Genomic DNA, 72,089 nt, shown 5'->3' on the forward strand with positions numbered 1-72,089 from the left:
TTGGAAAGAGCTCCAGAGCTCTGTTTTATGGTCTGCCTCTCCCTTTGGGCAAAATTTCTAAGCCATGGCTCCATAGCTGGGGCAAGAACAGTGGCATGCTTCTTTCTGAGTGACACACCTGCTTTAGGAGCTGGGCACTGAGCAGGGGGTGGTAGCCTTTGATCTTCTCCGTTTGCCTCTTCCTTCATGAAACCTCTGCCCCATGAACAAGTTGGGACAAGAGTGATCAATGCCCCAGTATTCTCAGTGTACTCCACCTGAAGTAGATCTGCCACCCAAGGAGTGGGGGCTGTGTGGAAGACAGGAGCCTGTGACCTCTCAACCATGCTCACCTGGAACTTAGCCTCTGCAATAGTTACCTAGAGGGTGGAATGATAAATACTGAAGTTCTGCCCCTCCTGGGAAAATTCACAAATATGTGGAAATTAAACAACACACTCTTGAACAACCAGTAAGTCAAAGAAGAAATCAAAAGGGAAATTTAAAAAAATCTTGAAATAAACAAAAATGGAAGCAAAACATGCTAAAACTCATGGGATGCAACAAAAGAAGTTCTAAGAGGGAATTTTATAGTGATAAAGATCTACATTAAGAAAAAAGAAAGATCTCATATAAACAATCCAATTTTACACCTCAACTAGAAGAAGAAGAGCAAGCTAGCCCAAAGTTAGCAGAAGGAAGGAAATAACAAAGATCAGAACAGGAACAAGTGAAATAGAGACCAGAAAAAGAAAGAAAAGATCAACAAAACTAAGAGCTGTTTTTTTTTAAAAGATAAAATTGACAAACCTTTAGCTAGACTAAGCAAGCAAAAAAGAAGACTCAAATAAGTAAAATCAGAAATAGAAGACATTACAACTGTTATCACAAAAATACAAAAGATAATAAGAACTATTATGAACAACTATACAGTAAAAAATTGTATGACCTAGAAGAAATGGAAAAATTCCTAGAAACATAGAACCTATCAAGACTGGATAAAGAAGAAATAGAAAATATGAACAGACCAATAATGAGCAAGGAGATTGAATCAGTAATCAAAAACCTCCCAACAAAGAAAAGCGCAGGACCAGTTGGTTTCACTGGTGAATTCTATCAAATATGTAAAGAAGAACTGATATCAACTCTTCTTAAACTCTTCCAAAAAATTGAAGAGGAGCAAACACTTCCAAACTCATTTTATGAGGCCAGTATTACCCTCATACCAAGCCAGATAAGGATACTACAAGAAAAGAAAACTACAGGCAACTATCCCTGGTGAATATAGATGTAAAATTTCTCAACAAAGCACTAGCAAACTAAATTCAGCTGCACAGTAAAATGATCATACATTATGAAACCATAAAATTCCTAGAAGAAAACATAGGCAGTAACCTCATTGACGTTGGTCTTAGTGATGTTTTTGTGGATTTGACTCTAAAGGCAAAGGAAACAAATGCAAAAATAAACAAATGGGACCATATCAAACTACAAATCTTAGGCACAGTGAAGAAAACAATTATCAAAACAAAAAGGCAAGCTACTGAATGGAAGAAGGTGTTTGCAAATCCAATACGGGGTTACTATCAATGTATAAATAATTCATACAACTCAACAACAACAAGATAATTCAATTAAAAATGGGTGGATATATGAATAGACATTTTTCTATAGAAGACATACAGATGGCCAACAGGCACATGAAAAGATGTTCAATATCACTAATTATTAGGGAAATGCACATGAAAACCACAATAAGATATTGCCCCACACTTATTAAAATGGCTGTTATCAAAAAGACAAGAAATAACAAGCGTTGGAGAGGATGTGGAGAAAAGTGAACCCTCGTACACTGTTGGGGGGGATTGTAAATTGGTGCAGCCACTATGGAAAAATGTATGAAGATTTCTCAAAAAATTAAGAACAGAACTATAGAACTACCATATGATCCAGCTATTCCACTTCTGGGTGTTTATCTCAAGAATATGAAAACACTAATTCGAAAAGATATAGGCACCCCTATTTTCATTACAGTATTATTTACAGTAGCCAAGATATGAAAACAACATAAGTGTCCACTGACAGAGGAATGGATAAAGAAGATGGGGTATGTATATACAATGCAATACTACTCAGCCATAAAAAAGAATATGTTGCCATTTGTGACAACATGGATGGACCTTGAGGGTATTATACTAAGTGAAATAAGTCACAAGGAAAAAGACCAATACTGTATGATTTCACTTATATGTGGAATCTAAACAAAACAAAACAAAAACAGACTCATAGATACAGAGAAAAGCTTGGTGGTTACCAGAGAGGAAGGGGGTTGGAGGTGGGTGAAAGGAGTGAAGGGAGTCAATTATCTGGGGATGGATAGTTACTAGACTTTGGGGGTGATCACTTTGTAGTGTATATTGCTGTTGGATTATAATGTTTTACACCTGAAACTTTTATATAAACAAAAAGAAAATTGTTTTTGTTTGCAGGTCATATGATCTTATAGGTAGAAAATCCTAAAGACTCCACCAAAAAACTGCTGGAACTAATCAATAGATTCAGAAAAGTTTCAGGATAGAAAGTCAACATACAAAAATCAGTTGCATTTCTATACGTTAACAATGAAATATCTGAAAAAGAAAACAATCCCATTAATAATAGCATTAAAAATAAAGGAAATATTAGGAAAAATTTTAAGCAAGAGGGTGAAAGATGTGTACAAGGAAAATGTTAAGACTTATGAAAGAAATTGAGAAGACACATAAATGGAAAGATATCTTGTGTTCGTGGATTAGAAGAATTATTATTAAAATGTACATACTATGCAAAGCCATCTGTATATTCAGTGCAATCCTTATCAAAATTCCAATGGCATTTTTCACAGAAATAGAAAAACAATCCTAAAACTCATGTGGAAGTACAAAAGACTGTGAATAGCCAAAGAACTTTTGAGAAAGAAGAACAAAGCTGGAGGCATCACACTTCCTGATTTCAAAGTATATTACAAAGCTATAGTTATAAAAACAGTATGCTAGTGGCATCAAAATAGACACATAGACCAATGGAACAGAGTTGAGAGCTCAGAAGTAAAACCATGCACATACTGTCAACTAATATTTGACAAGGGAGCCAAGAATACTCAATGGGGAAAGGATAGTTTTTTCAATAAATGGTATTGGGAAAACTGCATATTCACATGTAAAATAATGAAATGGATCCCTGTCTTACATCACTCATAAAAATTAACTTGAAATTGATTAAAGACTTAAATATAAGATCTGAACCTCTAAAACTCCCAGAGGAAAACATGGGGAAAAACTGCTTAACATTGGTGTTGGCAATGATGTTTATATATGACACCAAAAGCACAAACAACAAAAACAAAAATAAATGAGTGGGACTAAAAAAGCTTCTACACAGCAAAAGAAACTATAAACAAAATGAAAAGACAGCCTATGGAATGGGAGAAAATATTTGCAGACCTTATGTTTGATGATAGGCTAATATCCAAAATATACAAGGCACTCATACAACTCAATAGCAAAAAACCCCCCCAAATAATCCAATTAAAAATGGTTAAAAGGGACTTCCCTCATGGCGCAGTGGTTAAGAATCCACCTGCCAATGTAGGGCACACGGGTTTGATCCTTGGTCTGGGAAGATTTCACATGCCATGGAGCAACTAAGCCCGTGTGCCACAACTACTGAGCCTGTGCTCTAGAGCCTGTGAGCCACAGCTACTGAGCCCATGTGCCACAACTACTGAAGCCCATGCACCCAGAGCCTGTGCTCTGCAACAAGAGAAGCCACTGCAATGAGAAGCCCGTGCACTACAACGAAGAGTAGCCCTTGCTCTCCGCAACTAGAGAAAGCCTGTGCACAGCAGCGAAGACCCAAGGCAGCCAATTAATTAATTAATTAAAAATGGTTAAAGAGCCTGAAAAGACGTTTCCTCAAAGAAGATAAACAAATGGCCAACAGGTCATGAAAAGGTGCCCAATTTCACTAATCATCAGGGAAATGCAGACCAAAACCACAGTGAGCTGTCACCTCATACTTGTTAGACTGGCTATCATCAAAAAGCTAAGAGATAACAAGTGTTGGCAAGGATGTAGAAAAAAGAACACTTGTTGACATTGGTTGGAATATAAATTGGTACAGCCATTTGGAAAACAGTATGGAGGTTCCTCAAAAAATTAAAAATAGAATTACCATATGATCTAGCAATCCCACTTCTGGGTATATGTCCAAAGGAAATGAAATCAGGATCTGCAATAGATATCTGCACTCTCATGTTCAATGCAACATTATTAACAACAGCCAATATGTGGAAATAACCTAAAAGCCACCGGTTGATAAATGGATGAAGAAAATGTGATACACACATACACACACAGGAATATTATTCAGCCATAAAAAGACAGGAAATCCTCACGTTTGTGACAACATGAATAGACTTTGAGGGCGTTATGCTAAGTGAAATAAGTCAGATAAAGACAAATGCTGAATGATCTCACTTATATATGGAATCTAACAAGGCCTAACTCATAGAAACAGAGAGTAGAATTGGTGGTTACCAGGGGTTGATGTGTGGTGGGGGGTAGTGTGGGAAGAAATGCGATATGTTGGTTAAAGGGTATAAACTTACAGTTATAAGATGAATAAGTTCTGGGGATCTAATGTATAGCATGGTGAGTATATTTAACGATGGTTTATTATATACTTGAAAGTTGCTGAGAGAGTAAATCTTAAATGTTCTTACCACACATAGAGAAAAGGTAATTATGTCAGGTAATGGAGGTGTTAACTAACCTTGTTGTGGTAATCATTTCACAATATACATGTGTATCAACTGATTACATTGTACACCCTAAATTTAAACAATATGTCAAGCATATCTCAATAAAGCTGGAGAAAAAATAAAGCCATTTATAATCTTAAAAAAAAAAAAAAAGACCGCATCAGGAAAAGTCTCCATGTCTTCATGTCTCAAACATGTTCTTAAAGGTCTTAAAAAGTCAGAACAGGTCTTAAATGCATCAAGAATTACCTCAAAATTGAAAGTCATCAGGAAGAGTTTTTTGTTTTTGTAATAGAGTTTCTTGTTGATATATAATTCACATACAGTAAAATTCACCATTTTAAAGTAGATAATTTAGTGGGTTTTAGTGTGTATACAAGGTCATGCAACCATCACCACAATCTAATTCCAGAATATTTTCATCACTCTAAAAATAAACCCCATACCCATAAGCAGTCACTCACTGTTCCTCCCTACCCCCAGCCAGTGACAATGACTGAGCTGCTTTCTGTCTCTATGGATTTGCCTATTTTGACATTTCATATAAATGGAATGATATAACATGTGACCTTTTTTTCTGGTTTCTTTCCCTTAGTGTAATATTTTCAAGATCCATCTATGCTGCAGTATGCATCAATATTTCATTCCTTTTTATGGCTGAATAATATTCCATTGTATGGATATACCACATTTTATTTGTTCATCAGTTGGTAGACATTTGGGTTCTTTCTACTTTTTGGCTATTATGAATAATGCTAGTATGAACATTTGAGTACAAGTTTTGTGTGAACATCGGTTTTTATTTCTCAGGGAGTATATACCTGGGAGTAGAATTGCTGGGTCATATGGTAAGGAAGAGTTTTAATTACCTCAGGAAGGGTCATAGAAAAAACAAGAAGGGTCTCAATCATATAGCAGGGGTTTAAATACATCAGGAAGTGTTGCAAATGTATCCTAAATGCTGTCAGAGAGAGAGGAGGTGTCTCAAATACACCAGAAATCATCTCAAACAAGTTAGTAATGGTCTCAACGTAGTCAGGAAGATTTCAAAACATGTCAGTAAGGGCTCCAAACTGAGATGAACATCTTAAATACATTACAAAAAGTCTCAAACCCAAAGGAAAGGTGTCATATTGTCAAGAAAGATATCAAATCTGTTAAGAAGGGTCTCAAAAAGTGAGTAAGGATCTTAATATTTTATGAGAAAGGGTCTCAAATAGTTAGGAAAGGTAGCGACAAGTTAGTGAGGATCTCAAATGTATTAGGAGTCATCTTACCCAGGCAGAAAGAGACTCACATAGTCAAGAGGAATATCTAACACAGTAGTCAACTAAACAAGTCGGGAAGGTTCTGACACTGGTGAGGAAGGGTCTCAAATTTGTCAGGCAGAGTGTAAAATATGTCTATAATGGTCCTAAACAGGCCAGCAAATTAGGAAGAGTATCATACATTAGGAAGCATCTCAAATCTGTCAGGAAGAGTCTCAAACACGTCAGAAAAGGTCACAATTAGAGAGACAATGTCTCAACCATCACAAATCATCTCAAACAAGTCAGGAACACTTTCAAAGTAGTTAGGAAGAGTTTCAAATAGGTCAGTAAGTGTCTCGAACTGGGAGCAATAGTCTCCAATAGTTGGGAAAGTTCACAGTAGGTCAAGAAGTCTCAAACATGTCATGAAGAGTCTCAGGCAAGTCAGAAAGAGTCTCAAACAGTCTGGAAGAGCCTCAAATTTGTAAGGGTTTCAAACATAGCAGGAACATTTCAAATGGTCAGGAAGAGTCTCATCATGTCAAGATATGTTTCAAACATGACAAGAAGTGTCACAAAGAGAGAGGAAGGATCTGAAATACATCACAAATCCTCTTAAGGCAGACTGGAAGTTTCTCAAAGTAGTAAGGAAGGGTTATGAATAAGTCAATACGAGTCTTAAACAGAAATGGAGTGTCTCAAATACAAGCCAGAGAATCAACATATTAGGAAGGATCTAAAATAAATTAGGAAGAATCTCAAATACATCAGGAAGAGTAGCACACATGTCAGGAAGTTTCTGAAACATTTTAGGAGTGTTGCAAGCAGAGAGGAAAGATCTCAGATGCATCAGGAATCTTCTCAAACAAGTCAAACAAGTAAATAAAGATCTCAGAGAGAAAGAGATCTAAATACCTCCAGAAGAGTCTCAAACTTGTCAGGAAAGGTTTCAAGTAAGTTGAGGAGGAAAGATTTCAAGCAAGCAAGCAAAAAAACCAAAAAGTTCCTAATATATCAGGAACAGTCTTGAAGAAGTCATATATGCTCTAAAACATGTCAGGAAGGGATTTAAATATGTCAGGAAGGTTCTCAAATATGTGAGGAAGAGCCTCATGACAGGAAGAGTCTTAAACTTCTCTGGAACACTCCAGAACAGAGAGTAAAAGTCTCCAACACATAAGGAAGCATCTCAAATAAGTGAGGAATGTTCTCAAGGTAGTAAGGATGGACCACAAGTAGGTCAGTAAGGTTTACTGAACTGAAGAAGTTGTCTGCAATTCATTTGTGAGAGTCTTAAGCATGTCAGGAAGATTCTCTAACAAGTTGGGAAGAGTCTCAAGCAAGTTAGAAAAGATTTCATAAATGTCAGCAAGAGTTTCAAAAATGTTGTGAAGAATCTCAGATACATCAGGAAGAATCTCAAATAGGAAAGGAACGTTCTCAAATCTGTCAGGAATGATTACAGAGACAGGAAGAGTCTCAAATATGTCATGAATGGTCTCAGACAGTCAGGAAATGTCTCAAAGACAGCAAGAAGATTTTCAGATATGTCAGAAAGAATAGCAAGTGTGTCAGGAACAGTCTCAAACATATCAGGAAGAGTCTCAAACAAGTCAGGAAGTCGCAGATATATCAGGAAGCATCTCCAACAAGCCAGGATGTGTCTCAGAGAGGAAGAGTCTCCAATACTTCACATACCTGTTAGGAAGGGAGGGTCCCAAGTACATGAAGAAGAGTCATGCATGTCAAAGGGTTTCAAATATATGGGGGAGGGGTGGCTCACTATCATCTGGAAGCATCTCAAACATGACAAGATGTGTCTTGAACATGACAGGAAGTGTCCAGAGAGAGGAAGGATGTGAGATGCATCATGGATCCTCTCAAACCAGACTGGAAGGATCTCAAAGTAGTCGTGAAGAACATTACATTTGTCAATGAGGGTCAATAAGTGTCTTGAATACTTCTGGAAGGGTCCTAAACATTTCAGTAAGGGATTCTGAATTGGGAAGCATGTCAACCAAGTCATACATGTAGGGAAGAGTCTTACGCACATTATGAAGGGTCTTAAACATGAAAGGAAGAGTCCTAAATAAGCAGAAAACTTTCTCAAATCCATTAGGAATGGTCTCAAAGATGTCAAAAACAGTCTCAAATTTAAGGAATGTCTCAAATACATCAGGAAGAGTACTAAATATGTCAGGAATGGTCTCAGACATGTCAGGAAAGGTCTCAAAGAGTCAGGAAGACTTGCCAGCAAGTCAGAAAAGGCTTTAAATATTTCAGGATGTGTCAAAAATCAGGAAGGGTCTCATACAAGTCAAGGAGAGTCTCAACCTTGTCAAGAAGGGTCTCAAATTTATTAGGAAGGTTCAGATGTGTCTCTAAGGGTCTCAAACAGGCAGGAACAGTCAGGAGGAGTCTCAGATACATTAGGAAGTGTGTCAAATATGTCAGGAAGTATCTCAAACAAGTCAGGAAGGGTCACAGAGAGGAAATGTCTCAAACACATCAAGAATCATCTTAAGTTAGAAACAGTTTTAAAGTAATCTCACACAAGTCAGAAAGTGTCTCCAGCAAGTCAAAATGGGTCTCAAACAGACATGAAAAGACTCAAATACTCTAGGAATAGCTTCATACATGTCAGAAAGGGTCTCAAACAATTCAACAGAGTCGTTTGCAGATCAGAAAGGGTTTCAAATACATCAGGTAGGGTCTCAAAATCATCAGGAGGTGTGTTAAAAACCTTTGGAAGAGTTTCAAACATGTCAGAAAAGAATCACAATCAGGAAGAGTCTCAAACATGGAAAGTGTTGCAGAGAGAGAGGGGAAGCATTTGAAATACTTTTCAACTCCTCTCAAACCTGACTGGAAGTATCACAGAGATGTCAAGAAGTGCTTTAATTTTGTTAATAAGGGTCTCAAACAGAGAGAAGACTCTCAAATAAATCTGGAAATGTCTCAAACATTTCAGAAAGAGACTCAAAAAATTCGAGGAGCATCTCAAGCATGTCAGAAAAGGTCTCAGATATACCAGAGTCTCAAACAAGCCATGAATTCTCCCAAACACGTCTAGAAGAGTCTTATACACATGAGGAATTTCCTCAGATATGGCAAGGAAGATCTGGAACACATGAGAAGTCACCTCAAACATGTCAGGAAGGGTTTTAAATGTGTAAAGAAGTTTCTAGAACAGAGAGCAAGATTCTCAAATACATGAGGAAACATCTTAAGTAAGAAACATTCTCAAAGTAGTTAAGAAGAGTTATAGGTAAGTCACTAAGGGTCTCAAACAGAAAGGAAGTGTCTCAGATACAACTGAGAGGGTGAAGAATGTCAAGTATATCAGGAGGAAGCTAATCATCAGGTAGAATAGCAAATGTATCAGGAGGAAGCTAATCATCAGGTAGAATAGCAAATGTATCAGGAAGTGTTGCAAACAGAGGGAAAGAGTCTCAAATAATACATCAAGAATCTCCTCCAGTCTGGAAGTTTCTCAAAGTAGTCAAGAAGAATGTGTAAAACAAGTCAGTAAGCATCTCAAACTGAGAGAAAGAGAAAGAGACCTAAACACCTCCATAAGGGTCTCAAACATGTCAGGTAAATAAGTTCAGAAGGGTCTCAGCAAAGTGTCTAATATGTCATGGTGAATCTTAAGTCTTGAAGGCTCTCAAGTATGTCAGGAAATCTTAAATACATGAGGCAGTTTCTCGAATATAACAAGAAGTGTCTCAGATACTCCAGGAAGACTCTCAAACTTGTCAGCAAGTAGCCAGAACAGAGAAGAAGTGTCTTAAACACATCAGGAAGCATCTCAAATAAGTCAGGAAGGCTCTCAAAATAGTAAGGACAAATTAGAAATAAGTCAGTAAGGTGTTTAAAAGAGCAGAAAGTGTCTCAAATACACTTCAGATGTTTCGAACATGTCAGGAAAGGTCTCAACCAAGCTGAGAAGGGACTGAAGAACATCAGAAAAAGTCTCATATATATCTGGCAGAGTCTCAAAAAATTCATGAAGTCTTCTCAAACATGTCACAAAGAGTGTTAAATAGGTAGAAAGCTTCTCAAATCCATCAGGAATGCTCTCAAAGAGACAGAAGTCTTAAATATGCCAGGAACATTCTCAGTCAGGAAATATCTCAAATAAATTGGGAGGATTCACAAATATGTGAACAAGAGTAGTAGATATGGCAGGAACAATCTCAGACATGTCAGGAAGAGTCTCAAACAGGAAGAGTTGCAAGCAAGTTAGAAAGCGCTTCAAATACATTAGGAAAAGTCTCAAGAAAATCAGGAAGCATCTCAAACAAGTCAGGAAGTGTCTCAAATTCATCCGACAGCTTGCAATATGTCTTGAAGGGTCTCAAACAGACAGTTGGGAAGAATCTCAAATATGTTAGTAGATGCACCTGGGTTGAATAATGCACCTCCCCCCCCAATTCATATACACCTGGAAACCTCAGGATGTGACCTTATTTGGAAATAGAGTCTTTGCAGATGCAATTAGTTAAGACCGGGCCATACTGGATGAGGGTGGGCCCTAAATTCAATGATTGGTGTCCTTATAGGAAGGCCATGTGAGGACATATAGAAAAGTGAATGCCATGCAGAGGTGGAGGCAGAGATTGCAGTGATACGTCCACAAGCCAAGGAATGCCAAGAAGTGCCAACAACAACCAGAAGCCAGGAGAGAGGCATGGAATAGATTCTCCCTCAGAACCTCCAGAAGGAATCAATCCTACTGATACCTTAATTTCAGACTTCTGGCCTCCTTAACTGTGAGAATTACTTTCTGGTTTTGTTTTTTGTTTTTTTAAATTAGTTAATTAATTATTTACTTATTGGCTGCGTTGGCTCTTCACTGCTGCATGTGGGCTTTTCTCTAGTTGAGACGAGTGGGGGCTACTCTTCATTGCGGTGCATGGGCTTCTCATTGTGGTGGCTTCTCTTGTTGCAGAGCATGGGCTCTAGGTGCAAGGGCCTCAATAGTTGTGGCACGTGGGCTCAGTAGTTGTGGCTCTCAGGCTTTAGAGCACAGGCTCAGTAGTTGTGGCACGTGGGCTTAGTTGCTCCATGGGCATGTGGGATCTTCCTGGACTGGGGATCGAACTCATGTCCCCTGCATTGGTAGGTGGATTCTTAACTACTGAGCCACCAGGGAAGTCCCTTTCTGTTGTTTTAAGACACCCAGCTTGTGGGTTTTTTTTTTTTCAGCAGCCCCAGGAAACTAAATATAGTAGAGATGTCAAATACATCAGAAGAGTCTCAAGGATGTTCGGATGTATCTCAAACAAGACAGGAAGTGTTGCCAAAGGATGAGGAAGAGTCTTAAATACATCAATTCTCTCAAATTGGACCACGAGGATTCAAAGTAGTGAGGAAGAGCTTTAATTTAGTTAGGAAGGTCTCAGACAAAAAGGAAGGGTCTCAAGCACATCCAGAAGGGCTCAAAGATTTCAATACGGGTCTCAAAAGGAGAAGTGTCTCAAGCATGTCAGAGAAGGTCTCAATATGTCATGAAGAATCTTAAACAAGTCATGGTGACTCTCAAATTTTTCAGGAGTCTTAAATACACAAGGAAGGTTCTTAAATACAGCATGAAGAGTCTCAAACATATATAGAGGAGTCTTAAACTTGTCAGGAAGTATTTGAAACAGAAAGAGTCTAAAGTACATGACAAAATATCCCAAGTCAAGAAGCTTCTCAAAGTAGTTAAGGAGAGTTATTAATAAGCCGGTAAAAGTCTCAAACAGAAAAGAAGGGTCTCAGATACAAGAGAGTGTCACAATGTTAAGAATGGTCTCAAAAGTCAAGAAGGGCCTCAAACACATCAGGAAGAATCCCAACTACATTAGGAGGAGTAGGAAACATGTTAAGAAGGGTAAGAAGGGACTCAAACATGTCAGAAAGTGTCACAAACAGGAAAAAAAAAGTCTCAAATACATTAGGAATCTTCTGAAACAATTCTGGAAGCATCTCAAAGTCTTTAGGAAGAGGTTTAAAGACATCTTTGAGGGTTTCAACAGAGATAAAGGGTCTCAAAACAACAATAAGGGTCTCAAACAGGTCTGTACTTTTCTCAAGCAAGTCATGAAGTGTCTCAAATGTTTCAGCAAAAATTTTAAGTAGGTCAGAAATGTTCTTAAGTGTGTCAGGAATGGTCACAAACAAAGAGGAAGAGTCTCAAATACATCAGGAAGCTCTGACACAACTTAGTAAGGGTCTTGAATATATTAGGAAACATCTTACCCTGAGAAGAAGAATCTCAAATACAAGGAGAATCTCTTACACCTCAGAAAGAGTCTCAAATAGGTGAGGAGGGGTCTAAAACATGAAAGGTAACATCTCAAGCAAGTCACAAAGGATCACACTGTCTGGAGAGGTGTTAAATATGTAAGGAATTTTCTCAGGAAGCATCTCAAATATGTCAGAAGGGTCTCAATCTGTCAGAAATGCTGTCAAACAAATCAAGAAAGGTCTCATCTGGTCAAGAAGTCTCATGAAGTAGTAAGGTAGAGTCTCAAACTTGTGAAAGAGTGTCTTAAATAGACAAGAAGAGTCTATATGCAGGTAGTCAGGAAGAGTTTTACATTCAACAGGAAGGGTCTCAGAGACAGGAAGAATCTCAAATACTCTGGGAATGGTCTCAAACACATGAGGAAGTGTTGTAAACAGAGAGGAAGTGTCTCAAGCATGTCAAAATGGGTTTCAAATACATCAGGAAGAGTCTCAAACAACTAAGAAAGGATTTAAAAATTGCCAGGAAGGGGAGTTCCCTGGCAGTCCAGTGGTTAGGACTCGGTGCTTTCACTGCTGGGGCCCAGGTCCGATACCTGGTTGGGGAACTAAGATCCCACAAGCCACGCAGCACAGCCAAACAAACAAACAAACAAACAAAAAAACTTGTCAGGAAGGGTCTCAAATGAGTCAAGATGAATTTCAAATATCTCAGGAAGGGTTTGAAATACATCAAGAAGTCTCTCAATACTTTGGGAAGAGTCTCAAGTATGTTAGGAAGGATTTTATTTTCTTTTTTTCATTATTATTATTATTTTTTGGCCATGCCACACGGCTTGCAGGATCTTAGTTCCCTGACCAGGGATTGAACCCAGGCCCCTGGCATTGGAAGCTCCAAGTCCTCACCACTGGACCGCCAGGGAATTCCCAGGAAGGATTTTAAATAAGGCTGGAAATGCCTCCAATATCTCAGCAAGGGTCTCCACCATACAAGAATGGTTCAAATACATCACTAAAGAGCTCAAACAACTCAGGAAGGTTCTGAAACATGTTTCAAAGCCATTAGGAAGGGTCTCAAATATGTCAGTCTCAAACAAGTCTGCACAGTGTTAAATAGAAAGCACCTCAAACTGAGAGGTAGTTTCAAATGTGTCAAGAAAAGTCTCAAACAGGTTAGTAGTAGTCTTAAATATGTCAGGAAAATTCTCATATACCTCAGCAAGGATCACAACTAATCAGAAAGGGTCTTAAATTTGTCTGGGAGGCTTTCCAAGGGTCAAAAAGGCTGTGAAACAAGCAAAGAAGGGTGCCAGTCATCAGAAAGAGTCACCAACAGCCAAAAAGGGTCTCAAAAATGTCAAGCAGGGCCTCATACTTGTAAGGGAGTTTCTCAGACAGGCAGGCAGGGTCTCAAATATGTCAAAAAGTTGTTTCCCCAAAAGTCAGTGTCTGACTGTAATCAAGAAGAGTTTTAAGTGCATTAGTGAGGATCTCAGAACCAGGAAGAGTATCAGACACTTTGGGAATGGTCTCAAACAGCTCGGGAAGAATTTCAAACAAGTCAGAAAGGTTTTCAAATACATAAGGAAGAGTCTCAAGTTCCTCAGGCAGAGTTTAAAGTACATACAGAAGGGTCTCCAATAGACAGAGTCTCAAAAACGTCAAAAAGAATTTCAGACAAGTTAGGATGAGTCTCAAATATGTCAGGAAAGGCTTCAAATAAATCAAGGAATCTTTCAAGACGTCAGCAAAAGTCTCAAGTAGATTAGGAAGTGTCTCAAGTATGTCATAAAATGTCTCAACCACGTGGGAATTGTTCAAATACATCAGCAAGGGTCTCAAGCATGACAGGAAGTGGCTCAAACAGTCAAGAAGAGTTTCAAACATGTCAGAAAGGGGCTCAAATATATCAGGAAGTAGCTCAAAACAAGTCAGGAACAATCTTAAAGTAGTCAGGAAGGATCTCAAACATACTAGGAGAAGTTGGAAACGTTTCAGGAATAGTCTTAAATACATCTGGAAGCGTCTCAAATTGAAAGGAAGAGTTTCAAATAGGAAAGTTCTCAAACCTGTTAGGAAGGGTCTCATTAAGTCGGATAGGGTCTCAAACATGTCAGAAATGGTCTCAAAAAAGTCAAGAAGGGTCTCAAATATGTCAGGAAGTATCTCATATTCAGTAGACATCGACAGTAAGTCTGGAAGGGTCTCAAACAGACAAGAAGAATCTAATACACACAGAAAGAAACTAAAACAACTTGGGAATGATGTCACATAGCCATAAATACTGTCAAAACAAGTCAGGAAGGGTCTCAAATACTTCAGGTACAATCTCAAATAAGTTATCTCTGACACCTCAAAAAGTGTCTCAAAAATGTCAAGAAGGGATTCAAACAGTCAGAAAGAGTTTCAAGCAAGCCAGGAAGGGGTCAGATATGTGCAAGGGTATCAAACGTGTTCTCAAGCCAAGAACAGTCTCAAACATGGCAAGAAGATCTCAGGAAGTGTTTTCATTACCTCAGGAAGGGTCTCAGTCAGGAAGAGTCTCAACAAGTCAAGAAGGGTGTCAAATATTTTTGGAAGGATCACAAACAGCAAGAGAGAGTTTCAAATAATCAACCTAGTTCTCTAAAATATCAGGAAGTCTCCAACAAGCAGTGAAGGGTCTGAAACATGTCCGGAAGAGGCTGAAATACATGAGGAATTTTCTCAAATAGATCAGGCAGGGTCTCAGACAGCTTAGGAAGAGTCTCAACCATGTTGAGAAGTTTCTCACATAGTGACAAAGGCTGTCAAACAAGTCACGAAGGGTCTCAAACATGTCAGGCGGTCTGAAATGTGTCAGGTGGGGTCTCCAACATGGCAGGTATCATCTCAAACAAGTTGGGAAGCGTCTAAAATAGTCCAGAAGAGTTTTAAATATGTGAGTCTAAAACAGAGAGGAATAGTTTCAGTACATCAGGAATGGTCTTAAACACACCAGGAAATTTCTCAAACAAGTCTGGAAGAGTCTCAAATCAGAATGGGTCTCGAAGTTGTCAGAGTTTTAGATATGTCGGGAAGAATCTAGACAGACAGGAAGAGTCTCAAATATGTCGGGGATTATCTCAAATGTATAAAGAAACATGTCAAAGTCCTCAGGCTAGTCTCAAATACATCAGGATGGGTCTCAAGTCCATCAGAAGGTATCTCCATCAAGTCAGGAACTATCTCAAATGTCAGGCAGCTTCTCTCACATGAAAAGATAGGTCTGAAACAAGTTAGGGATGGTCTCAAACATGCCAGGAAGAGTCTCAAACAAGTTAGGAAGGGTCCTGTACAGATCAGGAAGGGTATCTCATTCATCAGACAGAGTCTGAAACAAGTCAGAAAGGGCTTAAATAAATCAGAAAGGGTCTCGAATAAGTCAGAAAGAGTCTCAGACAAGTCAAAAACCTTCTCAAATATGTCAGCAAGGGTCTTAGCTTAGACAACGACAGTTCATTTCTAAGGAAATGCTTTCACCCGCTTGTGCGTCATCGCATAGCTGTACGCTCTGATGTACTCAGAACTTCAGAAAGGGCCAGAAATATGTGGCTGTTCCATCCTGCCCATCCCCTCCCTCCCATATTTGCTTTATGGCCAATTGATAAAATGCCAGAGTCTTCTGCCATAACTTCCAGGTCATGGTCAAAGAGCCAGTGTTTATTTCCTTCTCCATGCATTTATATCACAGCTGTCAGCTGGGATCTTTTCAACAGCAAAATGAATCCAAGCTTAGAAGCACCTAAGGGTTTTTTTTTTTAAGGCTTTTTGGTTGCTTATTTGTTGTTTGATAAGCTATGCTAAAATTAATAGCACTTAAGAATTCTGCACAAAGAAATTTAGTGAGCAAAACTGCCGTCACTAATTTTTTTTTTTTTTTTTTTTTTGCTTTATAGAAAGCCAGGAAGGGGTCATGTGTAGAAATTAAACTGTGGCATGCCTGTGATTAGCAGTTTACATCCTCTTTCAGTGGAAAATAAACAGTGTTCAGCATGGCTGGATTCCCCACTTCCTTGTTTATAGAGGCGACTGGGTGTCTTTATCAATCATTTGTTTACTGTAAATGTTCCAATTAGAAGCAAAGCTCTGTCTTTGTGTGAAACTCACATTGCCCAAGCTTGCCACTAACTTTGCATTTTTTAGCTCTAGGAAATGTTTCTTATCCAAACTTTGTGTTTGTATAATGCACAGTAAATGAAAACAAACAGACACCTCTCCTGGATAGTGTTTTAGCTAATATCAGAGAAAGGGAGAGTCAACAATTGTTGGTCAAAGGGTAAGAACAGAAATATGTGCCTTGGAACTAAAGAATTAAGGAAAGAATACCTTGGAAGGGAATACTAATAGTTCCTTAAGTCTCCAGAATTATTGCCTGTGAGAACAGTATTGAATTACAATTTGTCAAATTAATAACCACAAAAATTAAAAATAGATGACCTAATTTGGTCTCATACATTATTTTTGAGAACCACTGAGTCATGCCAAGGTGTTTCTGCAGTGAAGACTTGGTCCTGCCCTGGTTTCTCCTCTCAGGGGTGAGGGGCTAGCTGTTGCCTAGCCCCTCCAGTTCCCCAGGCCCTGGCTTGGTCCGCTGAGCAGCAGGAAAAACATCAGCCAGTGTGGTCCAATTACCTGCTAGAGACATATACTGAGTACTTTTTTGGTGTGATTCTTGGGATCTATATTTTCATCTATGGACCAAGTACTGAGGAAACAGGGACACTTGGTGGTGAATTAAAGAGGGCTACAAATTCTTTGCCCCTGTCCGCATTAAGAGGTGGAGATTATTTCTCCTCCCATTGTGTCTGAATAGGGCTTGTCACTCTTTAACCAACAGAATGTGGCAGAAGTGACCCTGTGCCAGTTGCAGGCCCTGAGACCTGGCAGCTTCCACTTTGCTCTTGGGCACTTCCTCTCCGAACCCAGCCACCATGAAGTGAGAAGCCCGAGGGTCACGGAAAGGCCATGCGTAGATGCTGTGGACAACAGCCCTGTGTGAGCCGTCTTGGTTGTTCCAACCACCAGATGACTGTAGTCCCAGCTGACAGCAGGCAGAGTAGAAGAAGCTCCCAACCGAGCCAAGTGAACCCGCAATAGATAACTGAAACAATTAAGACTTAGCTGTCCCCTAATATTTATGAAGCACTGCCAGGCACTGTGCCGAGTGCTGAGTGCTTTGTATTCTCTCTCTTATTTAATCCCCCAAACAACCCCAAGAGAGAGCTATTATGATGATGCCTGTTTGACCAATGAAGAAATTGAGCTTTGAGTTTCAGAAATGTTAAATATCTGAAAAAGTGAGTGAATAGTGGTGCCAGAACTCAAACCCAGGCTTGCAATAAACCATAATGGAAAAGAATATGGAAAAGAATATGTGTGTGTGTGTATGTATGTATATGTGTATATATATGTGTGTACATATATATATCCGAATCACTTTGCTGTACACCAGAAACACAACACAACATTGTAAATCAACTCTACTTCAATTAAAAAAACAAACAAACCCAGACTTGATTTCAAAGCATGCCTCTCTGCCCTCCAAATGACCTGCTTTAGTCAGATTAGGCAAAAAGGAATTCCCATAAACTTTACTAGGCAAAAAACATATGGCTTTATATGGAAAAACATACTCAATGTTATAAAGAACATTTTTAAGAACACTTTTTACTCTGGAACATTTCCAGACATATATACTAGTAGGACAGTGTTGTGAACTTGCATGTACCCATCATGTGGCTTCAACAATTACAAACAGATGACCAATCTTGTTTCATCTACATTCTCAACTACTTTTCTCACCCCACCATGAGATTATCTAAAAGCACGTCCCAGACGTTATGTCTTCTCATTTGTAAATATTTAAGTATGTATCTCTAAAAGAGAACTCTTTTTTTCCAAACATAACCCTTATCACAACTAAAAAATATTGACAATTTTAAAATATCATTTATATCCAGTCAGCATTCAAAATCTTCCACATTCTCTCATGGTTATTTGGTTTCATAGTTGGTTTCTTCAAACAAGGAAATAGACAAGGTCCCTCACTGCATGCGGTTAATATATCTCAAGTCTTTTTGATAGGTTACTCCTTCCCTCTTATATTCTTGCTATTTGTTTGCAAAAAAAAAAAAAAAAAAAAGGACACATCTGCCCTGGCAAATTTCCCACAGTCAGTATTTGACTAACTGTATCCATGTCTCCAGTGTCATTTAATATGTTCCTTTAAACCCTGTGTTTCCTATAAGATGGCAGTTAGGTTTAGAGGCTTGATCAAATTCAGGTTTGATTTTATTGGCAAAAATACTTTATAGTATCCGGTCTTACATTTAGGTCTTTAATCTATTTTGAGTTTATTCTTTTGTATGGTATTAGAGAATGTTCTAACAAATGAACTTATGTACAAAATAGAAGCAAACCCACAGACACAGAAAACAAACTTCTGGTTACCAAAGGGGAAAGGGTGGGGGAGGGATAAATTAGGAGTCTGGGATTAGCACATACACATTATTGTATACAAAATAGGTAACCAACAAGGACCTACTGCATAGCACAGGAAACTACACTCAATATTTTGTAATAACCTATAAGGAAAAAGAATCTGGAAAAAAATATATCTGAATCACTTTGCTATACACCTGAAACTAACACAACATTGTAAATCAACTATACTTCAATTAAAAAAATACTTTGTAAGTAGTACTATGTACTTCCTTTTGCATCATATCAGGAGGCCTGTAACATCTGGCTGTCCCATTTTTAGTGATGCTAAGATTAATTATTGGATTCTGGTGTTGTTAGTCCCTGTTTTAAAGTTTCCATCAGCCTTCGACCTGATGGAAAACATTGCCTTGATCCATTATTTCATTAGGGCTTACAAATTTGTGAGACTATAATTGTCATTTCTTCTACATTTATTAGTGGGAATTTTTCTTTAATAAAGAACTTTCTTTTTTTAAAAAAGATTTATTTATTATTTTATTTATTTATTTATTTATTTATTTATTTATTTTTAGCTTTGTTGGGTCTTCATTGCTGTGTGCGGGCTTTCTCTAGTTGTGGTAAGCAGGGGCTACTCTTCATTGTGGTGCACAGACTTCTCATTTTGGTGGCTTCTCTTGTTGCGGAGCATGGGCTCTAGGTGAGTGGGCTTCAGTAGTTGTGGCTCGCGGGCTCTAGAGCACAGGCTCAGTAGTTGCTGTGCATAGGCTTAGTTGCTCTGTGGCATGTGGGATCTTCCTGGACCAGGGCTCAAACCCATGTCCGCTGCATTGGCAGGTGGATTCTTAATCACTGCACCACCAGGGAAGTCCCAATAAAGAACTTTCTTTTATCAGCTGTTTGGATACATACATTTCATATAAGAAAGGCAGAATAAGTGATTGATTCCTTACCTTTATTCAACAATATTGTCTAAAGATGACCAAAGAGCTTTTTAAAAAAATCATTTTGAGCCCATGGATTTTTAGCATATTTGATGTATTTCAATTCATTACATTCATTTTTTAATTCCTCATTTTTAACAGTTTCATGGAGAGTATAATTCACATACCGTACAATTCACCCATTTAAAATGCACAACTCAATGGTTTTTAGTATATTCACAGAGTTGTGCAATCATTACCATAATATAATTTTAGAACATTTTCATTCTGCCAAAAAGAAACCCTATACCCATTAGCAGTCGCTCCCCAGCCCGCCTAAGCCTCTAACAACCCTATGCAACCACTGATCTACTTTCTGTTTCTATTGATTTGCCGATTCTTGACATTTCATTTAAATGGAATTGCACAACATGTGGCCTTTGGCTTCTTTCCCTTCGTATAATGTTTTCAAGGTTAATCCATGCTGTAGCATGTGTCAGTACTTTTCATCACCAAAAAAAATATTCCATTGTGTGGATGAACCGTGTTTTGTTTACTTATCATCAGTGGATGGACCTTTGGGTTTGCAGAGGGTTGAAAGGTGGCCTCCAAAAAGATATGTCCATCTCTTAACCCCTGAAACCTGTGAATGTGACCTTATTTGTGGATGTAATTAAGTTAGGGATCTCAAGATGAGGTCATCCTAGTGGGCCCTAAATCCAATGAGAAATGTCCTTATAAGAGACACACAGAGGAGAGACAGAGAGAGGGAGAAGGAGGAGACATGTAAAGATCAAGGTAGAGCTTGGATTGATGGGGTCACAACAAGCCAAGGAATCCCTGGAAACACCAAAAGCTGAAAGACGCAAGGAAGGATTCTGCCCTAGAAACTTCAGAGGGAGCACAGCCCTACCAGCACTTTGATTTCAGACTTCTGGTTTCCAGAACTGTGAGAGAATAAATTTCTGTTCTTTTAAGCCACCCAGTTTATGGCGATTTGTTACTGCAGACTCTGGGAACAAATACAAGGTTGTTTTCACTTTTTGGCTATTATGAATAATTTTGCAATGACATTCACATACAAGTTTTTGTGCAGACGTGTGTTTTCATTTCTCTTGGGTATATACCTACGAGTGGAACTGCTGGATCATATGGTAACTATATGTTTAACATTTTGAGCAGCTACCAAACTGTTTTCCAAAGCAGCTGCACCATTTTACATTCCCGCCAACAAGGTATAAGGATCTCAATTTCTCCATATCCTCACCAACACTTATTATCATGTGTATTTTTGATTACAGCTAGCCTATTGGGTGAAAAGTGGTATCTCGTGGTTTTGATTTGCATTTTTCTAATGACTGATGATATTGAGCATCTTTTCACATTCTCCCCTCACGCCAGACCTGAGATATCTTTTCACATTTTTATTGGCATGTACATCTTCTTTTGAGAAACGTGTATTCAGAGCCTCTAAAGTTTGGACCTTTCCAGCCACCAATGGCTTCAATACGGCTGCCCCCAGGGAAAGGTGAGATTAATGTGAAAGTGCAGACCCTAACTCCCTCGTTGCAGGGATAGTAGTGCAGAGTTCAAGAGATGGAAGGCACAGTGTCTGAGCAAAGCGGACCTCAGCCAGAAAGGCAGTGTGGACGAAAATGCGGTAGAGTTTGTGCAGCCCCTAAATGGGCGAGAACAGTTTTTCACCATGCGGACTCCTGCCGCATCATCCTCCTAGAAAGGGATGTATAAATGGTTTTGAGGTTGAGAAGCAAAACTGTCGCTGGCTACTGGTTACACACAAACCCTGTGTGGAAGATGATGTGATTGTAGCCCTAAAGAAAGCGAATGGCAGTGCCATTTTGAAATTTGAATCACTTGTTCTTCATGTGCAGTGTCAACAGTTGCAGGATGCACAGATTCTGGCAAAATTTTGTGATTGTACTTGAGTTTATAGTATTCAGTGGCCACAGATTCTGCTTTCAGGAACTCTGGTATATCAGTGGGAAAGAGAGGAAAGACTATGTTGGCTGTCCGGAGCACACATGGCTTAGAAGTTTCATTAAGCCATAAAGGAAAACTGATGGTGATAGAGGAATATATTGACTTCCTGTTAAAGATAAGCAAATCAAAAAATGGAGGAAAACAAGAAGAGAATTGAAAGGTTTCACAACTGCCTACAACATACTTTGGAAAAAGAAACTATTTCTACTACCACACATCCCAAAGAGAAAATCAAAGAGAAAATCACTCATCATATACTCATAAGAATAAAAGAAACCCAGAAAAAGCACGTGGCAAATGTATTACTGAAGAAAATAACAAAGAACTTGAGAATGGTGATCATGGTGATCCAGGAATCAGCGTTATTATTTTCCCTGAAGATTACTGAGATTTGGTTCCAAACTGTCTTGGTAGAATAATGTTTCTAATAGATTTTATAAAGTTGTTCTTTATAAGAGTATTTTAGTTTGTTGAGTGTACCAGCCTTTCAGAAAAGCAAGATTTCACATTTCTCTATATTTTAGAGAAACCCTTATCTTTTTAAAATACCCTTATCTTTTTAAAATATCTGTTTAAAATGTGTATAATATTTGTTTTTAGATACCATCTTTTTAGTCACATAGTCACTGCAAAAATAAAATTATGATTTTTAATGCCAAAAAAAAAAAAAGGTCCTCCACTCATTTTTAGGTTGGATTGTCTTTTTGTTTTAAGAGTTTTTTTTTTTTTTTTTTTTAACATATTCTGGATGTAAGTCTGTTCCTAAGTATACAATTTGCAAAATTTCCTCCTGTCCTTTGTTTGTCTTCTCACTTTCTTGATAGTATTGTTTGCAGCACAAAAGATTTTAGTTTTGATATAGTTTAATTTATCTATTTTGTTGTCGTTGCTTGTGCTTTTGGTTCTATATCTAAGAATCCATTGCCTAACCCAAGGTCATGAAGACTTACACCTATATTTTCTTCTAAGAGTTTTATAGATTAAACTCTTACATTTGGGTCTTTAATCCATTTTGAATTAATTTTTGTGTATGGTGTGAGGTAAGGGTCCAACTTCATTCTTTGGCAAGTGAATATCTAGATGTCCCAGTGTCACTTTTTTTTAAACTCTTTTTTTATTTTTTATTGAAGTATAGTTGATTTGCAGTGTTTCAGGTACACAGCAAAGTGATTCAGATATATATATATTCTTTTTCAGATTCTTTTCCAATATAGGTTATTATAATATATTGAATATAATTCCCTGTTGTTTATTTTACATATCTGTTAATCCTAAATTCCAAATTTATCCCTCCCCTCTTTCCCCTTTGATAACCATAAATTTATTTTCTATGTCTGTGAGTCTATTTCTGTTTTCTAAATAAGTTAATTTGTATCATTTTTAAGGTTCCACATGTAAGTGATATCATATGCTATTTGTCTTTGACTCACTTTACATAGTATGATAATCTCTGGGTCCATGCACATTGCTGCAAGTGGCATTATTTCATTCTTTTTTATGGCTGAGTAATATTCCACTATATATGTACCACATCTTCTTTATCCATCCCTCTGTCAATGGACATTTAGGTTGCTTCCATGTCTTGGCTGTTATAAATAGTGCTGCTATGAACATTGGGGCCAGCAACATTTCTTGAAAAGACTCTTCATTTCCCATTAAATAGTCTTGTCACCCTTGTTGAAAATTGTTTGACTATAAGTGAATGGGTTTATTTCTGGGTTCTCAGTTCTATTGTATTGATCTATATGTTTATCTTTATGCCAGTGTCACACTGTTTTGATTATAATAGTTTTGTATTAAGTTTTGAAATCAGGAAATGTGTCTTCCAAATTTGTTCTTCTTTTTCAAGGTTTTGGCTATTGTGGGTCTCTTGCATTTCCATATGAATTTTAGGATTAACTTGTCAATTACTGCAAAAAGCAAGCTGGGATTTTGATAAGTATTGCATTGGATGTGTAGATCACTTTGGGAAGTATTGGTACCCTACCTGTAAATGTATGATAAGTTTTTATTTATTTAAATCTTTAATCTTTCAACAGTGTTTTGTAATTTTCAGTGTATAAGTTTTACACTTCTTTTGGTAAATTTATTCCTAAGTATTACTTGATGCTATCATAAATGGAATTATTTATTTTATTTTCAGAATGTTTATTGCTAGTGTATAGACATACAATTGGTTTTTGTTTATTGATCTTGTATCATGCAATCTTGCCAAACTATTAGTTCTAATAGTTTTTTTAGGAGATTTCTGAGGATTTCCCATTTACAAGATCATGTCATCTGCAAATAGAGATATTTTAATTTTTCCTTTCCCATCTAGATGGCTTTTATTTCTTTTTCTTGCCTGGATAGAACCTCCACTACAATGTGCAATGGAAGTGGTAAGAGCAGACATTCCTATCTTATTCTTGACTTTAGGATCATTGTTCTTTTTAATGCTCAAATTGTTCCATCTTTAGCAAGTAGAACCCCTTAAAATTGATTACTGTGTCCTTTTGACATGTCATCAACAATATTCGATAGTGTTTTCTGTTATAATAGCTTATCTTGTATATATCCTGGTCCAGGGAGTCCTAGTTATTTTTAGTGGGTAAAGGCATTGAGAAACCACAGTCTGGGTACTAGGAGTCCTCATTGCCTCTGAGTTGATCATTGCCTTTTCAGTGGACAGAGCTGGGAAGTTTGTTCTTTTTAGAAAGATAAAAATAAAATTCACAAATTCGTATTGACATCTCCAATTCAAAATTAAGGTTACATGGCTTTTACATAATTTCACTGAATTTATATTTGTATCTCTTTTCTATTAGGCTGAAAATATTCCTAATGACATTAAAATAGTTACTTATTTGCTTTATCCTAATATGTGTGTATGAGTATATATATATCTGTTTATATGTATATATTACACACACTAATAGTTTCAAAATAACAATAGTAGAATCATCAGTAAAAGTTTAAGATTTTCTAAAATTTCTTTTTTCTATAGGATCTATCCCACAAGAGATGTATAGTCAACACTATATATTTTAAATCATTTGAAATAATTAAAAATTTTTTATGGAGGTATAATTGATATAACATTATATGTTTCAGATGTACAGATTTGATATTTGTATATATTGTGAAATGATCATCACAATAAGCCTAGTTAACATCCGTCACCGTACATAGTTAAAAAAATTTTTTTTCTTGTGATGAGGACTTTTAAGATCTACTCTCTTAGCAACTTTCAAATATGCTATACAGTATTATTAACTATAGTCACCATGCTTTACATTACATCCCCATGATTTCATTATTTTATAGCTGAAAGTTTGTACATTCTGACCCCCTTCACTCACTTCTATCACCTCCCGCTCTCCATACCCCCCCACCCCCCGCATCTGGTAACCACCAATCTCTTATCTATTTACGAGCTTGGTTTGTTGTGGTGTTGTTTCTAAATTCCACATATAAGTGAGATCATACAGTGTTTGGTTTTCTCTGATTTATTTGACTTAGCATAATGCTCTCTAGGTCCATCCATGTTGTTGCAAACAGCAGGATTTCATTTTTTATGGCTAAATAGTATTCCATTGTATGTGTGAGAGTGTGTGTGTATTCATATATATATATTCATATATATATGAAACAATTTCTTCATCCATTCATCCATCAATGGACGCTTAACCTGTTTCCATATCTTGGCTGTTGTAAATAATGCTGCAATGAACATGGAGGTGCATATATCTTTTTGAATTAGTGTTTCCATTTTCTTTGGATAAATACCCAGAAGTGGAATTGCTGGATCCTATGGTAGTTCTATTTTTAACTTTTCTTTAAAGATTTATTTTAATATTTATTTATTTATTTTGGCTATGTTGGGTCTTTATTGCTGCACGTGGGCTTTCTCTAGTGGTGGCGAGCAGGGGCTACTCTTTGTTGTGGTGCACGGGCTTCTCAGTGTGGTGGCTTCTCTTGTTGCAGAGCATGGGGTCTAGGTGCGTGAGCTTCAGTAGGTGTGGTGCATGGGCTCTGTAGTTGTGGCTCGTGGGCTCTAGAGCACAGCCTCAGTAATTGTGGCACATGGGCCCAGTTGCTCCGTGGCATATGGGATCTTCCTGGCCCAGGGCTTGAACCCATGTCCCCTGCATTGGCAAGCGGATTCTTAACTACTGCGCCACCAGGGAAGGCCTATTTTTAATTTTTTGAGAAACTGCCATTTTGTTTTCTATAGTGGCTGCTAAAATTGTTTGAAATAATTTACTTCTGTGTTGTAAAAGACACTTACTTGATATATGGATTGCTTGTTTCATGTTTCCTTTGTTATTCAGGGATTTAAAAAATCTTTTTGATTTAAATTTGTTTTTATAACTACACAAAAATATTTATGTTCCCAGAGTCATTTAGAAAAGTCCATCCTTGTCCCTGCCACCTTGTTCTTCTCTCTCTCTCAAGGAATGAATAACTTTAAAAAATTAGTTTCTGTTTCTCCTTTCATTGCCTTTACCCCCAAAGGACATTATTCCAGCATGTACCACATCTACTGACTTAACATTCTCCAATGTGTAGCCCAGGCATAACAGGCAATGAAACTCTGTTTTAGGTTCCTGGACCCAATTTCAATGTGTATATGAGTGTGTGGAGACTTCCCCACACCAACAAGCAATTCCCAGACACAAGCAGGGTGTCTAAGAATTCAACTCAATTCAACACAATTCGGACACTATCTCCCCAGAGATAGCATCAGATTCCCCAGATAAAGGGCTCAGTCTCACAAGACAACACTCACAAGGCCAGGTTATTACCTGTGCTTCTGACTGACCTGCTACAAACTGGAGGTTCCAACCACTCCTTCCACTCAGGATGCCAGTCACAATTCCAGGTTGTTGCCTGTACTTCTGATCAACTGGCTATTAATCAGAGATTCCCGTGACCCCTTCCTTAGGTTCGATTAATTTGTTAGAACAGCTCACAGAACTCAGGAAAGCTATTTACTCACTAGATTTACTACAAAGGATATTAAAGGATATGAATCAACAGTCAGATGAAGAGATACACAGGGCGAGGTCCTGAACAAAGGAGCTTATGTCCTCGTGGAGTTTGGGGCCCAGCATGGGGCACGCGGAAGCATTCTGGTTCCCCAACCTGGAAGCTCTGCAAACCCCCTCCTTCTGGGGTTTTTATGGAGGCTTCGTTAGATAGGCATGACTGATTAACGCATCAGCCATGGCAATTGACTCAACTTCCAGCCCCTCTCCCCTGCCCAGAAATCAGGTGGTGGGACTGAAATTTCCACCCCCTCTATTCTTGGTTGGTTTCCCTAGTAGCCCCCATCCTTAGGTGCTCTCCAAAGTCACCTCATTAACATAAACCCAGTTGTGGTAGAAAGGGGCTTGTTGTGAATAACACGACACCCATTGCACCTTTATGGCTCTGAAGGGAACTGAGGGCAAGAGAACGAATATTTTAACGAAAGACGCTCCCATTGTTCCTATTGCTCCGGAAATTCCATGGGTTTGGGAGCCAGGAACGGTGGATGGAGACCAAATATACGGGAGAAATGTATTTTGGTCATCTGAATGACCAAATCTATATATTTCTTATAAATCATAGTATTGTAGAAACCAACATCAAGTCTAAGCTCTTTGAGGTGGTCTGTGTGCTCTCTCACCAAAGCCACAGCACAGCAAAGGTATAGCAGCACATAACCCAGCACCACAAATTTGCTCACGTGGATTTTTCCTTTGTCAAAAAATGCAATCATTGGCTGAGTTAAAGTTCCTCTTTTCATTATATATCTGTCAATGATTTCACATCGAAGTGACTTAATCATTATCTTAGGAAACCTAACATTTCTGGCATTTTTCTTTAGGGTTGTTCATACATAAAATTCAAAGTTTCCCTTCTTTAGGATCCTTGGTCAATGTATCAGTTAGGATTAGATTCCACAGCAGGTAACAGAAACCCAAAGTACAGTGGCTTAGACATGATAGGGGTTTATTTATTTATCTTTCTTCCATGAAAGTAGCTCAGGGGTAGGCATCCAGGGCTGACAATGGCAGCTCTACATACATCTAGGACCCAGTATCCTTGCTTCTGCTCCCCTATATTTGGTGTATGGCTTCCGCCATCCAGATTGCTTCACGGTCCATGATGGCTGTTGCAACTCAGCCATTTTATATACACATTCAAGGCAGCAGGTGGGAGGAAAGGGCAAGGGCAAAAGGTTAAATCACTTGCATTAGTCGGTTTCCTTTACAAAGCTTTCTCAGAAGTCTCACGCAGTGACTTTTGCTTTCACCCTATCAGCCATCACTAGCTGCAGGAAAAGCTAGAGAAGTATTGTTTTAAACCTAAGTGCAGTCACCCCCAATGCTATAGGGTTTCTGTTCATAACAAAGAAGGGGAGAATGAACAATGAATAGGCAACTAGCAATCTGTGCCACAATCTGTAAATCTCAATAGTTGTAATTTTGTAAATTGCTTGTAGCACATTCTAAACACTGCCACTTTAAGACAACAGGACCCTTCCATAGGGTCCCCTCACAGGGGAGGGCTTTCCATAGCACTTTGTCCAGGGCCATCCAGGATGCATCCTATTTTCTGCTACCTTGCTTCTCGTCAGCACTGTGACCCTACTGCCTCTGACGCGCTAGTTCTCTTGCTTGGATTTGGTGACTCATACACTGATGCCACTCTAGGTTCCTGATTGTGCCACTCAGCCTGGTGACCTACCCACTTCCCCTCATTTCTGATCTTAACTCCTATCCCCTTTCCAACGTTACCATTCCCAGGTGGTCCCCGACCCCCTCAAAGTGTCCGGCCTTTCATAAGGAATAAGTTCCAGTCCTAATGGCTGACAGTTACCATCTCCATCTATGTGTTTATCTATGAAATTGTAGCCTCCAAATGTTGTGGAATTTTTAATACCTAAGGGTAAATTGCTTCTTGGAAAGAGCACCAAACTGGGACTTCCCTGGTGGCACAGTGGTTAAGAATCTGCCTGCCAATGCAGGTGATATAGGTTTATCCTCGGTCCAGGAAGATCCCACATGCCATGAAGCAACTAAGCCCATGCACCACAACTACTGAGCCTGTGTGCCACAACTACTGAAGCCCACGCACCTAGAGCCCATGCGCCACAATGAAGAGTAGCTCCCACTCACCGCAACTAGAGAAAGCCCGTACGTAGCAAAAAAAAAAGGAGCACCAAACTAGCAGGCAGGAAACATGGATTCTATACCTTCATTCTTAATTCTTCAACCAATAGTTTTTTGAGCACTTACTTTGCGTGAGTCACTGACCTAGCTCTGCTACTAATTAAATGTGGATGTCACTTCACCTCCCTGCACATTTTTTTACCTGGACTAAATCAACCTGAAGTCTATTTTTGCTTGTGTTCTTCTAGAAGCAGACCCTGAGACAAGGATTTGGAGGAGTTGTGGTCAGGTATTTTGTAGCATGTCTCCAATGGGGATATGTTTGGTGTTTTTTCTCATGATTAGACTGGAATTAGGGGTTTGGGGGAGAAAGACCACAGAGGTACAGTGCAATTTTCATCACATCATAACAAGTGTACAAACTATCAACATGACATCACTATTAATGTTGACCTTGACTACCAGGCTGAGATAGTGTTTGTCAGATTTCTCTACTATAAAGCTGCTCCTTCCCCCCCACCCCCATATTCTTCTCTTTGTAAGGACATTACTATATACAGTCCACACTTAAGGAGTAGGGAGATATACTCTACCTCCTAAAGGGCAGAGTATCTACATAAATTACTTGGAATTCTTCTGCACAGGGACATCTGTCCCTTCTTCCCCGTTTATCTATTTATCTATTCAATCATTTATATCATGAGTATGGACTCATGAATATTTGGGTTATAATCCAATAGTACTTTATTTTGTTACTCGAATTGTTCTAGCTTTGGCCACTGGGAGCGCTTCAGTTTTTAGTTACCAGACCAGGGATCGAACCCATGCCCCCTGCAGTGGAAGCACAGTCTTAACTACTGGACCACCAGGGAAGGCCCTGACTCCTTGTCCTTTTGCCATACCCCCTACGTGTGTATGTGTGTGCGTGTTTAGCACTACCTTACCTTCTGGTGCTACAAGATGCTCTAGGCTTATTTTGTATACTCCCTGCCTTAGCTCTAGAATCAGCCATTTCTGCAAAGAGCGTGGGTGCCTTTTTTTTTTTTTTTTTTGATTAGAAAATGGTATTAGAAACCAATATCTAGGCACTAGGTGTACTTGTTGTTACTAGCTCATCATTGCTTCTAGGTATTCTCAGCTGATGGAGCAAGGAAACGTGTGTATATCAACCAATGTATATCTACATATCTATAAATATTCCTATATGTATTCATCTATATCTATATTAAGCTAAATATATCCCCATACTGATGTCTCCGAGTCTAATCCAGTACCACATGGATTATTCTACCCTCTTCCCCTTGCTTGTCTGGAACCTTCCCCTCTAACAGTGAGAAACCTGGCTTCCATGATTTGCCATCTATTTGCTTAACTGCTCACATCCAGGATACACGTACAGCAGCATTAGAATTGCTAACCTCTACCCTCCATGCGAATGTGCTGCTTATACACAGTTTCTTTTGGTTTTAGTCTTACAGTATCCACTTCTTTCCAAAGTTATTTAGGAACTTACCTCTTTCCCCACCCCCTTCAGTGAAGTTATGTCATACATTTGTAATGTACTTAGATTCTTTTGTCACAGTCTGTATTCCATCTTGGGATCCCTTGACCTCCTAAATAACTTTTAAAGGGAATTTGCACACATTAAGCTCACTCTTTATGCTATAAAGTTCTATGGGTTTTGACAAATGCATAGCATCATGTATCCGCCATTATAGTATCACACAGAATAGTTTCACTGATGTAAAAATCCCCCGTGCTTCACTTGTTCAACCCTCCCCTTTTCTCAAACCCCTGGCAACCACTGACCTATTTATTGTCTCTACAGTTTTGCCTTCTCCAGAATGTCATATAAATGGAACCATATAGTATATGGCCTTTTCAGACTGGGTACTTTCACTTAGCAATACACATTTAAGATTCATCCATATTCTTTGCGTGGTTTGATAGCACGTTCCCTTTTATTACTGAAGGACCTCTTGGTTGCCCCAGTTTTTGGTAACTATAAATAACGCTGCTATAAACATTCGCATGCAGGTTTTTATGTGGACATAACTTTCAAATCAGTTGGGTAAATACCTAGAAGCACAATTGCTATATTGTATGGTAAGATGATGTTTAGCTTTATAAGAAATTGCCAAATGATCTTCCAAAGTGGCTGTACCATTTTTGCGTTCTTACCAGCAGTGAATGAGAATTTCTGTTGTTCCACATCCTTGCCCACAATTGGTGTTGTCAGATTTGTGGATTTGGGGATTCTAATAGGTGTTTATTGGTATCATATTGTTAAATATAATTTTTGGTAGAATCTTTGGCATTTCTGCTCTGACAATTTATATTACCTTCCCCTTGGGGACTTACATTTGGGCTTTTTGGTATCATTTATGTCATAAGCTTCTCACTTTCTCTACTTTCTTGGTGGAAAAAGAGCGAGCTGCACCCTTGGAGACAGCTTTAAGTGCATTGCTGGTGTGGATGCTATAGCATTTCTCTGTAATGAAATGGGGTGTCTAAAACTAGTACTTCCTCACTCACATCCTTCAGACAGCACAGTGTTGAAGGTGTAATTCCAAGTTTTTGCTGGCAATTGACTGGCCTGAGCTATGATGCACAGAGAACAACATTGTTCCAGGGATTAAAATATGGTTTGCTTAAAACAACTTTTGAGCCCTTTCCTATTCATTTCTGCCAGGAATTCAAAATTCTGTCTTGACCCAAACTCACGATGGAAGTCAGCAGCCACCTGCCCACATGTAGCTGGGCAAATGCTTGTTGCTTAGGTGGACTCTAGGGCCTCATCACTTCTCCCATCATCTTTCTTTCTGACCAGCTGGCCACATCCATATGGCAGTCTGGGTCCCACTTAGTTATATATTTATTATAAAATAAAACACAGAAATGCACACAAGACAACTGTATAGGTTAGTGACTTATTATAAGGTCACACCTTCATAACTGCCATCCAGGCGAAGAAGTAGTACTTTGCCAGCCACTCCAGAAGTCCCTCCATGCCCACGATCCTGATTTTTATAGTAATACTTTCCTCACACTTCTTTATGGCTTCATTATACAAGTGTGCATCCTTAGACACTCTAGTTTAGACTTGCTCATTAAAATATTGATTCATCTTTTAAACCTCTTTTAATCTATAGGTCCCCTCTTCATCGCTTTCTTTTCCTTATATGTTACCTATTGAGGAACATGAACAATTTGACCCATAGAGTTTCCCACAATTTGAAGTTTGTTGATGACACTTTCATGGGGCCATTTCATGTATCCTGTCCCCAGCTTTTCTTGAAAATAATCACCTGGATTCAGAGGTTTGACCAGACTTAGGTTGGATTTCTTTTGCAAGACTGTAAGCGGTGCTGAGCTCTTTCATCAGGAGATACACAGTGTCTGATTGTGTCTCTTTTGGTGTCATTGGCCCCTGTTGATTCTCATTGTCTGGATCAGTTACTTCATTGAGAGTTGCAAAATGGTGATAATCTAATTCTGTCATTTTATTTGCATTTATTAGTTGGTTGGAATAACTTTATAAAGAAATGCTTCCCTGATGTACTATTTGGTTACTTAGTGGTACAGTTTCTAAAGGAAAAGCAGGATATATGTTTGATTCTTTGCCTTTATTTTTCAGATGACTTAAAAAATTTTTTTATAGTTTTCAGGTGATGAATTGGTTCCCTGATGTGCTCCAAAGCGGCTAGTTTCTTTGTTTTTTTTTGTTTTTTGTTTTTTCTTTTTGGCTGCGTTGGGTCTTTGTTGTTGCACGCAGGCTTTCTCTAGTTGCAGTGAGCAGAGGCTACTCTTCATTGCAGTGCATGGGCTTCTTATTGTGGTGGCTTCTCTTATTGCGGAGCATGGGCTCTAGACGCACAGGCTTCAGTAAGTTGCAGCACGCAGGCTCAATAGTTGTGGCTCGCAGGCTCTAGAGCTCAGGTTCAGTAGTTGTGGTGCATGGGTTTATTTGCTCCTTGGTATGTGGGATCTTCCTGGACCAGGGATCAAACCTACGTCCCCTGCATTGACAGGTGGATTCTTAACCACTGCATCACCAGGGAAGTCCCCAAAGTGGCTAGTTTTTAAATATCACTATAAATTTTAAAATTTAAACATACTTTATGGGTTTTAATCCATTACATTAAAAAATTGTGGTCAAATACACATAACATAAAATTTACCATTTTAGCCACGTTTAAGTGTACGGTTCTGTGACATTGTCTCCATTGCATTTTTCTACTTATTGAAGTTCAAATTGTCTCATCTGTTCCGTTTTTTAAAAAATCTTTAAATATTTCTTAGTCCAAGCCTTTTGAATGAAATTAGGAGAACCCTATGCTCAAATTTGCTTTCCTCTTCCGTCCCTACTTTCCAATCAGCCCATGCAAACATGAGCCAAAGTGAGAAGTGAAACACCCTACTGCACAGATGCTGTCTGCAGTATCACAAGTTATGACTCACGTTTAGCCTGGAGATTGTCACCAGAGTCAGCAGGAGGAGACAGGCTCTCTAAGTGTGCCAGGGTCGAGGTTTTAAAATTAATACTGTTTAAATATTGATGATGTTTAAATCTGAGCTGAATCTCTCCTGGCCTGCATATATGCTTTATTAAATTCATCACTGGATTTTCAATGTATGCAAATGTTTGAGTTGCAAATACTTGAACATTTTTTAAATTGGAAAATATGTGCATGTTGAGCTTTCCCTTTTGAACTTTAACCCAGACTTCAGCAGCTGAATAGACAGCTGCAGAAAACTTGCACAATACAGTTGAATGGACAAGTTGTCCTAACCTTTAACCATTTCTCCCCTTTCGAGTCAATTGACTCCCTATTTTTATTTCCCTCTATTTTCCTTCCGGCTTTGCCCATTCAGTTGGACAAATAGTTGGGAATCCAACCTATAAGTGTACAGGGAAGCATTACGAGTTTCTTTTCTAAAGTTTATAGGAAAACTTTTCATAAAGAAATCAAAGCTCATAATGAAATGAATTTCAGAAAACTAAGAGCTCATGTATATCTGTGCTGGGTATAAGGAAACCCTGCATCAGGCACCATCCCAAAATGCTTTAAAAATTACAATACCCCCAAGTACGCCAATTCTGTGATACCACTGTCTTAAGAAGTACTGGAGGGAAAAGCTTACAATGACAGGAGATTGATGACCATGTCAAGTAAAATGGTATTGCCAAGCCTATTTTTTGAAAATAAAGAATAGATAAAAATGAGTAATTTATTCATTCAACAAGTATTTCTGAAGTGCCAATTAAATAAAAGCCCTGTGCACAGCACTGGGAATATGACTGTGAAAGATCCTCATGGATCCAATGGTTGCAAGGGAGAAGCTACTGATGTCAAGAATTGTGAAGGTTCTAAAATGAATAAAGCAAATGTGGTACACACGCACATACACACACACCCTGGGATACTCTTCTGCCGTAAAAAAGAAGGAAATCCTGCCATTTGTGACAACATGGATGGACCTGAAGGGTATGATGCTTAGTGAAATAAGTCAGAGAAAGACAAATACTGTATGACATCATCTATATGTAGAATCTAGACAACAACAACAACGACAACAGCAAACCCCACAAAAAAACCAACCTTATAGAAAAAGAGATCAGATTTATGGTTGCCAGAGACATGGGTGGGGGGAGGAAGAATGAGATGAAAGTGGTCAAAAGGTGCAAACTTCCAGTTATAAGATAAATAAGTACTAGGGATATAACATACAACACGATGGCTATAGTTAACACTGCTGTATGGTATGTTTCTAAATTGCTAAGAGAGTAGATTTTAATGTTCTCATCACAAGGGAAAATTTGTTTTTGTAATTATATAAAGTGATAGATGTTAATTAAACTTGTGGTAATCATTTCACAATATATGCAAGTCAAGTCATTATGCTATACACTGTAATATGGCACTGTAATATGGCACTGTATGTCAATTACATCTCAATAAAACTGAAAAAGAATAAAGACTTATTTTTAAAATAAACTGTGAAGAGTCTTGAGATTCTACCCCATTAACTTGCCACGGTTTGCTGGATGCTGGCAAGAGACATGTGACTTATGAGTCAAAGGCAAAGGATCTTATTACTCATGGTGCAGCAAGCAGACTTGTTTCCCAAGTCTGATGAGGTTGATGGAGATGGGCTCAGATGGATGCCTGCACACAGAGTGGATGGTGGTTACAGGAGAAAAACTCCAAGGTTAGGGAACTTGAATCGTTTATAATAGATGGTAAATAAACATGCTTGCCCTTTGCTGTGGAGGGAGATACCATCTCTATCTTCCAAGCTTGTTAGCTATACAAACATCCATGAAAAGACAGTCGGGAACAATCCAAGGCCAGTCTAGATCAGCCAATAGGCAATTACTCCCAGATGTGTGGATGAGCCTCGCCAAGACCAGCAGGGTTGCCTAGCTGGTCTCTAGCTGACCCCAGACACGTGAGCAAGGAACACTGTTGTGTATCACTGTGGTTCTGTGGTTCCTTGTTACACAACATTATTGTAGCAGTAAACAACTGATACCATCACCAATGGCTTCTTAATTCCAAAATCTAATTTATGTTTCCCATTGTAGCCAGAGCTCTCCTTCTGAATTACAGATCTCATTAGAGAAATTTCTTGTTGAAAAGCCTTCAGCTATCAACTGCAACGCACATATGGAATCCAAAGTTCTCGCTGGTCTGGTTCCCATTTTTATTTCCAACTTCATCCTTCACCTCTCTTCCCCTCACCATCCTCCTTATTGCTTTTGGCATTCTACTCACGTAGACCACAAAATATCTCTGTACTTAAAAAAAAATTCTTTAGAGCACTTTTTAAAATTATAAAAGTTAATTACTCATTCTAGTAAATCTGAGAAGTACGGAAAAGTACAAAGAGCAACCTTCCCTCCAGGACTTTTTTTTTTTTTTTCAGGACTTTTTGCATATATGGTGTATGCTAATGTCAGACAATTTAAAAAAAATTATCACTCGGTGCAAAGGTATTGTCTATTTAGAAAATTTGGAGAAATTAAAAAAAAAAACACACACCACCACCACCACCATTAATAATATTGAAAGACAAATGAAACTTAAGTAATTACAGTATCTCTGATAGACAATAGGTTAATACCTTTACCACATAAATAATTCAAACAAATCAATTAGAAAGTGTATATACATTAATAAAAAAAAAAAAGGTAAACCACAGGAACAGGCAATTCCCGAAGAAATACAAATGGCCCAAACCAAAACAAAAGAAAAACATGTTCAACTTTAAAAGGTACAAATTAAAACAACAATGATCCACAATTTTTTGCTTATAAGTTTAGCCGAGTTAAAAAATAATAAATCTGATTGCTAGCAAGTATATAACTCTCATATATTGCTGGTGTATCTGTAAATTGTTATAATCTTTCTAGAGGACAATATAGCTCTGTTTTGCCAAAGACTATGAGGTTCTGACTCTTTGATCTTACAATTCTACTTTTAGGAATTTATCTTGAAGAACTAATCAGATGTGTGTGTAGAAGTATGGTCACTGCCAGGCTGTGTAATAAAAAGCAAATAGAAACAGTATGGTATTGGCGTAAAAACAGACACATAGACCAATGGAACAGAATCAAGAGCCCAGAAACAAACCCAGGCATATACGGACAACTAATTTTTGACAGGGGCGCCAAGAATATACAATGAGAAAGGATAGTCTCTTCAACAAATGGTGTTGGGAAAACTGGATATCTACATGCAAAACCATGAAATTGGACCCCTATCTTACAATATACACAATAATCAACTCAAAATGGATTAAAAACTTAAACATAAGACTTAAAACTTTCTAGACGAGAAAGCGCCTTGACATTGGCCTTGGCAGTGATTTTTTGGATATGACAAAAGTTCAGGCAACAAAAGCAAAAGAAAACAAGTTGGACTACATCAAACTAAAAACTTTCTTCACAGCAAAAGAAATAACAAAATGGAAAGGCAACCTACAGACTGGAAGAGAATACTTGCCAACCATATATCTGATAATGAGTTAATATCCAAAAAAAAAAGGAACTCATACAATTCAATAGCAAAAAACCAATTTGATTAAAAAATGGGCAAAGGACCTGAATAGACATTTTCCCAAAGAAGACATACAAATGGCCAACGGGTACATGAAAAAGGGCTTACCATCATTAATTATCAGGGAAATGCAAATCAAAACCACAGTGAGCTGTCTCACCTCATACCTGTTGGGTTGGCTATTATCAAAAAGATAAGAGATAACAAGTGTTGGTGAGGTTGTGGAGAAAAAAAGAACACTTACTTGTGCACTGTTGGTGGGAATGTAAACTGGTACATCCATCATGAAAACAGTATGGAGTTTCCTCAAAAAATTAAAAATAGTACTACCATACAATCCAGTAGCCCCACTACTGGGTATATAGCCAAAAGAAATGAAATCAGTATCTTACAGAGATATCTGCACTCTCATGTTTATTGCAGCATTATTCATAATAGCCAAGATATGGAAACAATGTAAGCATCCATTGATTGCCATTGATTGATGAATGGATAAAGAAGATGTAGTATGTGTACACACACACACACACACACACACACACACACACACAGTGGATTATCATTCAGCCTTCAAAAAGGAGATCCTCCCATTTTGAAAACAAGGATGAACCTGGAAGGCATTATGCTAAGTGAAATAAGCCAGACACAGAACGAAAAATACTGCACGATCTCACTTACATGTGGAATCTAAAAAAGTTGAATTCATAGAAGCAGATAATAGAATGGTGGTTACCAGCGGTAGAAAGGTGAGAGAAATGGGGAGATGTTGGTCAAAGGGTACAAAGTTGTAGTTATGTAGGATGAATAAGTTCTAGAGATCTACTGTACAGCAATGGGGACTATAGTTTTTTTTTTTTAAAAGCTTTCATTTTTCAAAAATTATTTATTTATTTATTATTTTATTGGCCGCGTTGGGTCTTTTTTGCTGTGCACGGGCTTTCTTTTGTTGCGGTGAGTGGGGGCTACTCTTCGTTGTGGTGCGCAGGCTCCTCATTGCCATGGCTTCTCTTGTTGCGGAGCTTGGGCTCTAGGCGTGTGGGCTTCAGTAATTGCAGCACATGGGCTCAATAGCTGTGGCTCACAGGCTCTAAAGCGCAGGCTCAATAGTTGTGGCACACGGGCTTAGCTGCTCTGCAGCATGTGGAATCTTCCTGGAGCAGGGATCAAACCCGTGTGCCCTGCATTGGCAGGTGAATTCTCAACCACTGCGCCACCTAGGAAGCCCGGGGGCTATAATTGGTGATACTCTATTGTATAGTGGAATTTTGCTAAGAGAGTAGATATCAGGTGCTTTCACCACACACACACACACACCCCCCACATATAACACAAACACATAACATGCACACACAAATGGAAATTATGTGAGGAGATGGATATGTTAATTCATTTGGCTATGGTAATCATTTCACTATGTATATGTGTATCAAACATCATGTTGTAGGTCTTAATATGTACAATTTTTATTAAAAAGAAAGCAAATAGAAATGACAAAATTCTCAATAATAAGAAACTGACTAAATTAATTATGGTATGTTCAAGCAGTGGGTTGCTATATGACCATTAAAATAGTAAAGTAGAGCTATATTTATTTTTTGTTTTTAATAAACTTTATTTTTATTTATTGGCTGTGTTGGGTCTTCGTTGCTGTGCGCAGGCTTTCTCTAGTTGCGGAGAGTGGGGGTACTCTTTTTTTTTTTTAAGAACTTTTATTGAGATACAATTGATACAATAAACTGCATATATTTAAAGTGTACAATTTGATTTTTTTTTCTTATTAGTAATGTATATATGGCAATCCCAGTCTCCCAATTCATCCCACCCCAAATCCCCCCCCCCCCGCCACTTTCCCCACTTGGTGTCCATATGTTTGTTCTCTATATCTCTGTCTCTATTTCTGCCTTGCAAACCGGTTGATTTGCACCATTTTTCTATATTCCGCATATATGTGTTAATATATGATACTTGTTTTTCTCTTTCTGACTCACTTCACTCTATGACAATCTCTAGGTCCATCCATGTCTCTACAAATGTCCCAATTTCGTTCCTTTTTATGGCTGAGTAATATTCTGTTGTATATATGTACCACATCTTCTTTATCCACTCCTCTGTTGGTGGACATTTAGGTTGTTTCCATGTCCTGGCTATTGTAAATAGTGCTGCAATGAACATTGGAGTGCATGTGTCTTTTTGAATTATGGTTTTCTCTGGGTATATGCCCAGTAGTGGAATTGCTGGGTCACATGGTAACTCTATTTTTAGTTTTGCAAGGAACCTCCATACTGTTCTTCATAGTGGCTGTATCAATTTGCATTCCCACCAATAGTGCAAGAGGGTTCCCTTTCCTCCACACCCTCTCCAGCATTTACTGTTTGTAGATTTTCTGATGATGGAGCAGGGGCTGCTCTTCATTGTGGTGTGCAGGCTTCTCGTTGCAGTGGTTTCTCTTGTTGTGGAGCATGGGCTCTAGGTGCATGGGCTTCAGTAGTTGCAGAGCGTGGGCTCATTAGTTGTGGCTTGCAGGCTCAAGAGCACAGGCTCAGTAGTTGTGGCACAGGGCTTAGTTGGCATGTGAAATCTTCCCGGGCCAGGAACTGAACCTGTGTCCCTTGCATTGGCAGATGGATTCTTAACCACTGTGCTACCAGGGAAGCCACGAGCTATATTTATTTATTGACATGGAAAGATGTATAGATATGTCATTAAGTGAGAGAAGTAGGATACAGAATTGAATGTTTCATAATGTTACCCTTCTATATATTCAGGTGAATATCTATACAATATTTCTTTATTGTATGTTATAACTTATTTTATATATATTATCATTAATATATATAATTTCTTTAAAGACTACACCAAGATATTATGAGTGGTTATCTCTGGGTGATGGGATTTTATTTTTTTCTTTTTTTTAATTTTTACTTTATACTATATCTAAAATGAAATGTAGATTACTTGTATATTAGGAAATCATCGAGGATTGATTGGTATTTCCTTTTAGTTATTTTAAATTATATTTTCTTACATTTATTGTATATACTTGTAGCCAATACAGTAGTAAATAAGTTCAAAACACTGTTGGTTGTGCTTTTCATGGGCTCCATACATCAGGCCGCTTCATAATTACTCTCAAGTTGAAAATCTTTAGCCCTTCCTTCACTGGGTCAGGGAGCCCTGGATCTCTATGAGGGGCTTTCAAGACTCCCAGGTATGACGCCTTTTCAGAGATTCTTAATTTGACTTGGATCAAGCGTAGTTCATTTGACAATATTTTAGAATGATAAGTTTGCTTGTTGGGGGGAGGGCAGATTTCAATATAAAGTGGCATGGATGCCAAAGGCTTAAATAGGATTTGCCATGGGAAAATTGTTTTTTTGTTTCTTTTTTTTAAATTTTAGTTTTATTGGCATATAGTTGATTTACAATGTTGTGTTAGTTTCAGGTGTACAGCAAAGTGATTCAGTTATACATATACATATATTCATTCTTTTTAAGATTCTTTCCTCTTATAGGTTATCACAGAATATTGAGTAGAGTTCCCTGTGCTATACAATATATCCTTGTTGGTTATCTATTTTATATGTAGTAGTGTGTGTATGTTAATCCTGATTTATCCCTCCCCCACCCCAACGTTTCCCCTTTGGTAACTATAGGTTTGTTTCTGATACCTGTAAGACTGTTTCTGTTTTGTAAATAAGTTCATTTGTATCATTTTAAAAATTAGATTCCACATATGAGTGATATCATATGATATTTGTCTTTCTCTAACTTACTTCACCTAGTATGATAATCTCTAGGTCCATCCATGTTGCTGCAAATGGCATTACTTCATTCTTTTTTATGGCTGAGTAATATTCCATTGTACATATATACCACACCTTCTTTATCCATTCCTCTGTTGTGGACATTTAGGTTGCTTCCATGTCTTGGCTATTGTAAATAGTGCTGCAGTGAACATTGGGGTGCATGGATTTTTTTGGATTATGGTTTTCTCAGGATATATGCCCAGGAGTGGGATTGCTGGATCAGATGATAATTCTATTTTTAGTTTTTTAAGGACTCTCCATACTGTTCTCCATAGCGGTTGTACCAATTTACATTCCCACCAACAGTGCAAGAGGGTTCACCATGGGAAAATTCTGATGTCCTTCTCTCCTAGGAACCATACTCTTTATCTTTTTATAATTCCTGTATTATTTTATCTATTACTGCATAACAGGTTATTCTAAAACTTAGTGGCTTAAAACAACAATAATTATTTATCATCTCTTATGGTTTTTGTGGATCAGGGATTCAGACGGGACAGCAGAGACAGTTTGTCTCTGCTTCACAATGTCTGGGCCTTAGCTGGGAAGACTCCATGACTGGGAGCTAGAAACATCCGAAGACTCATGCACTCACATTTCCAGCGGCTGATGATGGTTGTCAGCCAGAATACCTACATGTCGCCTCCTCAGATGGCTCACATAGCATGGTGACTGGATTCCAAGAGTGAGTATCCAGAGAGAGAGAGAGAGAGAGAGAGTGAGCGTGCAGAGCCAAAGCTGTATCTTTTTTATGACCTAAGCTTAGAAGTCACGTTAACATCATTTCCATCATATTCTGTTGGTTGGATCGGTCATGAACCTCCACGTAGATTCTAGAGGAGGGAACACAGGCCTCTTGGTGGGAGGAATGTCAATGTCGCATTGAAAAAAGAGCATGTGGGATGGGATATGTCGATTGATGCAGTCATATTGGTCACATACAATCTGTCACACTTCCCAAATTTCTACAGGAACTCTCTTAGATCTTGGATCTATATTTGTAAAATAGAAATCAAAACCTCAGAGGAGTTTCTTTTCTTTCTTCTTTCCCTTGCACCCTCCCACCCTCTTGTCCTTCTGTCCTCTCAGTTATAAACAGCACAACTATAAGTGAGTTATTGTTTCACAGTATGAAATCTTGCCAGCAGGGTCATTTTGATGGTCCGCCTGGTGCTCCCTAAATAAAATTTATTTTTCCTATGTTTATATTTTATTTTCCACATTGCCAGAAGAAGGCTGTCTTTCCAGTCTTTTGATATGTCTTATCCAGTTATTTTTCAAGAAAGATTGTATAACATTACGAACATTAGAACCGGAACAATGCTTTTATTTACCAAGTACTTTAACAAGCTATGTGTCAGGCACTGTTCCAAGCAGACCCTTTACAAATATTAACTTGCTTAATCTTCATAACATGATATTCAACTTGTAGATGAGGAAACTGAGGCACAGAGAAGTTAAGTAACTTGCCTGAGGTCACAAAGCTAAACATGGCAAAGCCAGGTATCAAACCCAGGGCATCTGGCTTCCAAATCTATATTCTTTTTAAAAATGTTTTAATTTAAGTAGAGTTGATTTACAATGTTGTGTTAATTTCTGCTGCATAGAAAGTTATACAGTTATACAGATATTTACATCTTTTAAAAAATATTCTTTTCCATTATGCTTTATCATAGGATATTGAATATAGTTCTCTGTGCTATACAGTAGGACCTTGTTGTTTATCCATTCTGTATATAACAGTTTGCATCTGCTAACCCCAAACTCCTACTCTATCCCTCTCCCAACCCCCTCCCCCTGGTCAACCACCCGTCTGTTCTCTATGTCTGTGCAAATCTGTATTCTCACCTACCACGTTATACTGCCTCTTCACCATCATTTTACTCCATCGCCCTTATTAACTTGAACCATAAGGAAGAGTCTCAGGAAAAAAATATGAACTCTCAAAAGTACAAAATAATGGAAAGCTAAGGAAATATGCCTGGAGCAGTATATCCCGCAGGCTGCCGCCTGGCTAGCCTTACCACCCCAAACAGTTTTTTGCCGCAGAGTGACTGACTGGAACAAAGAACAGTAGTTTGCTAGATTTAATGTGATGAAATATAGAAGTGCAGCGCATTTGGTTAATATTTTAGAATATTTTTCTCATAGAACTTCTGTAATGGGGTATTGTTACCTTCGTACTGCAGCTAGAGAGACAAAGAGATTTAGAGGGACTTCCTCACATCACACAGTCAAAGGACTTCTGAGAAATGAGCAAAATTCTGCAGACATCAGGCCTGTGACTTTTACCGCTGCAGAGTAATCTCTCCCGAACAGCCTCTCCCAACAATATCAGGTTTCCTCAGCTGAGTATTTAGGAGGCTGCTGGCAAGTCTAATCACCTGGGACATCTTAACAACCGAAGTCACATTTGATGGAAAAACTCATCAAGAAGCTCTGGGTGATGGAGGGCATCTTGTCAGAATCTGGCCCCAAATACGGATGATGCCACATATTTGGAATTCTGCGAGGAGAATACAGAAATAGTTCAAGGAAAGTAGCAGAGAGGTTTATCTGATTCTTTGAACACAGAGTTTTCAAAGGAGAAACAAATTCTCCACGATCTGAAAAGCACCATTTATTCAAAACAGTAAATGAACTATTTGTTATTGGTATAAACAAAGATATAAAATAGATCCTTGGGCAGACTTTCAGGAAACCAGGGGCAAAAGGGAGCAAAGAAAGAAGAACCGAAAGAGAGAGAAGGCTTAGGCAAATAAGCAGTTTTGTCTTGAACATTTGCCAGGGAAAGCTGGGTAATGAAGGATTAAAAACAAAACAAAAAGGAAACAGGGTAAGAAAAGTACTACAAGGAATAAATGGCTGGTGACGTGGTCCATTTAAATGAAAAGATCCAAATCTTGTTGGCGGTGGGGATGGGGGCAGGGGGACAGCTGGCGGGGGTCAAACTCTGGGTTAAAAAAAAATAATGGCAAATAAATGAGCAAGAGGGAAAAAATGAATAAGGAGCGAGAATAGAAAGAGGAAAGGAAGCACATTTAACAGGAAACCAACCAAAATAGACAAGTACAGACAGTGTCATCTGAAGGGAGAGGGGAAGAAGGAGCCATTAACACTAGGCAAGCAGAAAATTCGAGGAGAGATGGTTTTAAATATTAAAAAATGCAGGACTTTCAAATTACCTGCCAATTCTCTCTCTGTGAATTATAGAGGACGGAAGCTTGGGATGTTGTCACAGGAATGATTAGCTCCTATGATTTTCCATCCCAGGAGTTAGCTGTTTTTCAAGGCCAAGGGGCAGGATCCCGACGGCCAGCTTTTTAAGTGCTCCAAAAGCTTAGGGCGGCAGTCAGTGGGGCAGGGAGAGGAGGGGATACCCGAGGAAGGTATTGGGAAGGATGGGTGTGTTGGTTGTCAAGAACCGCTGACCACCTGACTGCAAATGTCAGAGTAGGGGGCCAAGCCTTGCCTGGCCTCAGAGAACTTCCTCCTCTACTGCTAGGGCTGCTTGATGTCCATTTGTTGGTGCAGCCTTCGTAGAGCTCGAGGACAAATTTTGGCCTTAGCCTGGACTATCTCAGGAGCCCTGGCCCCATATGCTGGGACCCAGAAACAGGGCAGCCTTGCTGTTAATGTTGTCTTGATCTTGGGCTTTTTGACTCCACTCCCTAACTGGAAGCCATTGGTCTGCTCTCTCCTGGTCTTGGATTTGTTCTCTGTATTTAAGGCCCTGCTTTGGGCACCTGTTTGATTCCTAACAGCCTCTCAGGCTGGAGGCTTTGCCTTAGCCTTGATTGGCTAATCACAGAATCCAGAGTAGTGCCCAAACCCCTTCCCAGGGACTGGCCCCAACTACTGGAGGCAGATGATGACTGTCACCTGCTGCCCTTCTGTCCTCTTGGCTGTCTCAGTATCACCTATGCCTGGATTCCCATCACACGCTCTGAGCACCTTTAGGGACACTTTGTTCACCCGAGTGTGTACTTCCCGATGCTGCTGAAATCACATGGTCAGCTATGCTTTGCCATGGCTGTCAGAGGCCACGGGCTTTCTGCCGTATTGGACTGTTCTCCTGCTAGAAGCTGGGTCTGTGGCCCATGTCCCTGCAGCTGAGACTGTCCCACTGGTCTCTGTGCCATTCCAGGGAGGGAGGGGGTAGTTTGAGATGTCAGTCCTTCCCAGCCTGCTCCCATCTTACTGCAGCCAACCTGGTCATTCCCTGACAGCTTCTTTAAAAAAAAAAAAAAGGAAAGAAAAAATAAAATAAAATATATTAGAAGATACATAGTAAATAAATAGTTTGTTTCAGCATCCTCAAAAATATTTTACTAATAGGATTGTTTATTTACCTACACGAGAGCCAAGAAGAGACTAGGAAAACATTTATTTATTTTGATCAATATTTTTTAATTGAAGTATAATGATTTACAGTGTTGTGTTCATTTCTGCTATACTGCAGAGTGATTCAGTTATTTATATATATATGTGTGTGTATATATATATATATATATACTTTTTTACAATATTCTTTTCCATTATGGTTTATCATGGGATTTTGAATATAGTTCCCTGTGCTATACAATAGGACCTTGTTGTTTATCCATTCTATATGGAAGAGCTGACATCTACTAACCCCAAACTCCCACTCCATCCCTCCCTCACCCCTCCTCCCTCTTGGCAACCACAGGTCTGTTCTCTATGTCTGTGAGTCTGTTTCCGTTTCATAGATAGGTTCATTTGTGTCATATTTTAGATTCCACATGTAAGTGATATCATATGGTATTTGTCTCTCTCTGTCTGACTTACTTCATTTAGTATGATAATCTCTAGGTCCATCCATGCTTCTGCAAATGGCATTTTTTTGGAAAAACACACTTAGAATCCAGAGATGTGGCAGGTGCTGTCAGTGGCCCACTCAAAGCCCCTCGGCGCTCACTCTTCCAATACGAGACTCAGGCTCCCTCTGGTGAGCACCTGTGACTCAGCCTGTGCATGTTCTTTCAGCCATGAGCAGGGCAGGGCAGGCAGGAAATGCCAGAGAGTTAACACCCCTGGGAGCAGCCCTGAGCCAGAGATGGAGTTGAGGATAAATACCTTGGCTTCCTTTCTTCATTGGGAGGAGGTGACTAGACACCCCCAAAGTGTGTCCTGCGCTATCTCCCCAGAGTTCCCCAGCAGGACCGAGGTTCAGTTGCCTATAACTGTAACATGCTCAACAACTCACACTTTTTGGCTCCCTTCTCTTCCCCACATCACTTTCTCACTTTCCTACTGATGTTTCCTGAGATCATCTTCCCCCTGCTCCCCAAATTTGTGCTCAACTTCTTGTCTTGGAGTCTGCTTCTGGGGGAGTCCAAACTAAGGCAAGAGATTACATATTCAGGGTTAGGGATATAAGTGTTTTCCTGAGAAGGCATACCTGATTTGAACACTAGCATAATAATGCGTAATAATATACATTCTATAATGCAAAATACCAAAGTCCTCTGTTCACGGCACTTCTTCCCATCTGGGTTGCATGGACTCTGCTGGACTTTGAGAGGCTAATAGGTGTTATGAGATTTGGGGGTCAAATATACTTGGGTTAAACAAAATTAAGCAGATTTCTTCACTTCAGTACTTTTGTAGTCTTTAGGAAATTAATGGGCTTTGTCAATTTCCAAATGGGCAGGCTATAGACTTTCCAAATTCGGTTGATTTTAGAATCCCTTTTCCTCAAGAAGCCCTGTTAACACCTTGCAGGAGGCTAGCATCTCAGGGAATACAGCTTAGAAAAGGCCTTGGTGCTCAGCTACAGAATTAAAACATAATATTGAGAAACACATGAGGCAAGTTTTTCTGGTGGTGAGAATGCTGCATTTCAGGGCACCTGTGTTTTCTCTCATGTCTCAGCCAGCTAGAAGAACAGTCATCTATGGGCTGAGATCAGATATTAATATTTCTTTTGCACAGAAAACCAATTATTTAATTTTTTTTTGATTTGAACATTCACTGAGAAGATAAGCAGAGAAACTTGTTCCTCAAAGTGTGGTCTATAGACCAGCACCATCAGCATCACCTAGAGGCTGGTTAGGAATTAAATCCCAAGTCTCATAACATAGGTTTCAATAGAAAATTATTCATCATACTAAGAGCCATGAAGATCTTATATGGGTGTAAATGTATGTAAAGGGAATATTCGAGGCAATTATATTACAAATTGGGGAGGGTAAAGGGATACAAAAGCATATAAAGTTTCTAGACTTCACTTAAACTGGTAAAATGGTGACACTAGTAGACAGGACAATATGTCTGTGTTTATATACATTAGTGTGACTATTGCCTAGAAGAATCAAAAAGAAAACTATGCAAGGAGATATACTCAAAAACACTACACATAAAATGCAATTCTAAAAAATATTCCAGAAACCCAGAGGAAGGCAGGAAAAAGAAAACTGAAATGAAAAGCAGAGAATAAGCAGAAAACAAAAAATAAAAAGGCATACGTAAGATTTTACATATCAATAATTACATTACATTTAAATGGCCTAAATATACCAATGATGAGACAGAGAGTGGCAAAATGGATTTTAAAAGTGACTCAGTTATATGTTGTCTATAAAAAATATGCTTCAAATATGATATGGGTTGGTTGAAAGTAGAAAGATGGGAGAGCTATATAATCCAAACATTAATCAAAATAAAGCAGGAGTGGCTATATCAATAGAAGATATAAACTACAGAAAAAAGAAAATTACCAGGAACAGAGAAAGATATTACATAATGATAAAAGAGTCAATACACCAAGAAGACATAGCATTCCTAAATGTGTATGCACCAAGCCACAGAACAGCTAAATATGTGAATCAAAAACTGATAGAACTGAAAGGAGAAATAGACAAATCCACAATTATAGTTGGAGACTTCAACATTCCTCTCTCAACAATTGACAGCTGGACAGAAAATTGGCAAAGATATAGAAGAACGCAACACTACCATCAACCAATAAGATCTAAATTAACATTTATAAAACACTCCATCTAACATATACCAAAATAAACATATCCTGGGCCACAAAACAAACCTCAACAAATTTAAAAGAATTGAAATCATGTAGTTGTTTTCTCACTGCAATGTAATCAAACTAGAAATCAATACCTGTAAGATAACAGGAAAATCTCCAAAAACTTGCATATGAAACAAAACACTTCCGAATAATCCATGTGACAAAGAGGAAGTCTCAAGTGAAATTTGAAAAAAACCTTGAGGGACTTCCCTGCTGGTCCAGTGGCTAAAACTCCGCACTCCCAGTGCAGGGGTCTTGGGTTTGATCCCTGGTAAGGGAACCAGATCCCACATGCTGCAACTAAAAGATCTTGCATGCCACAACTAAAAGATCTTGATTGCGGCAACAAAGATCCCACACACGGCAACAAAGATCCTGCATGCCGCAGCTAAGACCCGGCGCAGTCAAATAAATAAATAAATTAAATAAATAAATATTTAAAAATAAATAAATAAAAAAATATTGACCTGAATGAAAATTAAAATGAAAACACATTTTATCAGAATTTGTGGGACACAGCTAAAGCAATGCTGAGAGGAAAATTTTTAACACTAAATGCTCACATTAGAAGAGGAGGAAATTCCCTGGCGGGGAAAAAAAAAAAAAGAGGACAGGTCTCATATCAATAATCTAAGCTACCACCTCAAGAACCTAGAAAAAGAAAAAATAAACCTGAAAGAGCAACATAAATCCCAAGCAAGTAGAAGAAAGGAAATAATAAAGATAAGGGTGGAAATTAACGAAGTTGAAAACAAAACAAAACAACAACAAAAAAAGAAAAATCAATGAAACAAAAAGCTGGTTCTTTAAAAAGAACAATAAAACCTGTTGTGGTCATTACACAAATCTACACATGTGACAAAATGACACAGAACTATCCACACACATTGTACCAATGTCAATTTCCTGGTTTTGATATTGTGCTACAGTTACGTCAGATGTAATCACTGGGGAAAACTGGATAAAGGGCTCATGGGACCTCTCTGTACTATCTTTACAACTTCCTGTGAATCTATAATTATCTTAAAACAAAAAGTTAAAGAAATTGGAAAACATCTGCACAACTAAAATTTTGTTTATTTTACAGTGTCATATAAATTCCTCATAGGAAAACTACAGGGTGCTTATAACAAATGGACCCTATTCCTTCATCTGGTTTTAATATTATGTGGTTTCTTGACATTCCAAAAGCCTGGTCACCTTCCTCTGAATGTTGTCTAATGCCCAGAAGGGAACACCTGCTTCAGATGGGATATCACCTCCCTTATTCTAGATACTATACTTTTATTAATGTGGCCACAGTCTTCTCTGGCTTTTTAAGTAGCCATAGCACACATTCTTGCATTGTTTTTGGTCTTGTAGTCATATAAAACTTTCAGATACTTGCATATGAATGGAAAAATAATTTCACCATTAGTACTTGTATAGTTGGTTATCATGAACCTACATGGAAAATTTTTCATTTATCCTTGTAGGATTTCACCTTGTTTGATTCAGTCCAGCTCTGTCCTCATCAAGATAGTTTTCAGAATCAATTTAGTTTCCTACCATAAGGGCTATCTTCACATTGTGATTCAGCTGCAGACATGTCAGTATCTGTCATTCTATGGCTTCATCTCAGTCACTGCTATAAAAATGTTGAAAAGGATAAGGTACAGTAACTATGGAGGTACACCACTTTGATGTTCAAGAAGAAACTTACCATTCAGCTGCATGGAATGCAGTTAAATTCATGCATGGAATGCAGATAGCCTTTACAGTTAATGCCTTCAGGTTCTGCGTCAACTTTGTGTGTGTGTGTGTGTGTGTGGTAAAAGTAAAAAAAAAATGTAACATGAGATTTACCCTCAACAAGGTTTTAAGTGTAAAACACAGTATTGTGAACTGTCTATGTTGTACAGCAGATCTCTAGAACTTTTTTGCCTTGCATGACTGAAACTTTATGCCCATTGAACAGCAACCTTCCCACCCCTGCTCCCCCCAACCCCTAGCAATCACCAGTCTACTTTCTGCTTCAGTGGGTTTGATTACTTTAGATGCCTCATATAAGTGGAGTCATGTAGTATTTGTCCCTCTATGACTGGCTTATTTCCTTAGCATAATGTCCTTAACGTACATCCATGTTGTAGCATACGACAGTGTTTCCTTCTTTTGTGGTTGAATAATATTCTATTGAAAGTATATACCATTTTTTCTTTATCCGTTCATCTGTTGAAAGACATTTAGGTTGTTTCCACTTCTTGGCTATTGTGAATAACGCTGCAACAAACACAGGAACGCAGATATCTCTTTGAGATCCTGATTTTAATTCTTTTGGGTAGATATCCAGAAGTGGGATTGCTAGATCATATGTAATCCTATTTTTAATTTTTTGAGGAACTGCCCTACTGTCTTCTATAGTGGCTACACTGTTTTGCATTCTTGTTTTTTTAAATGATAAATTCTTATTTATTGAAAGACATCCAGCTGAGAAATAGAGAAATAATTGTTAGGTAAGCATATATGGCACAATTATGATTCAGTTCCACTAACTCGTATTCTGAATTACACTTTCTGCTAATTCCAGAGCATTATATTCATGCAGCAGTGGTAGGAAGCACTGATTTTTTTTTTTAATGTCCTCCTCTTGATAAAGCACTGTAATGTCAGGAACGTTTAGTAGTCATTTTCTACCATTTGAGTATGTAATACTCTATAGTGTTAAGAAGTCAAGTCGAAGTCTAGGATATTTAGACTGATTATTTGTGATATACAAAACCTAGTTGTATAAATCCAGTAGAAATACCTGGTTTTTGCCATTCTGTTGAAATTTTCCATCAATAATGGCTTGTCCCAAGCATAAAATCCTGAGCAATGGGATACCAGGTCATGAAATAATACGGTAGTAGCACAGTCTGCTTCTGCACACTGTTCAGGAGGCCACGGACTTATCTAAAGTTTCTTTTTTCTCTCCTGTAGTATCATTACATATATTGTCAGATATGTCAGCTGTAGTAGGTGTAGTCTGGGGAGTCACAGTGTGTCCAAACCCTTGATAGTGGCCCATGGGTGAAGGTGGCACAGAAGAGGCAACGGAAATTGCATCCTGTGATGATGAGGACAGCAAGCTCGCATGTTCATTCTGGTCTTGATCCTCAGGAAAGAACCTTTTCCTAGGATGTCCCATGACTGTCCTTCCTTTAAAGTAATATAAAGGTTTCCGAGTTAGCCAAAAGTTAGGTTGTTTTCACCACTATAAACTTGCTGTGCTGAAAATAAGCTCCCCCTTGCCTCCCTCCCAATTTGGAGAGCCTTACTGTGGTTACTGCTTCTCACAAAGTCTTTTCACCTCTTGAGCAGACCCGATAGGAGAACTACAGTAGCCCCTCAATGAATGAAATGGCCAGCACTTACCAACATGCCTTACTTGCTCAGAAATGTCATCCCTAATGCCTGAAACATCCCACATGGCAAGAAAGGAATCAAAGCATGAGCCCTCTTCTGCTTCTTGGACGTTTGGTTTACATGAGAAAATGTAGTGATGAGTGATAGCAGCAAGGAACATCTCAATACAGATAATAAAGTCCTGGAGTCCTGTGGCCACAGCTTCTACCATTTGCCATTCCCATGTATGCTTTTCAGAAATAACGCCAACTTTTACCAACAAAGCAATAACTACTGCTTGCCAAAAAGAAACAAAAACCACCAGCTTTACACAAAGAAATTTGCCCACAGGTTGAATTGGACTCAGTTCTTCCTTCAGTACTTTATAAAACAGGAGGAGACGATACATGGCAAACAACTGTGACATATTGTTTATTATAACCAAGTAAGTCCAAGCATTTGAAAAGCTAAAGTTCCCTTCATCATATATATCAAGCAGCTCACAGATTAAAGCAACGATGGTGGTGAATGGTCTGACAACTGTATATTGTAATACACCCAGTTTGCATCTAAACAGCAATACTTCTCCCATTGTCTATGGTGGACAGCAACACAAAGGAGGGAAATGTTTCTGCTGATCTTTGGCTTCAAGGATTAATACCAGATTTGGATACCGGTTAGTTAGATAATTGGTAAGGAATCCCATAAAGTTGTAAATGACGTAAGCTTCGTAACATTCTCTGCAGGTATCCACATATACTGCAATGCTGGGGTATTTCAAAGCTATCCAACTATCTAAACTGTAGATGGGTACCATCCAAAGAATCCTTATTATTGGTTTCTGTAGTTCAGGTTGTGTATAATGCACTAAATGTTGCAATATCACCCAAAGTGAGATAGGTATAGTCAACAGCAAAAACATTCCAGCAATAAACCAAGCCTTGGTGTGTATTCCAACCTCCAGTTTCTGTAACTCCCACATGCACAGGGGAACCGCAACCACTATGGACACCAGGTAGATGACCACCGCTAAAGGTCGAATTCACTGTCTCCAGTTCCTCCAGGTACAAGTGCAAGGCATGTTTTCGCATAAATCAGCTCCAAGTATCAAGGGAAGAGAGCTCGAAGGAGATGGTAATGAGGAGCCCTGTCCTTTGGTTGTTTTGTCCACCCACATACTACGAAAAAACAGCCGGTGGGCGACTTTACCAGCAGCTCGAACGGCCTCCTCGGCCCACGCTGTGCTTTCTGTTGCTGCTGCTGCTGCCACAAACGGGGCGGCTCAGGGTGCTACCGGGGAGCAGTACGGGCAGCATTCTTTCTTCCCCACCCTGCATCTCCCCACCTCTTCCGCGGTGGAATCCTCGGCAGAGCTGCTGCCCTCACCTGGGGATCGCCCAGAGCTCCGCCTGCAGCATGGCTTGGAGGGGCTGTTTTGCATTCTTACCAACAGTGCACAAGTGTTCCAATTACTCCACATCCTCACCAACTCTTTTTTTTTTTCATTTTTGTACTGTGTAGTATTTTTTCTTTTTCTTCTAATTTTATCGAAATATAATTGATATGCAGCACTGTATAAGTTTGAGTACAGCTTAATGATTTGACTTACATACGTCATGAAATAAAATTATTTCTGTTTGCAGATGACATGATTTTATATGTAGAAAATCCTAAATATTCAACACCAAAAAAAAAAAAAAAACCCAAAAAACAAAAACCAAAATCTGTTAGAACTAATAAAGGAGTGCTGTAAAGTTTCAGGATACAAAATCAACATACAAAAATTAGTTGCATACTGTAAAATGAACTATCTGAAAAAGAAATTTAAAAAATATCTCATTTACAATAGCATCAAAAATAACAAAATACATAAGAATAAATTTAACCAAGGAGATGAAAGATCTGTACGCTGGAAACTACAAAACACTGATGAAAGAAATCAAAGACACAAATAAATGGAAAGATATCTTGAGTTAATGGATTGGAGGAATTAATATTGTTCAAATGTCCATACTACCCAAAACCATCTATAGCGTCAATGCAATCCCTATAAAAATTCCAATGGCATTTTTTTTTTTTTTTTACAGAAATAGAAGTAAAACAATCCTAAAATTCACATGGAACCACAAAGGACCCTGAATAGCCAAAGCAATATAGAAAAATAAGAAAAGTCTGGAGGCCTGGTTTAGAGTTAGGTTGCTTATTTGAGATATTTGTTCTTTTTTTAATGTAGGTGTTTATCATTGTAGTAGTCCCTCATAGTACTGCTTTTTATGTAGCCCATAAGTTTTGGTATGTTGTACTTTAGTTGCCATCTTTCTCAAGGTATTTTGGATTTCTTTGATCCATTGATTGTTCAGGAGTGTGTTGTTTAATTTCCACATATTTGTAAATTTTCCAGTTTTTCTTCTGCTATTGATTTATAGCTTCATTCCACTGTGGTCAGGAAAGATACTTAGTATGATTTCAGTCTCCTTAATTTTGTTGAAACTTGTTTTGTTGACCTAACATGTGATCTATCCTGGAGAATGTTCCCTGTGCACTTGAGAAGAATGTGTGTTATGCTGCCGTTGGGCGGAATATTCTGTAAATGTCTCTTAAATCCATTAGGAGTATAGTGTTGTTCAAGTCCTCTGTTTCCTTGTTGATTTTCTGCCTGGATATTCTATCCATTACTGAAAGTGGACATTGAAATCTCCTATTATTGTCATGTTGCCATTAATTTCTCCCTTCAGTTCTGTCAACGTTTGCTTCATTTAATTAGGTGCTCTGATTTGGATGCATATATGTTTATAATTGTTATATCTTCCTGGTAAGTTGACCCTTTTATTATTATGTAATGTCCTTCTTTACCTCTTATGCCAGTTTTTGACTTAAAGTTTATTTTGTCTGCTATAAGTGTAGCCACTTCAGCTCTCTTTTGGTCACCATTTGCATGGAATATTTTTTCTGTCCTTTCATTTTCAGCCTATATGTATCCTTAATTGAAAGTGAGTCCACAGACAGCATATAGTTGGATCTTTTTTATCCATTCAGCCATTCCATGTCTTTTGATTGGGAGAGTTTAATTCATTTACATTTAAAGTAATTATTGATAGGGAAGGACTCACTACTGCCATTTTGATCATTGTTTACAGTTTTTCTTGTAAGCTCTTTTGTCCCTCTCTTCTTGCTGTCTTCCTTTGAGTTTCGTTGATTTTTTTTTGTAGTGACATGCTTTGATTCTTTTCTTATTTTCTTTTGTATATCTTCTATAGGCATTTTCTTTGTAGTTACCATGGGACTTACATGAAACATCTTATACTTGTAACAATCTATTTTAAGCTGATAACAATTCAATCATATATAAAAACTCTATACTTCTACTTCTCCCCCCTCTACTTTGTTATTTATGTGAGAAATTACATCTTTTATATTTGTATCCATTAACATATTTTAATTTTTATAGTTATTTTTATACTTTTGTATCAACTTCTACACCACAATTAAAAGTGATTCATGCATCATAGTTTCAGTATGACAGTATTCTGTATTTACCTATATATGTATCCTTACTAGTGAGTTTTATGCTTTTTTCTTCTTCTTTTTTTTTGGCTGCACCAGGTGGCATGCGGGATCTTAGTTCCCTGACCAGGGAATCAAACCCACACACCCTGCAGTAGAAGCGCGGAGTCTTAACCACTGGACCATCAGGGAAGCCCTATACTTTCATATGCTTTTGTGTTGCTGTTTAATGTGTTTTCATTTCAATTTGAAGGACTCATTTTAGCATTTCTTGTAAGACTAGTCTAGTGGTCATTAAGTCTTTTAGCATTTGCTTATCTGGGAAAATCTCTACATCTTTTTTTTAAATTTATTTATTATTTTTTTGGGGGGTACACCAAGTTCAATCATCTGTTTTTATACACATATCCCCATATTCCCTCCCTCCCTCAACTCCCCCCTCTACATCATTTTTGATGGACAGTTTTGGTGGATATAGTATTCCTGGTTAGCAATTTTTTCCCCCCAGTACTTTGAATTTATTCCTTCTGGCCTGCATGGTTTCAGCTGAAAAATTCACTTACATTCTTACAGGGGTTCCTTTGAACATGATGAGTCACTTTTCTCTTGCTGCTTTCAAAATTCTCTCTTTGTCTTTGGCTTTTGACAATTTGATTATAATGTGTCTGTTGGGATCCTTGGATCTGGATGCTATTTCCTTTCCCAGATTTGGAAAGTTTTCAGCTATTATTTCTTTAAATAAGCTTTCTCTTCCTTTCTCTCTCTTCTCCTTCTGGGACTACTATAATGCCTATGTTGATCCACTCAATGGTGTCCCATAAATCCCCTAGGCTTTCTTCATCCTTTTTCATTTTGCTTCTTTGATTGGGTAATTTCAAAGTGAAATTTTGCTGATTCCTTTTTCTGCTGATCAAGTCTGATATTGAACCCCCCTAGTGAATTTTTCAGTTCAGTGATTGCATTCTTCATCTCCAAAGTTCTATCTGGTTCTTTTGTTGTTGTTGTTTTTCTTTTTTACATTCTCTTTTTGTTGAACTCATTTTGTTCATGTATCATTTTCCTGAGCTCACTGTGCATCTTTATGGTGTTTATTTTGAATTCTTTGTCAGGTAATTCACATACCTCCATTTCTTTAGGGTCAGTTTTTTGAGATTTATTTTGTCCCTTTATTTATTTATTTATTTTTACTCTTTAATTTTTTATTAATTGATATTAGAGTATAGTTGCTTTGCAATGTTGTGTTAGTTTCTGCTGTACAGCAAAGTGAATCAGTTATACATATACACATATCCAGTCTTTTTTGGGTTTCCTTCCCATCTAGGTCACCACAGAGCACTGAGTAGAGTTCCCTGTGCTATGCAGTGGGTTCTCATTAGTAATCTACTTATATATAGTAGTGTATATATGTCAATCCCCACTCCCCCTTGTAACCATAAGTTTGTTTTCTACATCTGTGGCTCTATTTCTGCTTTGCAAATAAGTTTATCTGTACCATTTTTCGAGATTCCACATATAAGCATTATTATATGATATTTGTCTTTCTCTTTCTGATTTACTTCACTCTGTATGACAATCTCTAGGACCATCCATGTCATTGCAAATGGCATTATTTCATTCCTTTTTATGGCTGAGTAGTCTTCCATTGTATATATGTACCACATCTTCTTTATCCATTCCTCTGTTGATGGACATTTAGGTTGCTTCCACGTCATGGCTATTGTACATAGTGTTTTGTCCTTTTGATTGGGCCATTTCCTGCTGTTTCTTGATGTTCCTTATAACTTTGTGTTGATATCTGTTGATGTTTGTTTGAAAAAACAGCCGTCTCCCCCAGTCTTTAGGACTGGCCTTGTACAAGGGAAGACCTTTACCAATTAACTTGGCTAGAGATTCTGGGGGCCTCTCAAACCTTTTCTGTGGATGTGTCCTCTCTGGACTTGTGCATGTAGATTTCTCATAAAAGAGATTTGCTTGTGTTTTCATTCAGGAGCTCATAATCTCTCGCTTACTCTGGTGTCTATCTGCTGTCCTGTGCATCCTTTGAAGCAGCAGCAGTTTTTTTTTTTCCCCAGTGGCTCCCAGGCATCTAGAGTATATCAGGTCCTGTCAGCACCCCAAGTTGTGCTGGACAGAAACCAGTCCCTTGGGCAGCCCCCCAACAAGCCAGAATGTTGGATGCATGCTCCACTCTTCTCTCCCACTGCCCGCCACCCCCCCCACTGCCAAGGGAGAGGCTGCCAACTTGTATTGGCCTCTGACTCCTGTACCATGGGCCCTCCGGAGCAGCAGCAGGCTGCACTGATCTCTTTTGTTTTCAGCAGCCCTGCGGCATTTGCATGCTAGCTTCCATCCATGCTGTGAGACAGAAACCAATCCCATGGGCAGCCCGCTGAAAAACTAGAATATTAGACATATGCTCCACTCTTCCCTTTCTGCTTGAGGGAGAGGTGTCTGCTGTGCTGAAGGTCCTCAGGTACAGCGGCATGCTGCCTAGGTCTTTTTTGTTGCTGTTGTTCTCAGTGGCCCCCAGGCATTTAAAGTATGCTGGGTCCTGTTAGTGCTCTGAGACAGGCGAGACAGAAGCCAGTCCCTCAGGTAGCCCCTCCTGAAAAGTCAGAACGTTGAAAATACAGTCGAATCTTCTCTTTCCCTCCCTATGGACAAGCCAGGAGCTGGGAATTTCCTCACAATCTTACGGCACTGTGCCAGGGGGAGGGGCTGTGGTGAGAGGATGCCACAGAATTTCCTACTGGCTTCGATACAGTTGGTTTCATGCTTGCCTGGTGTACAGGAGCCTTTTAACTGATGTCTGGATTTCTCGTAAAGGGATTTCTCATCCATGTACTGTTGCATTGGTGTCTCCGTGGGAGGAAAGAAGGTCCTATTCTGCCATTTTGCTGACATCACTATGCCTCAGCTTTTGAGCCAAGGCCATTCTCTTTCTCGGTAGCTCCCACACAGTGTATGAGTATGTTGGGGTTCTAAGCCCTTGCCATGACTGTGCAGTGTGGAACTCCTGTAATGAGCAATCTTCGCTTTGGAGCTCCTCGTTATATTGGCTAAGACTGTCGTCTGCATTGCATTCTAAAGCTGGCCCTGCGCAGCCTGCATTCTCTCCCTTTTATCTTTCACAAGCATTACCTACCAATAAACCTCCTCACTCCTAACTCTGTCTTAACATCTGTTCCTGGAAGCCTCAACTAATAAACAAGTCTGAGATCACAGTCTTGTGGCTCTGCCTTGTGGTCTTCATTCTCGGCTGACATTGATCACTCAGTGAATACCCTCTGGGGAAAGTTGTTCAAGTGGTCTCTCTTCAATTCATCCTCCATCACCACCAATTTGCTTGTGGCAAAGACTGACTGGCTGTTTACTAAACTGCTTAATTCTTCTCGGAAACATTGCTAGACTACATTTCCCACCCTCCCTTGCAGTTAGGTGGATATACTTACTTTCTTCTCTTGGTACTTACAGTGGTTCGGGTATGTTGGAAAGAGCGTATGATAGACTTTGAGGTTTGTGATTAGTGTTTCCTTTTTCTTGGTTCTCTCATCTAGAAGGAATCATATTTCAGCTAACTTTGAAAAATGGAATCTGTGAGACTAGATGAAAAGATATGCCCTTGGACGGCAAAGAAAGGCAATATCAAAACCTGACAAGGAATTCTTTAATTGGATGAACAGGGATTAGAGTTATTGTTCCTCACTGCCACCATCTGGAGGTAATGTTAGAGTGTTCATGACCTCAGGGCTCCAATAACAGAAGTCCCTGCGCTTGCAAGGCCCACAAGAGGCTCACCCCCAGAGAAACCCAACTCCCTGCGAATGCTGAAAACCAGTTGTTGTTCTGCAGAGACATTTTAGGCATTGGTTATGAACACTGAAAATACTATTTGTCCTTTCTGGGAATGACTTGTAGCCCACGGTCCTAATCTGTGCCATATTCTCAGTGGCACCTTAAATGCCTTAATTAGTGATGCTATTCCAGAGGCATTGATATTGCAGAAGAACACTATTTGAGGCATGTCTGATGATTCTCCATCCGCCCCAGATCCACGACACTTACCACCTAGCCACTGCAGCATCTCCTTGCTGGCGTAAGCAACGTTCCACGGTGTAATCTCTATAGTAATGGTTGACAACATGACAGAGGTTGATAACCTATCTGAACTTTACTTGGAATGGCACCAACATACTTGCCTTTGTTTTGCTATTATTACCGCTGTTAGCTCAATGTAAAATTTTATTTTCTTTCATGAGCCACTTTATGTTTTTATTTATTTTTTTTTTTAAGATTTTTTTTTATGTGAACCATATTTAAAGACTTTATTGAATTTGTTACAATATTGCTTCTGTTTTTTGTTTTGGTTTTTTGGCCACGAGGTATGTGGGATCCTAACTCCCCAACCAGGGATTGAACCCATACCCCCTGCATTGGCAGGCAGATTCTTAACCACTGGACCACCAGGGAAGTCCCATGAGCCACTTTAAAATGTTACACACTGGTAAATGTTTAGCTGTTTTGAGTTTTTTCCCTTTTTTAAATGATCATACAGTAAAATAGACTTTTTACTTCAGTGCACAATGCTATGAATTTAAAACCATATACAGTATAGAGATTTGTGTAACCACCACCACAATCAGGATACCGAATAGTTCTATCATCCCCCCAAACTCCCTCATGCTGCCTCTTTATAGTCATATCTTCTCGCCCTAAGCATCACTGATCTGTTTTCTGTCTCTATAATTTCATTTTTGAGAATGTCACGTAAGTGGAATCGTATAGTATATGACATTTTGAGACTGACTTCTTTCACTTAGCATAATACCTTTGAGATTCATCTAGGTTGTTCTATGTAGTAATAGTTTACACCTTTTTATTGCTGAGTAAAATATCATTATTATGGATGTATCACATACAGTTTTTTAATCCATTCACCAATGGAAGGATATTTGGGTTGCTTCCAGTTTGGGGCAAAGGGAATAGAGGGGATATAAAAGTTAATGTGCAGCTTTTTGTGTGAACATAAGCTTTTGTTTATTTAGGGCAGAGGTGGGCAAACATTTTCTGTAAAGGGCCAGATAGTAAATACCTTAGGCTTTATGAGCCACATATAGTAACATATTCTTTTTTTTTTTTTAAATCAACTCCTTAAATTGTAAAAAGCATTCTTATCCTATAGGCCATGCAAAAGCAGATCCTTGGCTTGATGTGAACTGCTTGCCTTAGTTTGGTACCTCTGTTCTAGGATGAATACCTAGAAGTGGGATTGTTGGAACATGGTAAATATATGTTTAACTTTGTAAGAAACTGCTGCACTGTTTCTTTTTTTAAGGACTTTTATTGAGATACATTTAACATATAATAAACTGCATATATTTAGAGTGTACAGTTTGGTATCCCAATCTCCCAATTCATTCCCTCCCAACCCTCCCCGCTTTCCCCACTTGGTGTCCATATGTTTGTTCTCTACATCTGTGTCTCTATTTCTGCCTTGCAAACCGGTTGATTTGTACCATTTTTCTATATTCTGCATATATGTGTTAATATACGATATTTGTTTTTCTCTTTCTGACTCACTTCACTCTGTATGACAGTCTCTAGGCTCCATCCATGTCTATACAAATGTCCCAGTTTCATTCCTTTTTACAGCTGAGTAATGTTGCACTGTATATATGTACCACATCTTTTTTATCCATTCATCTGTTGATGGACATTTAGGTTGCTTCCATGTCTTGGCTATTGTAAATAGTGCTGCAATGAACATTGGAGTGCATGTGTCTTTTTGAATGACGGTGTTCTCTGGGTATATGCCCAGTAGGGGGATTACTGGGTCATATGGTAACTCTATTTTTAGTTTACTGCTGCACTGTTTTCTAGAGTGGCTGTACCATTTTGCCTTCCAACCAGCAGTGTATGACAGTTCCAGTTGCTCTGCATCCTTGGCAGCATTTGGTATTGTTAGTATTTGTTTTGTTTTGTTTAGCTAGTCTAATACGTGTATGGTAGTCTCTCACTGGGATTTTATTTTGCATTTCCCTAACAGCTAATGATGATAAGCATCTTTTGAAGTGCTTATTTGCCATCTATATATCTTCTTTGGTGAAAGCTTGTGTATGTCTTTTGCCCATTTTCTGATTATTTTCTTACTGTTGAATTTCTAGAATTCTTTACATATTCTGGATACAAATACTTGGTCAGATTTGTGGTTTGCAAATTCTTTCTCCCGGGCCACAGCTTGTCTTTTCACCCTCTTAACAGCGTCTCTCACAGAGACAAAGTTTTAATTTTGATGATGTCCAATTGATCAATTTTTTCTTTTATGGATCGTGCTTTTGGTGTCAGGTTTAAGAATTCTTTGCCTAGCCCTAGGTCCTAAAGATTTTCTTCTACTTTTTCCTAAATGTTTTAGTTTTATGTTTTGCATTTAAGTTCATGTTCCATTTTTAGTTAATTTTTGTACAAGATGTGAAGTTTAGGTTGAGATCTTTTCCCCCCTAAGGATGTATAATTGTTTCAGCACCATATTGCAAAGGCAATTTTCCCTCTGTTGGATTGCTTTTGCACCTATGTTGGGAGTCAGTTGTACACATTTCTGTGGGTCTTTTTCTCAGTTCTCTATTCTGTTCTATTGATCTATGTGTCTATTAATCTATATGTCTATCCTCCGGCAAAATACCACATCATTTTAATTACTGTAGCTATGCAGTAAGTCTTAAAATCAGATAGTGTGTTTCCTCCAACTTAATTCTTTGTTAAAATTGTTTTAGCTCGTCTAGGTCCTTTGCTTTTCCATGTAAATTTTAGAGTCAGCTTCTTTGTATCTAAAAAAAATTATTCTGAGAATTTGATTGAAGTTGTGTTACATTTACAGATCAATTTGGGGGAACTGACGTCTTTTCTGTGTTGAACCCTCCAATTCGTGATGACGGTATGTCACTCCATTTATTTACATCTTTGATTTCTTCCATCAGTTTTTTTTTTTTTGTATTTTTGTTTTGTTTTATTTTTGTTTTAAATTATGACAATACCTGTTCCTTTCACAGGTGGGCCTGTACCTGAATAATTAGAGATAAGACCGTCCTTACCTCATGATGTTTAAAATATTTAATAGCTGACTTGGCCACAAACCAATGAGTCTGGCACCTTGGCCAATCAGAAGGGACTTTCAATCTACACACGCAGAGGCCACACTGGGGCTTGCTGAATACAGACACTTCTCTGGGGAAGGCAATTCTATAGACCCTACTGGTGGCCTTCATTTTCAGCCAGCTCCCTCACTTTTTTTTTTTTTTTTTTTTTTTTTATTTTATTTATTTATTTTTTTTGGGGGGGTACACCAGGTTCAATCAACTGTTTTTATACACATATCCCCATATTCCCTCCCTTCCTTGACGCCCCCCCCTCGAGTCCCCCCCACCCTCCCTGCCCCAGTCCTCTAAGGCATCTTCCATCCTCGAGTTGGACTCCCTTTGTTATACAACAACTTCCCACTGACTATTTTACAGTTGGTAGTATATATATGTCTGTGCTACTCTCTCGCTTCTTCTCAGTTTCCATCAGCTTTTGATAGTTTTCGTATATAGATCCTATACATGATTTGTTAGATTTATACCTTGATATTTCATTTTTTGAGCTATATAAATGGTATTCAAAAATATTTTGGTTTCTAAATTACTAGTATATAGGAACATGATTGCCAAATTGTTAATATACCAAAATATTGTGTGTTAACCTTGTAACCTGTGACCTTGCTAAACTCTTATTAGTTCTAGAAAAAACAATTTTGTGGACTTCTTGGGATTTTTCTCCATACACATTCATGTTGCTTGTAAAGAAGGCCAGCTTTATTTCTTCCTTTTCAATATGTACACATTTAATTTCTATCTTACCTTATTGTACTGGCTAGGACTTCTAGAATGAAACTGAATAGGAGTGATGAGAGTGTATTTCCTTACCTTGTTCTCAGTCTTCGAAGAAAAGTGTTCAACCTTTCATTGTTAACAATGATGTTTGCTGGAAGTTTTTTGGTAGATGCCTTTTATCACGCTGAGAAAGTTTCTTTCTATTCTTAGTTTGCTGAGACTTTTTGTTTGTTTCATGAATGGATGTTGACTTTTGTCAAATACCTTTTCTGCATCATTTAATATGATCTGTAGTTTTTCCTGAATAGCCTGTTGATATGATGGATTACATTGATTTTTGCACATTAAATGAGCCTTGCATTCCTAGGATAAACTCCACTTGGTTACAGGGTATTATTCTTTTTATGTATTCCTAGATTTGATTTACTAATGTTTTTGATCGTGTTTGTGTTTATGGTCATAAGGGATATTAATATGTTGTTTTCTTTCCTTGTAATGTCTTTCTCTGGTGTTGGTATCACAGTAATGCTGCCCTCATAAAATGAATTTGGAAGTGTTCTTTTCTATATTCTGAAAGAGATTGTTTGGAAGTGGTGTTATTTATTCATTAAATGTTTGGTAGAATTTTCCAGTAAAACTCTCTGGACCTGGAGCTTTCCTTTTTGAAAGGTATTTAAGCATGAATTCAATTTCTTTAATAGTTATTGGACTATTCAGGTTATCCATTTCACCTTGAGTGATTTTTGGTAGTTTTTGCTTTTTGAGGAATTGGCCCATTTAATTTGTCAAATTTTTGTCCTCAGAACTATTCATAATATTCCCTTATTATTCTTTTAATGTCTACAACATCTGTAGTGATATTCTCTCTTTCATTCCTTATATTGATAATTTCTGTCTTACTTTCTCCTTTTTAGTCTTGTCAGATTGATTTTATTGATCTTTTCAAAGGATCAGCTTTCTGTTTCATTGATTTTGTTCTCCTGATTTTCTATTTTCAATTTCATTGCTTTCTGCTCTTATCTTTATTATTTCCTTCCTTCTGCTTGCTTCGAGTTTCTTTTGCCGTTTTTTCTAGTTTTTGTTTGTTTATTTGTTTTTTAGCATGGAGGATTAGATTATTGATTTGAGATCTTCTTTTCTAATATCAACATTTGATACTATAAATATCCATCTAAGTACTTCTTTAGCTGCATCACACTAATTTTGAAATGTAGCTTCATTTTTGTTCATTTCAAAATATTTTCTTATTTTATTTGAGATCCATGAATTATTTAGGAAAGTGTGGCTTAATTTTCTATTGGAGACTTTTCTGTTATTTTTCTGTTACCAATTTGTAGGTTGATTCCATCAGAGTCAGAGAACAAACTCTATGCTTTCAATTCTTTTAAATGTATTGAGATTTGTTTTATGACCCAAGATGTCATCTATCTTTATTAATGTTACATGTGCACTTGAAAAGAATGTATTCAGCTCTTGTTTGGGGTGTTGTTATATAAGTATCAATTAGATGCATTTGATTGATGGTGTTGTTCAGTTCTTTTTTTTAAATTTTATGTATTTTTTTGTTTGGCTGTGTTGGGTCTTTGTTGCTGCGTTCAGGCTTTCTCTAGTTGTGGTGAGCAGGGACTGCTCTTCGTTGCCGTGCACAGGCTTCTTATTAGCATGGCTTCTCTTGCTGTGGAGCATGGGCTCTAAGCACTTGGGCTCAGCTGTGGCTCACAGGCTCTAGAGCACAGGCTCAGTAGTTGTGGCAGACAGGCTTAGTTGCTCCGTGGTATGTGGGATTTTCCCGTACCAGGGTTTGAACCCATATCCCCTGCATTGGCAGGTGGATTCTTAACCACTGTGCCACCAGGGAAGTCCCTGTTCAGTTCTATATTCTTGTTGGATTTTCTACTAATTCTATTGATTACTGAGAACAGAGCATTGAAGTCATCAAATGTAATTGTGGATGCCCCCCTGCTTTAGTTCTCTCAGTTTTTGTTTAATGTATTTTGAAACTTTGTCTTTTTATTGGTATGTATAGACCATTTACATTTAATGCAGTTATTGATATGCTTGCATAGATTTACTGTTATTTATTATCTGTCTGTTTGTTAATTCTGTTTTTTGTTCTGTTTGTTTCCTGCCGTCTCTTGCATTATTTGAACATTTTTCATTTCATTTAAATTTATCCATTATGGTTTTTTTTCCTTCTTTTTACTATCTCTTTGTATAGTTTGTGTGTGGGGAGAGTGCTCTTGGGATTAAAATATACATCTTTAACTTTTCACAGTTTACTTTGAGTAAATATTTAACCACTTCAGGTAGAATACAGGAACCTTACCACCATATAGGTCCCTTTATCCACCCCCCTTTATGTTGTAGTAGTCTTATATACTACATCTACATACATTGAAAATTCCATCAAACAATGATATAATTTTTGCTTTTATCATCAAATATATTTTAAATAACTTGAGAGAAGAAGATTGGTCTATTTTATTTACTCAGATATTTACTACTTCTATTGCTCTTCCTTCACTCCTTGTTATTATTTCCCCTCTGATGAACTTTCTTTAGAAATTCTTTTAGAGTAGTTATGCTGGCAATGGCTTTTCTTAGTTTGCCTGAGAATGTCATTGTTTCACCTTGATTCCTAAAGGGTATTTTCACTAATATAAAATCCTGTGCTGACTTTTCTTTCAACACAAAAAATATGTGCCACTTCCTTCTTATCTCCATGGTTTATGATAAGAAAACTGAAGTCATTCAAATACTTGTTCCTCTATAGGAATACCTTGTTTTACACTGTCTGCTTCCAAGATTTTTTCTTTTTTTTAAAATATCTATTTAATTAAATTAATTAATTTATATTTGCATCGGGTCTTCATTGCGGCATGTGGGTTCTTCGCTACAGCGCATGGGCTTCTCTCTAGCTGTGGTGTGCCAGTTTTCTCTTCTCTAGTTGAAGTGTGTGGGCTTAGTTGCCCCACAGCATGTGGAATCTTAGTTCCCCAACTAGGGATTGAACCTGCATCCCCTGCATTGAAGGATGGATTCTTTACCACTGGACCACCAGGGAAGTCCCCAAGATTTTTTCTTTGTCTTTCTTTTTCAGCAGTTTGATTATGATGTATCCGTGTATGGAATTATTTTTGTTTATCTTCTGGGTGTTCATCAAGCTTTTTTAATGTGGAGGTTTAGGTCTTTCACCAAAGTGGTGAAGACTTCTGTCACTATTTCTTTAATTATTTTTTTCAGCACCACAGTCTTTCTCCTCTCCTTTTAGAGCTCAGATGACATGAATGTTAGCCCTTTTGTTATTGTCCCACAGTTCTCTGAGGCTCCCATTAATTTTTTTCAATCTTTGTTCTGTTGGTTGTTCAGATTGAAAGATGTCTCTTGATAAACATTTAAATTTAGTAACTTTTTTCTCTGTCATCATCATTCTGCTATTGATCTCATCCTGTGAGTTTTTTCCTTAGGTTATCTTATACCTTGAGGTGCTCCACACTCTAAACCTCAGATATATTTTGCTGCTCAGAGCTCAACCTTGTTCTTTCTGCCTTCTACAAAGAGCTGGTCTAGGAAAATCAATCATCACTGAAATATTAGTAATAATAAAAAGGAGCCTATATAGGAACTATACAAAAATACCCTCAGAAATAAAGGCACATGGCCAAGAGAAGGCCAAAGAGCACACACCAGAAATGTTTTTCCATGGAAAAAAATTAAAAATCATGACCAAAGATTCATTCAGGAATGCAAAAACTTAATAAAAACAAAATCTGAGACTTAGGAGCTTAAATGGAGAAAAAATAGCTTAAGAAAGAAATGAAGACATAAAAAATGAGCTGGCAGATTTCAAGAAAGAAATGGAGAAGACATAGAAAAAAAGGAGAAATGAAGGTTGTATTAGAAAATGTAAAAATAAATAGAGACATTGTTGAAAAAAAAACACGGGCATGGAAGGAATACTTGAGAAAGGTGAACACAAGTGAGAATATAACAAATAGTTTTTAAAAGTATAAAAGGATTAAAGAGAAAATGACATATATAGAGAACAAAGAAGGTCTACTACATGTATGATTGGTGTTTCTCAATAAGAGCATTGGTGTTAGAACAGCAATGTCAACAAAAATGTTCAAACATATAATTCAAGAGTGCATCCAGAAATAAGACTTGAATTTAAGCTTGAAAGAACAAAACTGTCCCAGGTAAAATTGATATATCACAACTAAATTCAGCACATATCCTGACGAAGTTAATGGACTTGAGAGATAAAGAAACAATCCTATGAGAATCCTTGCAAATAAACCAAATCACTTGTGAATGGGAAAAAATATCTGGCTTCCAGCCTGTCTATAATAGCATCCAACATTAGAAGATGGAGGAGTAATGTCTACCAAGTCCTCAGAGAAAGAGAATATGTGCCAAGTCATACTGCCATCCAAGTATAATGGCACACACAGATGCCTTTATAGTTCCCAAGAGCCTTTCTTGAAGACACAACTGCCTGATAAATTTCTGCCAACAGATATAATACTCAAAATGACTAATAGTGATCAATGGGTCCATTAAAGGCTAAAGCAACAATAGAAAGAGAATATCATATGAATGTTACATATATTATGGTGCTATAGATAGAAATCATAATATAGCCAACCAAATTCTGGAGATCCTAGAAGGGGAACACATGGAGGTAGTGTAAGTATGCCAGTTTCCTTATCTTTTGAGAATTATTTAAGTCCAATAATAGAGACATAAGTATTTTTCTCTGAAGATATAAGTTCACTTTAAGAAAGTTGTTATCTGTAGAGATTAAAGAACATTTATTTATTTTTAACATTTTGTTTTTAAATAATTTTAGATTTACAGAAGAGTTGCAAAGATAGTACAGAGTATTCCTGTATAGTTTTCACCCAGTTTTCTCTGATGTTAACATCTTACATAACCATTGCTCTAGCATGAATGTCTGTGTCCCCTCAAAATTCATACATTGAAATCCTGATCCCCAAAGGGGATGGTATTTGGAGGTGGGGACTTTAGAAGGTGCTTAAGTCATAATGGTGGAGCTCTCATGAGTGGGATTAGTGCCACATAAAAGAGCCTCCAGAAAGGTCCCTACCTCCTTCTGCCGTGTGAGGACACAGTGAGAAGATACCTAGTATAAACCTGGAAGAGGGCCCTCACCTGACCGTAATGGCACCTTGCTCATGGATTTCCAGCCTCCAGAACTGTGGGAAATAAATTTTTGTTATTGTTTATAAACTAGCCAGTCTGTGGCATTTTGTTATAGCAGCCTGAATGGACTGAGACAAACTTAGTTGGTACATTTATCAAAACTAAGAAATTAACGTTGGTATAATACTTTTAATTAAACTGTAGACATTATTTAGATTTCCCACTTTCTCTTTCAGGATCTGATCCAGTACACCACATTGCATTTAGTCATTTATGTTGCCTTACAATCTGTGACAATTTCTCAGTCTTTTTTTTATATTAAAAATTCATTCATTCATTCATTCATTCATTCAGTTAGTTGTGGCAAACGGGCTTAGCTGCTCCATGGCATGTGGGATCTTCCTGGACCAGGGATCGAACCCTTGTCCCCTGCATTGGCAGGAGAATTCTTAACCACTGTGCCACCAGGGAAGTCCTCTTAGTCTTTCTTGTCTTTAAGGAACATTAATTTTTAAAAAACTTTGTATTATGGAAAACTTAAAAATTATATATATAATACATACAATATTATGTATTATGTAATATATAATATTATAATATATATATGTGATTTCATCCATACATTTTAGTGAATATCTCTACCTAATAGGGATATTGAAAATATAAGTACCATGGCACTATTACGCGTTAGAAAATGAATGATAACTCCTTAGTATCATCTCATCCCAGGTTATATTCAAAGTCCTCCAGTTCTCACAAAGATATAATTTTCAGTTAGTTTGTTCACAGCAGGATTCAACCAAGTTTCATATATTGTATTTTGTTATTATTGCTCTTGTTTCTTTTGTTCTATAACAGCTCCACCTCCTTTTCCTCCATACCATTGATGATCTATTGGAAAAACTGTGATCATTTATCCTATAGGATGTATTATATTCTGGATTTGGTTGATTGCTTCTGCAGTGTGTCATGCAACTCATTCTCTGTTTCCTAATTGGTAGTTAGACATAGAGGATTGATTAGATTAAGGGATTTTTTTATAGGCAAAAATATTTAATAGGTGATGCTGTGTAATTTCCATTACATCACATCAAGAGGTAGATAATGTGTGTTGTCTCTCTTATAGTGATGGTAAAATCAATTAGTGGGATCGGGTGGTGTCAGCCTGTCTCATCCATTGTAAAGTTTCCTACCAATCTTTTCCCTAATGGTTTTAGCAGCCTTTGATGATGATTGCTAAGATCGATTATTTTATTATGACCTGAAAAATGATGACTCTTGTTTTATCAATTATTTTGCATACTAGCTAAAATTCTTCTAAAAAGAAGAACATTCTTTGTCAACTATTTGGCTACCTAGAAATTGAGTTCAGGGACTTCCCTGGCAGTCCAGTGGTTGGGACTCCATGCTTCCACTGCAGGGGGCACAGGTTCCATCTCTGGTGAGGGAACTAGGATGCTGCATGCTGCATGGCAAAAAAAAAAAAAAAAAAAAAAATCATATACAGGAAAGGCAGGATAAATATTTTATTTTTTTCCCTCTTTTTTAAAGAAACAGTTTTCAGAACAATGAATTGGTGCTCTAGCAACCTCCAGTGATGACAAATGAGCTTTCTGGGGTTTTGTTTCATTTTTAAAGTACCATGATCTCATAAATTTAAAAAAATTGATGTTTATCAATTGCAATACTTATTCATTTTGATGCTCAAGTGATCCCATCTTAAACCAGTGGGTGCGCCTTTAAGTTGTGTCTTTTGGGCACAACCCCAGTAGTCATTGATAGCTTCTTTGCTTATTTTGTACACTTCCTACCTTTGAGTGGAATCAGCCATTTCTCTAAGGAGCCTGGTTTCCTTTAGCAGAAAATGGTATTTAGAGGCCACCATTTTGGTACTAGTGTGCTCACTGCTATTTAGTCACCACTGTATCTAAGCCTTTTCAGTGTACAGATAAGAGACAATTTTTTGGGGGGGAAAAAACTGAATCATGAGTTTATACTGATATTTCCAATTTGAATATTTTTTAAATGATTCAATGGTATTTACTACATTCACAAAGTCAACACAATTAATTTTAGAGCGTTTTCACCACCACTGCCCTCCCCAAACCCTATACCCATTATAGTCATTTTCCACTTCTCCCAAATTCCCCTCCCTCCAGCCCCTGGCAACAATGAATCTACTTTTTGTGTCTATGGATTTGCCTATTCTGAACATTTTATATAAATGGAGTCATACAATATGCAGTCCTTTGTAACTGGCTTCTGTCATTTAGCATTAAGTTTTTAAATTTCATTCATGTTGTAGCATGAATCAGTACTTCATTTCTTTTTATGGCCAGATAAAATATACCATATTTCATTATTCATTCATCTATTGATGGACACTTGGGTTTTTCCACTTTGAGGCAATTATGAATAATGCTGCTATAAACATTTGTGTACAAGTTTTTGTATGGACATAAGTTTTCATTTTTCTTGGGTGTATACCTAGGAGTAGAATTGCTGGGCCATGTGGTAACTCCATGTTTAACCTTTTGAGCAATTGCAGAATGTTTTCCAAAGTGGCTACACCATTTTATATTTCTACCCACAGTGTATTTATGATTAAAGGGCTTATACTTAATTTATTTTATTTTATACTAGCATTTCTCTTTTATCCTTTGTGGAAAATCTTGATTCCTAGAACATTAACATAATTATTACTTAGGCTTATGGTGTGTGTGTGCGTGTGTGTGTATGTGTACGTGTGTGTGTGTGTGTGTGAAAATAGCAATACTAATGTTACTAGCTAAGACCACTGAAAGCAGTTTAAGATTTTTTTTTAGAGTGCTTTGTCCTTGGGGTATATTCCACTAAGTTTGTGTAGTCAAAACACCACATTTTTTTAATTTTTAATTTTTTACAATAAACTGCATATATTTAGAGTGTACAGTTTGGTATCCCAATCTCCCAATTCATCCCCCGCCAACCCTCCCTGCTTTCCCCACTTGGTGTCCATGTGTTTGTTCTTTTCATCTGTGTCTCTATTTCTGCCTTGCAAACTGGTTGATTTGTACCATTTTTCTATAGTCCACATATATGTGTTAATATACAATATTTGTTTTCCTCTTTCTGCCTCACTTCACTCTGTATGACAGTCTCTAGGTCCATCCACGTCTCTAAAAATGTCCCAGTTTCATTGCCTTTTACAGCTGAGTAATATTCCATTGTATGTATGTACCACATCTTCTTTATTCATTCATCTGTTGATGGACATTTAGGTTGCTTCCATGTCCTGGCTGTTGTAAATAGTGCTGCAATGAACATTGGAGTGCATGTGTCTTTTTGAATTATGGTGTTCTCTGGGTATATGCCCAGTAGGGGGATTGCTGGGTCATATGGTAGTTCTATTTTTAGTTTTGCAAGGAACCTCCATACTGTTTTCCATAGTGGCTGTAGCAATTTACATTCCCACCAGCAATGCAAAAGTGTTCCCTTCTCTCCACACCCTCTCCAGCATTTACTGTGTGTAGATTTTCTGATGATGCCCATTCTAACCGGTGTGAGGTGATACCTCATTGTCGTTTTGATTTGCATTTCTCTAATAATTAGTGATGTTGAGCAGCTTTTCATGTGCCTCTTGGCCATCCATATGTCTTCTTTGGAGAAATGCCTATTTAGGTCTTCTGCTCATTTTTTGATTGGGTTGTTTGTTTTTTTGATATTGAGCTGGATGAACTATTTATATATTTTGGAGATTAATCCTTTGTTGATTCATTTGCAAATATTTTCTCCCATTCTGAGGGTTGTCTTTTCATCTTGCTTATACTTTCCTTTGCTGTGCAGAAGCTTTGAAGTTTCATTAGGTCCCACTTATTTATTTTTGTTTTTATTTCCATTATTCTAGGGGGTGGATCAAAAAAGATCTTGCTGTGATTTACATCAAAGAGTGTTCTTCCTAGGTTTTCCTCTTGGAGTTTTATAGTGTCTGGCCTTACATTTAGGTCTTTTATCCATTTTGAGTTTATTTTTGTGTATGGTGTTAGGGAGTGTTCTAATTTCATTCTTTTCCATGTAGGTGTCCAGTTTTCCCAGCACCACTTATTGAAGAGGCTGCCTTTTCTCCATTGTATATCCTTGCCTCCTTTGTCATAGATTAGTTGACCGTAGTTTATCTCTGGACTTTCTATCCTGTTCCATTGATCTATATTTCTGTGTTTGTGCCAGTCCCATACTGTCTTGATCACTGTAGCCTTGTAGTATAGCCTGAAGTCAGGAAGCCTGATTCCACCAACTCCATCTTTCCTTCTCAAGATTGCTTTGGCTATTCGGGGTCTTTTGTGTTTCCATACAAATCGTAAAATTTCTTGTTCTAGTTCTGTGAAAAATGCCATTGGTAATTTGATGGGGTTTGCATTGAATCTGTAAATTGCTTTCGGTAGTATAGTCATTTTCACAATGTTGATTCTTCCAATCCAGGAACATGGTATGTCCCTCCAACTG

At 38.0% G+C, this 72,089-nt stretch overlaps 1 protein-coding gene and 1 pseudogene across 1 annotated transcript; one reads left to right on the plus strand and one right to left on the minus strand.

Annotated features, from left to right (window-relative positions):
• Positions 1–17,216: 17,216 nt before the first annotated feature.
• On the plus strand, positions 17,217–22,038 carry LOC130841539 (tRNA wybutosine-synthesizing protein 3 homolog; annotated as a pseudogene).
• A 28,577-nt stretch (positions 22,039–50,615) lies between these two features.
• Positions 50,616–52,249, minus strand: LOC130842010 (transmembrane protein 184C-like). Its single transcript, XM_057718655.1, is given in 2 exon segments — positions 50,616–50,886; positions 51,103–52,249. Coding segments are annotated over 2 exon segments (1,413 nt in total). The 3' UTR covers positions 50,616–50,620.
• Between the last annotated feature and the right edge of the window lie 19,840 nt (positions 52,250–72,089).

The sequence above is a fragment of the Hippopotamus amphibius genome, chromosome X (genome assembly GCF_030028045.1).
Source record: "Hippopotamus amphibius kiboko isolate mHipAmp2 chromosome X, mHipAmp2.hap2, whole genome shotgun sequence".
Lineage (NCBI taxonomy): Eukaryota > Metazoa > Chordata > Mammalia > Artiodactyla > Hippopotamidae > Hippopotamus > Hippopotamus amphibius.